This window comes from Oppia nitens, unplaced genomic scaffold (genome assembly GCF_028296485.1).
Source record: "Oppia nitens isolate AA-2021 unplaced genomic scaffold, nextdenovo-longstitch-racon4-pilon3 scaffold1_pilon_pilon_pilon, whole genome shotgun sequence".
NCBI lineage: Eukaryota > Metazoa > Arthropoda > Arachnida > Sarcoptiformes > Oppiidae > Oppia > Oppia nitens.
In genome coordinates, this window is record NW_026533199.1 from 6,874,265 (window position 1) to 6,929,272 (window position 55,008).

The 55,008-nt window shown below is 21.4% G+C and overlaps 2 protein-coding genes across 4 annotated transcripts; both read left to right on the forward strand.

The window, feature by feature from the left end:
- The first annotated feature begins 9,406 nt into the window (after window positions 1-9,406).
- On the forward strand, window positions 9,407-33,446 carry LOC128951968 (protein FAM135A-like). The gene is made up of 7 exons (XM_054297280.1): window positions 9,407-9,535; window positions 9,646-10,900; window positions 11,167-12,302; window positions 19,192-19,431; window positions 30,778-30,935; window positions 32,397-32,624; window positions 33,241-33,446. Exons 1-7 carry the CDS (start codon window positions 9,459-9,461, stop codon window positions 33,444-33,446), a joined length of 3,300 nt encoding a protein of 1,099 aa, XP_054153255.1. The 5' UTR covers window positions 9,407-9,458.
- A 2,357-nt stretch (window positions 33,447-35,803) lies between these two features.
- LOC128951959 (uncharacterized) lies at window positions 35,804-39,975 on the forward strand. 3 transcript variants are annotated; one of them, XM_054297271.1, is made up of 4 exons: window positions 35,804-36,257; window positions 36,954-37,227; window positions 38,064-38,405; window positions 38,490-39,975. In XM_054297271.1, the coding sequence occupies exons 3-4, from the start codon at window positions 38,312-38,314 to the stop codon at window positions 39,971-39,973; spliced, it is 1,578 nt and encodes a 525-aa protein (XP_054153246.1). In that variant the 5' UTR covers window positions 35,804-36,257; window positions 36,954-37,227; window positions 38,064-38,311; the 3' UTR covers window positions 39,974-39,975. The 3 variants fall into 3 exon arrangements, with proteins under 3 accessions (XP_054153246.1, XP_054153244.1, XP_054153245.1); XM_054297269.1 differs by having other exon boundaries at window positions 38,064-39,975; XM_054297270.1 differs by having other exon boundaries at window positions 38,320-39,975.
- The last annotated feature ends 15,033 nt before the right edge of the window (window positions 39,976-55,008 follow it).

Genomic DNA, 55,008 nt, shown 5'->3' on the forward strand with positions numbered 1-55,008 from the left:
TTATTATTTATTAAAATAAAGTATAAAATGTTTGCACAAAGTTCACAAAAAAACTTATTCATTATATTATTGAACAAATTTAAAGCAAAAGTAGTTTTAACGAAAAATCCAAGTTTTAATATTTTTCAAACAAAATTTTCGAAGCATTAACTTTGTTTGAGTTTAGAAATGAAGTTTACATTAGAATATAATTTATTTTTTTGCAATTATGTAAACTTAAATAAAATTGAAATTTTTCTAAAAATGGTTTAAAAATTACAAAATTGAATTAAATATTATTATTATTATTATATATTGATTTTAATAATGAAAAACTAAAAATAACTCGAAGTTTACCATTAGCTAACATTTTCTTAAACTAATCTAAATTATTTCAATACTTTACAATTATTAAATTTAAGTAAATAATAAAAAAAATCAAATGATTAATAAAATTAATACTAAATTTTAGGTCAAGTAGTAGTAGATCTTTTAAAATAATTTTTACATACTATCTAAAGTATAAATTAACAAAACATTCTCATTTTACATTAAATTTGTCAAAAATAAACAGTTTTTTGGAAATCTGACAAATAAATCATATAAAAATATGTGAAGTTATATATATATATTGCACTCATGAACATGTCAGTTGTGTTAAAGATAAATTTATGATATAATTATAATAATGCATGTTTTTAGATATTAAGCTAAAATTTTACGTAATAATTAATTAATAATAAAATAAGATTCAACCAACAGTATCTATTATTTATACCTGTATATAATATATCATTTAATTATGAGTAGTAACTCTATAAATATAATTTGAAATTGTCATATCTTAAAAAAAATTTATTAAAAGCTAATTATTTGTTATATTTAATAGACTATTAATAGATAAAATTATTTATATTAAATTTTCTATTGATTTTGATTACTTAAAATAAAAAATATTGTGATATTTATAAATAATTATATATTTATAAATTTATTTAATCTCGGTATATTTGAGTACATTAAATTATATTTGATAAAGCATAAAAATATTACATTTATTTTTTTATATTATTATTGTAAAAATTAATTAATTAAATTATTATAATAACATATTAATATAAAACTTTTGTTTATTAATACATTAACTAAATTTACTATAATCGCCTATTAATATGTTTTTTAGTATTTCTTATAAATTCTATTATGAATTTTATAATAAATTTTATGGTATATAAAGATAATACTTTTTGTAATCTTTATAATTAGGGATTAAATAAATGTTTAAATAATTAATGCATGTGTTTTGAAAAGTTAAAATAATGTTAATATAATATTAGTTAATGTAAATATAAAATAAACAACTCATCATTATTTGCTTATAAAAATAAATATTATAACATTATTCTACAATAAATTATATTATTTATATATTTAAAAAATAATTATTGTTATACCAATTTTTATTTTATTTTTTCTAAATTTTATGTTTTAACTTCTTTAAAAATATTGATTTTTGAAAATATCATAAAAGTATTTAATAAAAATATTAATTAAAATCTTTATGATAGTATATATATATTATATATATATATATATAGTATAGATATAAATGAAGTCAAAATAAAGTTACAATATTTTTGAAGTTATAAATAATTGAAAGCATTTAGGTTTTTGTAATTATCTCCATATATTATATATGAAATATTGCTTAAAACATTTTAATTTTAGATTTTATGGATGAAAATAAAAATTGTCTAAAAATATATGTTTAAAAATTGCATTTTCATTTAATGAGAAAATTGAGTAAAAATGTTAACGTTTTCTAATTTAAGTTATGTATTAGTTGTTATCCAATAGTTAGACTGTAAAGTATATTATTATCGTTAATATTATTTATGAAAGTAATCATAAAATTATTGCTTCTAATTGAATATTCATTAATTTTTTGAGACTTTATTTTAAAAACAAGTTAACAATAAAAGCAATTTTCTTGTATCTCATTTTTTCTCTTTCTTTATATATATGATATAATCAAATAAAAAAGTTTTGCAGAAAAAACCCCAATATTTATAATCAAATCAATCATCAGTTTTTGGGCTATACTTTTAATGAGAGCCTAGTAATAATCAATACGAGTTTGTATGTAATATAATAATATTAATACCATATAATAAAATAGGCTTTCGTTGAGTCAACTTTTGGCTCACGGATTATATTATATATACTGAAAATGGTTTTTAAAGTAAAGCCTATTTTATTTTATATTTACAATACTTTGTTGAGATGTGTTGCTTCAGGCTTTCAATTAATGGTTGCATGAAATCTGAAACACTGATGTGAGTGCCTATAAAAATAATACGATATATAAAAAATAGTTGAAATCAAATTTCCAGAGCAAACCTACAGTATAGTGCAAAACGTTTTCATTAAATGACAATTTGTTGCCTAACTATAGCCAAACACTTCACGTTTAATAACAAAAATGTTTTCTACTATTCTATGAAATACTATATCTGTTGAAGAATTTAATATAAATGCATTTCCGCTAAACTACAGTAATAGTCAGAAAAATTTTGTGTTCATTATTAGCAAACTATAATTGTTATAAACTATTTCATTAAAGTAGTTAGAAATCATTTCTAAACATTTTCGTGATTTAGCATATAATACACCAAAATAGATAACTATAAAAAATTAAACTAACAATTTAGTACATAATGTTATACATTAAACTATTTAGTTAAAATTAAATAACATTTTTTTTATTATAAGCTTTTTTTCATTTTATATTTATAATTACAAAAATCGAAGAACTTAGATCTTTAATATAATAAAAAATTGCAAATTTTAGCTTTAATTTAAATTTAACATATTTAATTAACAAATATGCATTCACTAATTTTGAGAATCTATTTTTAATCATATTCTTATATAATTAAATTTATCTTAATTAATTCAAACTACAAAAAGATTATTTATTATACTTTTTAAATGTTTCAGTTAAACAACGGGATAGAAATTAATTTAAAGAGTGAATATTTTATTTATTAATTTAATATTTTTAATGTCTACTGTAAGTAACAAACATTATAGAAAACACAATAACCAGAAATCCAATTATTTATGTTAGCATTGCATACATGTTTAATGTGTCCAAACACTATAGTTAAGTGATTAAGTTTAAAGACAAATATAAATGTCTAACTGTTTAATGTTTTATTTTTTTTGTTAACTATAATATATTATATAATCAAATTTTGTTGACATTAAGCGTAATAACGTTTCTCCTGTGACCTCAAAATATACATTTCACTGATAACACAAAATGTTAACATTTTTCGAAAATATATTGTAAATAAAATATGTGAAAAATTTCAATATAATATATAAAATAACAATAAAATAAAAGAAAGAATAGAGAATAGAGTAGAGTATTATAAGGAGTTGTGTATTAAGTGGATGTGTGTGTGTGTGTGTGTGTGTGTGAGAGAGAGAGAGAGAGAGAGAGAGAGAGAGAGAGAGTACTATAAAAGTCTTAAAAATATAAGAATATTCAAAATCAAACAAAATTCCAGTTTCTATAAAAAATTTAAAGAATTCATAAAAATTTTAAAATTCTTTGTTTAAACATTTGGTGTATATTTTTGACGTAAAATAACAATTGAATTAATATTTAGGCATAAACTCAATTTTTATATATTAAATATAAATGTTATTCATATAAAGACCAAATAAAATTTAATAAAAATATACATTATATCTTTAATTCTTTAAGAATTTATATATAACAAAAAATTAAAATTTTTATTTAGAAAATAAAATTTGAAAATATAAATACGTTGAAAAATTTGTATATTACTATTTCTAATTATAATTTATAATAATTGTATGACATATAAACAACTTATTATATATTAAGCATTATTTTATTACGATTATACAGCGGTTATAAGTTATAACTTACTGTATAACTGATTATTGAGGTCACAGGGATTAAACCATTGATGTGTTAGTATATCTCATCAAATAAAAAATCAAAGTAATGTCAATAATTAATAATAATTGTTATTACGAAATACATATCCATAAATTAATTGATAAAAAATTATTACACTGTGAAAAAATAATTGATCATAAAAATTGAATAAATTATTAAACAAATGAAATAATTAACAAAAAAAATACCTTTTGTTCCCCTTATAAATACCAATGACCAGTTGCCCCGAAAGGGCCGTTCAAATAGATAGTGACGTCGTTACGCTTAGTCTCTAAATAGCAAGTCTTAAATAAATTACGCTATAATTCTCAACCATATATTCCCCGCTTTGCTTATTGCTTCGTAAAGTTTACTTTACGTGCATTTTAACGGTCAAATCTATCGACGAATTTTTTACGCCGAAAACTAATTCATCAATTAAAGCAATGATATACCAAATATATCAGTATATATACAGTATATAATTATATAAATTTATATTATTTATATATATATGTTATACACTCAGTATTATTCTGTTATTTTATATCTCTCGGGAATTCAATATAAAATCTTGCTTTAGGTGTAAAAGTACTGAAAATTAAACTCTGGTAGATATGAATTTTTATTGGAAACATACTTAATAGACGTCCAAATAAATATAAAGGAAAGCAATGGACCAAAAATAAAACTTTATATTGTATTTATATTGTAGTCATTTTGAATTTGGAGTCTATTTTTGTTTTGCATTAAATAAATGAAAATATTTATTTTCAACTTTGGACTATCATTTCAATTGTTTTGTAAAATTATAGATAAACATGATTTCATTACACAACTCATTCTCACAAAAATAATTTAAAATTTAACCTCAGGTTTAGTACTGTATAAATAAATGTTTATATAAAGAAAATTTTTAATGTAATTTATAATAATAATAAACTTTATTTGTAGACATTTTTATTATTATTTTACTAAAATTAACTTAATTTATTGTATTATATCGGTATAACTTAACTTATAATGCATTAAATATTTACATAAAACATTTAACTAATTATATCACTAAATATTTAATTTTAAAACAGTTATATAATTATCAATATTATTAAAAATGTAAATAATTTAAATAAAGATCTTTTATTAACTTAAATATAAATGTATTTTTAAATAAATATAACTTTATCATATTAAATTAAAATTTTAAATATAAAAATTCAACTATAAACTATTTTAAATAAATATATTTAAGTTATGTGAGTAATAATGTTGCAAATAAATAGCAAAACATATATTTAAAATTATTTCAATATTATTTGAATGTATTATTGACTTAATTTAAACAAAGATTTATATTTATGTGTTTAGCATAATATGAATTTATTTGATGACATAAATTTTCATTTGGTTTTAGTTAACACTATATTGACTTTTATGAGCTAATACTTTATACTGTTATTATTTTTTTGCTATTAGATTTTATTTTTATATTTTTGACAAAAAACAAATAAAATATCCAAATATTTAATTTTCTCAAAGTATAATATTTTTTTGTTATATTATAAAATATCTATTACACAATTATTAAAAAATATTATTGAATTCATTATACAATGTTTGTTAATAGAAGTAATTTATTTAACCGCCTATTAATCTTATATCAAATCATCGCAATACTAATAATTGTAAATTCCCTGCGGATATGTCTACCAATAGCCTAATGTATACATTATTTGCAATTTATTTAATTTAAATTAGTCGACTACATAAATCAATTAAATTTTATGTAATACTAAATAATTTTATGACTAACAATAACTGTAATTTGATAAATAATTTATTTAAGAAGCAATGTTTGTGACAAAAAATAAAACACACATAAACTAAACAATCATTTTATTTCATTAATAATGCTTTTATCTAACAGTTGTATAATAATAACTAATGTAATGTATATTCATTATTATTCAACTCATTTTTAAATAGCTTCGAGTAATAAATTGATTATTGAAAGTACAGTTATGTAAAGTTATTAAATCAAACTTATTTAACTTATTATTTTTTGAAATAAATACAAAAGTTTTATTATGCTATATATATATATAAAGTTATTTAAAAGGAATAGACTTCTTAAAGCTAATAATTTGCATTGAATACAATAATATAGTAAATCAAGTGTAAGATTGAAAATTGAAAAAATAGCTATAAAAAGACTACAAAATAGGCAGATGTTTGACACAAAAAAAACTATTAGATATTTAAAGCAATAATAGTCGCATAAAATAAGTATTTTCCATCAAAGGAGCACTTTTGACTGTAATATACATTATATAAATAGACTTCAAGTCTAAAAATAACTATTTCAGTCATTTTGTAAATTTACAAATATGTTGAAACTTTATGTGAACTCTATTTCGACAAAATATTATTATTATTACGATATTATCATAAGTTTTATATAATGAATTATTTAGAGAAATTCATAAAATAATTATATTTATTTAAAAATTTCAATTTTTCTACACCTTTGTTGTCTAACCGCACACATTACAAACTATGACACAATTATTACATTTACAACACTATTTCGTCTAATATTATTACTCATCAAAAAAGTACCGATAAAATAGAGATAATAAATTCGACAAATTTATCTTTAATAGTGTATATCTATTATGAAAACTTATATCTATATAATAATAAGGTTATATAAGTATTTTTTATAAAAACAAAAAAAACTAGAGTATAAATACTTATTTTTGCAACTCAATACATAATAATTTTAAGTTTAAAAATTAAAAAAAACAATAATTTAATGATTCAATGATTTAAACTAAAATATATAAATTTTATTAAATTCAATTAAATTGATAGCTTTATTTAAATTTAGATGTATTAATAACTAATATTTATTTTATTTAATAAAATTGAAAATAATTATTATTGATTATCATCTTAAAAAACATAAATTTACATATTAATTTGTATCCAGTTAATATATATTAAATTAGCTAGAATGCTGAAATTGCCAAAAATATTTAAAGTTAATTTATTATAATTTAATTAATTAGATAATTCTCATAATAATTAGAAAATACAGTATTATAATAAAAGTTAAATATTTAAAAATGCAGTATTACAAATATATAAATTATTTGTTATCAAAATTATATAATAATATTAAATATCTTGAATATTATATTATATTATTAAAGTAGAAAATTTATAATTATCAATTATACTGTATTTTAAATACAATTTTAATTTCACAACTTTAAATACAAACTAAAAAAAAGATCCAAAAATTTAATTTTGAAAATAATAATTATTTAATTATTATTTTAGTTATCATAATTTTTAATGATATAAACGAATGATATCCATAAAAATAAATATTTAATATTATTTAAATTATCTGTTTTAAAGACATTTATTTATTATAAAGACTACTTGTAAACATAAATAATTTTATTTAAACAGATTTAAGTATTTAAGTATATTATATAAAAATTAAACTAAATAACTATTAAATGAAAAATAAATATAAATATAAATATATAAAAATTTAATTTAAAATACTCTTTTTATATACATTAAGTCAGTTTATATCTTTTTATATCAATTTGTTAAACTGAAACTGAAAATTAACAAACTAAACATATGTCACGAAAGTAGTAGTCATATATATATATGACTTTTTAAAGTGTGTACTGATATTAAACCTAAATTTTTAAGAATTTTTTTTTTGAAAACTTAAAATACAATATAAAAGTCAAAACTAAATATAACATGTTTTTAGATTCTCAAATAAATAAAGTATTGTATAACATACGACATACTTAAACATTTGACATTTTGGTGTCAATATTTTATTTAAATATATTTTACATAAACCTTATGCTATATCAATATTTCGTATTTACAATACTCTTATTGTGCAAATAGTATGAACAATACATTGACATCTCCAAAAATCTATGTGTTAATTATAATAAAAACATTTTGTAAACATTTAATAATACAATTACAAAAATATAAAGCAAAAATAATTGTCAAATACTTATATTGTTTTTTTCTAATCAAATTACAATCAAAATCACAAATAATCGGATTATTTAGTATATCAACAAATCTCTGGAGTACATCTTATTTCGATTATTATTAAATTAAATACTAAAATCGATAACTTTTTTTTGCTATAATTGGAAACTTATATAAATTTATAGTAAAATACTTGTTAGCTATAATATCAAAGATATAAAGTTTAAAAATAACTATAATGATAAAATAACAATTAGTATATTGGAAATTTTTAATAAATCAATCATATTATCATTTGAAACAATTCAATACTAAGCACTACAGTAATACACTTTTTTATCACAACTTATTAATTAATCTTTACTTATAGTATATAAAACTCATTTTATAGGATCATAAAAAATAAAGTAATTTATGTTTTATAAATTATTTTATTGATATTATTATTTATAGTTCATTTTTGTTTAAAAATAAATTATTTTGTCAATGGATCAGATATCTTTTTTATTAATAATTAATTTAATTTGATTTGCAAGTTAAATTTATATTTATTGATTTATACACAATAAACATACAAATTATAATTTAGTGATTTATTTTTAGCTCAATTTTTAATTTTACAAATATTTAAAATTATATGATAATAATTATTAATTATTTTATTTAAAGATGTATACAGATTAATTTAATAATAAAAATAAAGTTTTATTTAATTTATCTTTTTGTATAAACATTTATATTTATAGACAATAATATATTGATTTATCATATAATATACTACAGTAATAATTCTATATTAACTGGTAGTTAAATAAACTAAAATAAATTAATACAATCAACAGTACAGGTATAATAAAATATGATAAACACCTGATTAACTGATTAATGTTTTTATCTATGAAACTGCTTGTGCCTCACAGTGACTGTCTTTTAGACTACCAGTGCTACAGATGAGTGAGTAAATTGTAAGCAAATAGAGAGCGCAGGTCTGTCTGTATGTCAGACTTAAAAATATAATGATTTCAATGCATTGATTGCAAAACATTGTAATAAAAGTGTAATAAATTGTATTTATATTATGTTTATAAAATGATAGCAGAATTGATAGTGAATTATAATGTTTGCTATGAATTCTGGTATTTGTTATTGAAATTACAAATATTTAATTATATGACTAACCTTTCGTGCAATTGATTTCTATATTTATTATTATTATTATTATTATATATATATATATTTATATTATCATTTTTTAAAAACTCCTCCATGTATTTGTAATGATTTTTTATATTGTTAAATATATTGTATATTAACATCATATATATAAATTTAATAATAGTTAATATATATATATATATGGTATATAAATAATTTTGAATTTTGTAAAATTTTTGCACTGAATCTCAAATAATTGATTAAATTCTATATTATATGTGAATATAATAGTGTTGTGACAAACATAATGTCAGAATTGCAGGCAATTATAGAATATTCCATACAATTGAATAAATTCGTTAATATAGACCTTTTTCAACGCGGGTTTGTATTTCAAATATATAATAATTTTAAGTATATTAACAATAATATGATTAATATGTTTTTAAACTGTCTTTTATTTATTATATTATATATATTATTGAACGGATCAGTTACTATCAAATACGAGTGTCTCTAAAGCTGTTAAACTGCAAACAAACCCATAAGATTGAAGTCAGTATCAGCGATAAGAAGACTCATACGTGTCATACATCTCAAGCCACTTCTTCGTCAACCGACGAGTCCAACGATGTCTGTCCACCTCAAGAGCCAAACATAGTGTTTCCTCAATGTATTGTTAATGGATGTGCGGTCAGCAAAACATTTCAAATATTGTATAAGAATGAAGAAGTACTTCTCGATGATTACGTCTCCTTTAAAGTCAATTTGATTGTCGACTCAAAGGACTGCTTAAAACAGGTCCGCAAAACAAACTTTGTCTTAGATGTTGAGCTGTGGTTCACTGATCAAGAGTTTGGTGCCGATCACCACAACTCAATTGAATGCGTGTCTTCACGACAACTGATTCTCCACTTTGATATATGTCGTGGTCTTCATTATTATCTTCCAGTAATGTTTGATTATTTTCATTTATCTGCACTCAATCTTGCAATTCATGGATCATTGCTTACACTTTGTCAACCATACATCAGTACGAAGAGTTCAAAATCGGACAAAAAGTTTGGTAATTCAGTTCACGCGACGCCAATCAATAGCTGTAACTTTGGTTACGAATCCATTCTTAACAATCCATCCAATAGTAGTAATAATAAATCTAACGATGAGATTAAAGAAATCCGTTATAGAAGAGCACAACTGATCCATTGGAGACTTACTGCCATATTATTGTCATCCATACAGAGCTTAAAACGTAAAACAGATGAATACTATGGTCTATTGGCTCCGTGGCAACAGATCCGATGCAAACAGCAACCAATCACTCCTAGTATTGATAATCTGAGTAAATTGGCTCAAGAATGCTATAAATCGATTCTCATCAACGAATCGAATCCATCCAATGATTTCATATCATTTCAAAACGATTTATTCATTATAAACGACTCAATAAAACCCGAAGACTTTATATCGACAGTCGAGAGCGATATGGCCTACCTCTGCGGTGTAGCCATACTTTTGTGGCAACAATTCTTGACTGTAGTCTACAGTTCCGACCGAATCAATCAACATCTTTCTAAAGTACATCACTCGCAACGGATTAAGAGATTCTCTGAAGCCTTCTTTTGCATTGAAAAAAACAAAAAGAATTTACACTCTATTTGTGACAATAATACTACTCTTTTCAATGAAATCAGTGAACAGATCCGAAAGTCACCATATCTTTCATTATTACCTCCTTGTGATGTCGAGGTTTGATATATTATTATTATTATCTTTTATGAATAATTAATTTGTTTATTATGTAATATATATTTTTATTACATTACTAATGATAAAAGCATTTCATTTATTTTTTTGAGATGTTTGATAATATTTCTTTATTTGAGTTAATTACAAAATGAATATTTAATGAGAATTAATGCTATATAATTTTTTTTATTATATAAACCTTATATATATTTAACATACAAATTAAAATATATTTATATAAATAATTTATAATAATTTGTTGATAGTGTGTGGCACTCGATGGCGATTCAACAACACTTCCCATTATATATGAAGAGAAGTTTGACTCAGAAGTGACTGCAAATAGGATCTCAACACTCAGTAGTTTGTATTTTGACGACACTTTTGATAATATATTGAAATTAAACGGCGAGACCTCGACTACAGTCAAGCGTAATATGAGAGAGAAAATATTAAATAACATTTCAAAACTTAATTTTGGTACTTATGGTAAACTCAAGGAAGAGTATAGCCCTATAACTACTAGAGCTTCAATGACTAACTTATCTCCAACTGGAGATATGTCTCCAAAAATTATGTCCACAAATACAATCAAGAATGTAACTAAAGAATCGGTGACTTTAGTTAGTTATAAAAATATTGATAATTCAGATAATAATAGTGAATCTAATACTAAGTCAACAAATGTTTCAATCAATAACTTTACAAACGAGTCAATGATTTCTAACTCCTATTCAATGAATAACATAAAGTCACAAATTGGCAAAAGAATGGTTAACAGCGAGTCTTTACCTGATTTAAGTACAAATGAAGTGTTTCTTAACATTAAAAAGCAAATATTTTTGCACCAATCAAGCCATACACCCACCAGACCTGTCAAACCTCCTCATCAATTCAGAGACAACAAATCAAAGAGTGAACGTAAATCGGGCGAAGAGTTTCGCGGAACTATGTATTTCCCGAAACCTCCCAAACAGTTTACAATAGATGAGACCGATGAACCCGATGACCAAAATTTGCAAATTGAAACCAAAGAATTACCAAATGGTGTAAGAAATTTATGTAATAATAAAATAACAAATACACAAAAAAATAACCCAAAGATTGGTGAAGATATTGGTATAAATGAGAGTAAATATACACTTCTCGAGCTTTTAAAGTCAAATAAATGTCTTATTTGTGGCAAATTAAAGTGTGGCTGTTGTGATGACTCCGATACTCTGCCATCATTAAGAAGAGTGTCACAAATTGGTTCAGATCTCGTGTCGTTTGTTAAGGCAAAAGAAGATTTTCGACAACAAATATCTTCGAAGACCAACGGATGGCTTATTTATAGCGATTTTCCGAGTCTGGCCTCTCGTATACCTTATTTTCAATGCGATTCTGACTTTCGTTCATTTAGGTAAATTTGATACATTGTCTTAGTTTTTAAACTTATTTTATATAAAATAATTAACTATTGAATTTTTGCTAAAAATGATATATTGAATAAAACAATTCAATATATTTTAAGTACAATTATATAATCGTTTTTAATTAAAATATTTCAGCATTACTGGAATTATAATTTTCATGAATTTAAATTAATTGTGTTCTCTATGAAAATCTTAACTTATATTAATGAGATTTTTATTTTTATGTATAGAATTTCATCAGAATTTACATAGAATTAGTATTATATTTTTGTTATGTATTAACTGTGTTACTTAATGAATGAATGAATGAATCAATATTATTATTCTGTGTTTTTCATTGCATTTACTTATGCTAAATGAGACTTTCCTTTTGCTAATAGTATTGTAATATTGATAGTATTTCAGTGTTATAGACATCGATTGAAATTTCAATTTGAATTTACTTCTAGTATATTGTAAAACACATACAACAGTACTAACATTATGTTGTAAAAGAATGTAATCTTAATCTAATAGGTTTTCATTAAATCAATAATTTATTTCACATATTATTAAATTATAGCTTTAGTTGTGTAAAGAATTTGTATTTGTTTTGCAACCATCACAGGTAAACATAACTCATTTATCGACATTAAAAATGAATCAATGAATGACTACTCAAAATAATAAAACATTATAAACATTGCATTGGATTATCACTTGGCCTTCACTTTCTAACCCATATTTCAATCAAATATAAACAAACTAAATGCAAATTTGCATTTCTTATCATACAATATATAATAATCTAAAATACACGTATTTGTAATATAAATATATTATACAGTATAAAAATATGTATATTTTAAATTTAAAGTACTCGTAATTTATATATTTATGCATTTTTAAGTTTTTCTTTTATTTAAATGATTAATTTGTTAAAATGTTAATTATCAAGGTCGTTATTTGATTATAATTTTTAACAGTAAATATTTTTTGCCGGCAAATTAAAACATCTGTGTTAATTTATAATTATTTGTTTAGTTTTAAAAATTTATACGTCTATTTCAATATTTAACTAAATTAATGATTTTAATAATTTTTTATGTAAAAATTTAATAAAGACTAAAAGAGCAATTTATTTGGTTTGTTTGATAACTATATATATATATATTTATAATATCCACACCCTTTACACCCTTTCATCTAAACCATTGAATTTTCAACAAACTTTGAAATGATATTTTTGATTGGCTTTTACGAGAAATAATAACATTTATGTATTTCGATACATAAAAATTTTCTATAATAAATAGAGATATTAAAATATATTTAATATGAATATTTGACATTATGTTTTTAAGAGCTATTTGAGTACTATATTAATATATATATTATTAGCGTCTCATGATTTAACTCATTGCTTTATAAAACAAATTATACGATTGCATTGGTTTTGGGTGGGGATCTGTGTCACGACACACACACACATACAGAATATTTTGATAATTTATAACTATAAATTCATTTATATATATAATATCAACAAATATCACAAACTTTTCAATTATAATTATAAATTAATTATTAAAATATTTTTGTTGTTGTTGTAATGAACTTATTTTAAATTTAGTTTATATTATAGTAATAAAATATTTTGATATATTGTTTAATGTAAAAGAAGTATAAATCTCATAAATAATATGTTAAGCGTGAGAATAGGTGTTATTTTTTGTTTATTTATTTCTTATTTTTAATGTATTAATGTTTTAGTTTTAGATCATATTTTAAACTAAATGAATGTATTTTCATCGGCACTCGTATAGCCCTTAAGTTTACAATTTTATTTTTATGAGTGAAAATGTGTGCGAATTGAAAGGCAATACATTAAGACAAATAGTTGTTTATATGTTAAGAGTATGTACTCTAATACATACTATGTAGTCATTGAGCACCGACTGGTCATTAATTATCGATTCGCTTATATCCGCATAAAATGTGTTTTTAGTTATTTGTTTAAAAACATTTTCAGCTAAAAACATACATAGATATTATATGTTTATATATATATAGTTTGAACATTCATTTATAATTAATTATTATTTACAATAAGTTAATGTTTAAAAGAACAAATAGTTTTTAGCGAAATAAATTTTCAAACATCTTTATATAAATTTTTTATTGAAAAACATTTTTAGTATTTTTTATTTTTAATACAGATCAAATGTTATAGTATTATAAAATGTAATTACTTATATTGATGTTTTATAATTTATAATTTTAGTTTATAACTTATAATTAATGTAAATAAAGTTTATAAGATATAACTTATTGATTCTATAGAATAATAATAGAATTTTCTGTATTATAAATATTGTTTTATATATTAACAAATATTGTTAATTTGTTACTTATTAATAGTTAAAATTATATAAAAAACGATATAAATGAGATTCAAATATATTTATTGCATTTTTTATAATAAAATTAATTCTTGAGATTATGTTATTTATTATATATGTAGAACATCAATATACTAAATAAATTGTTTTTATTTTATAAATAATTACATTATTGGAAAATACATTAAAAATATATTATATTTGGAATAATTATTTTCATAAGATCTATAATTTTTATCACTTATACTATTAACAAATGATTTATTTGAATCAATCAATTATATTTGTATCGATATTATTCATAAAATAATGCAGTTGTTAAACAATAATATTGCAATTTTTACGATTGAGATTATTACAGCCATATTTGAATCTATAAATAAATAAATATATTTAAAATAATTCGCATGTAAAATATTATTTACAATAATTAATTTGTATCACATTTTACTAATTATAATTTGATTAGTATTATACTATAATATTTTGTTTTTACATTTAAGTGATACAGTTAGATATATAGCTATTTTATAGTATTTTAGCTATTTATGTACTAAAATATTTTACATGAACAAAAATAAAATAAATTCTAATTAGATTTTCATGATACTATAATATTGTTTTTAGCACCAATTTTTTTAATGGTTCATAATAACTGAGACTAAATTATGTATTTATTTCACGATTTAAAAAACTAATGATTACAACAAAACAATAATAATAATTAATATTAAATTATATGATATCATATTATTATTTATGTTAGTTTCTTCACATTTACATTATTTAGTTATATATTTTTAATAATTATAATGAAAAAACTGTTTCCAAAATGGATAGACTTGTTTTTTATTAATAAATAATATTATGTCTATTAGAATGCATACAATTGAAAGTTGAATTATTATATAAAAAATATTGTATTATATTTTTACAATTTCTGTGATAAAATATAAAAACAAATCAAAATATTTGTACATTTTGTTATTGAGTTATAATATGTTAGAAATCTGAATCAACTATTTTTTTTTAAAAAAAGTAATAGTAATAGTAAAGGGGTTATCATATAATTTAATATTAAATGTAAATTAGTTAATGTTAATGCAATGTTAAATATAATAACTAATGTTCATAAAAATTTCCATTGTATTTATCTGATAATTATTCAATTGAATGGTTCCCGAAATAACATAGGATTATAAATAGTATAAAAAGCGGGTTTTATTTATCTATTATATTCTAATATATCTAATATAGTTATATCTATTATATCTATTATAAGTTATATAATATTATATCTTTTATATTATTGTTTAATTACTACATAACTTAATAAATATTTTAAATATAATCAATTATAAAGTATACAAAAAATAGTGAAAATATCTAAGAAATATTAATTTCGGAATTTGAGTTTACTTCTTATATATGATATTTATTATAAATAATATCAAATATTTTATATTCTAATCAATTTGTCGTTTAATCGGTAATTTAATATTAAATATAAAATTTATCACAAATTTGTCATTTATATATCATCGATTAAAACTTGTAAATATGTATTTTACATTACTATAATCAAAAACCGATAAATTATAATTTCACGTTATATCAAAAATGATTTGAATTTTAATTTTCTAATTACTAATTATTTTCTAAAATGATAGTTAATTATTATTATTATGTAATAAATGAGCCTTGTTCAAATTGCACCAAAACACATAGACTCACTCATTAGATCATTTATTTATTTAGTTTTTGAGTTTTTATTTCAAATATATTATTATGTACAGTATTAATAAGTTTTTAATTAAATTAAATTTAGGCTTAAGTTAGTTTGTAATACAAAATTTGTTAATAAAATATTATAGTCTTTATATAGACTGTAATATAAATAATGTAATATTGTTTAGTATTAAGTCATGAACTATATTATGAAGAGTTAATGCAGTGAATGACGAATGACTTATATAACGCTTTTGGCTTAAAATTGGAAAACAGATTACTATGTATTCAAAAATGAATGTATTATATAATATATTCAGTAATACATTGAATATTCTTTACTCATATTATTAATATAGAAATTACTCTCTCATGTCTTGATTGATAAAACTAAATAATACTATATTTTTTTTAATAATATAGACATCATTTTGTCTATTTGAAAAATTTCTATTTAATTACTTTATCTCATATTTATATATATACAGTATATATCAGTGTTAAGCAATGTTTTGGATTTTAGGGGAGTAGAGAGTGGGTAAAATAAATTTTAAAAATCTCGATAAATGTTGGGTATTGTGTGGGGTATACACTTTTATTGCAATTTTAAATGAAAATTTTTTCAAGATTTTCAATTTATTAAATTTTCTGAATATTTTAATTAAAATTATAAAAATAAATAATACTTTGCTTTTAAAATGAAAATTTTAAATAATTAAATTTTACAGTATAATTTATTATTATTATCTTAAAATATTTTTCAAATTGTAACATAATTTCATTTTTTGAAGAAATAAAGAATTTTTAAGTTTTTCAGTTACATATGTTATATTTAGCCTAATTTTAACGTAGTTTAAACTATTTTACTAATTTTTACTAAATAATTCAATTTCAATTTTATAAAGACACAAAAACAGTTAACAATTATTAGTCAAAATTTAAATTTTTATAAATTTGAAAAAATCGATCATTTTTAAAGAGAAAATCTTCGACTTATAGGGTATTTTTACCCCTTTTTTGCTTAACCCTAATATAAATTATATATATTTCATATTTAATTATTTTCAAGATTAAAACAGACAAATATTACTCATCTTATATAACATTTTAAATATTATAAAATAAAATATTCGTTAGTTTAATAATTTATATTATTGATATATTATATATTTATTCATTATATTATTATTATTTAAAATTAAAAAGTTGTAATATAGAAAATAATTACCCATCTCTTAACTAACAAAAAACACTCGTCATTTTTTTAAATAATTGTATAAAATTAAATTTAACGGTAACAATATTATACTGCATAGGATATTAGGATATAACTAAATCTTTTTGGCAATTTTATGATTATATCATATAATAGTTTGTATATTATTTAATTTAATATATCAAAATCGATTGATTTTTAAAATTCAATTTTGTATTTTTAATCACATTTTTATTATATAAACTTATAATGATTAATACACTTATTCTAATTTATTATCTATATATATAAATTATACACTACCATTAATCTGTATATATATATTAAGTAATAAATTGTGGTTAAAGTAATTTATATACATGTATGTACACTACATTATATTACTGTATATTATAATAGTTACTCGACATCCCTAAAGCATTTGTATTATTATTATTATTATAAATAAGTTACAATTGTAAGCTATCTCGCAATCTCTTTAACTAAACTTTTCTTTGTATAATTTTTTATCGATTTATTTAAAAGTTTTACTAAGTATAGAATACATACTTATAGTTATTGATATAAAAAAAATATTGAATAATGTAAGTCATATCATTCAAAGTTGTGCGATATTTACTTTTTTATCATCTTTTTTATATTTATGTATTTAAACTTTAATGCATAAAAAATTAGCTACAAAATTATTTTGTATAAAACATTATTTAATATGTGACTAATATTTGTTTTGATCAATAAAATTAAGTAATATTATTATTATAAATATTATACTTAAGTATAAATTAATTTTTATACTAAATCTTTATTTTATTTTGCAAAAATAAAATAAAATAAATATTGAATGATATTTTATTTTGTTTAATAATAATAATAATAATAATTTTTTGATGAGTTTTATTCAAATTCAAAATTGTATTATAATATATTAATAAAAATATTACATTTCAAACACTATTTCACATGACTTATAATATAATTAAGTTAACGCTTCAGTGCTCTATTGAATACCAATTATAGGATAGCATTAGATATTAAAATCTATTCAATATATTTTTTCAACAATATTTCATCTAAATATTTTATATAATACTATTGCACTTATGATTGTAATGTTTTTTTCAGTTTACTAAATAGTTATTGTATTTTAAAAACAACATTTCTTATTATTTCATAATTATGTATTTTGTTAGCATTTCGGTGTATTCAATATTTATTTAAAATTAAATACAATAATCATCACTCATTTGATAACAATAATTATTGCTATCGAAAAAAATAAAATTGTATTTGAATTTATTACTTTATTTTTTATTATTATATTGTGTATTGAATTGATGATAAATTCTACATTTTTATTTTTTATATATAAACCTATTAGCTAAGATTTTATAAAAAGATAAAAATAAGCAAAAATTTCAAATGAACCATAAAATTACTCTTAATTTAATACTTGAGTTATGACAAGTGTTGGCCCTTAGGGCTGACCATATTCCTAATGTTTAATAGTAATGCAATGATAAATGTTTAAAATGATGTAAATGTTGATTACAGTTCACAGAAGGACGGTCTCCATCTGATAATATGTGTTCATGGATTGGACGGCAATAGTGCGGACCTGCGTTTGGTGAAGACATATCTTGAGTTGGGCTCTCCGACCACAAACTTTGAGTTTTTGATGTCTCAGCGAAATCAAGGCGAGACCTTTGATAACTTGGATTTGTTGACACAACGACTCGTTCAGGAAATCAATTATCACATTGAAGTATACGCTCTAAAGCCGTCCAAAATCAGGCGAGTCTTCATTCATTCGTTAATTTCTATATTAATATAGCACTGGTTTTTTGCATAACATTTTTATCCCATATTTATACTCTTATATGGGATATAGATTGCATTGATTTTATTAAAACACGAGTTATAACTTTACTATCAATTGAATGTTTAATATACAAGTGACTGGAAATCATTCATCAAAAACTGCACATAATGTCTAACTTTGATATCATATAATCGATAATTGATATGAAAAACACTAACATTAATGACTTTCCTGTCCTTTGCCATCATCTGATTTCTTTCATTTCATAACTCAATTTGAAGAGATGTTTGAATAATTTCTTCAGACAAACTCAGCACACAATCTATACTTTATGCCAATAATATAGAAAAACCAAAAATAAAGAAATGCATGGATTTATTGTGAAAAATATAACAATAATTTTTATATACTTTTTTCATTATCTTTTACTAAAAAATATTGTTGAGTCTGTTTTTGTCTTTTTCTTATCCAAAATAAACTCCTATTTTTGATATATATTTTACTTATTTTTTTAATACTATATATATTAAGAACTTATTGAAGGGAAAAATCCATTTAAAGAGAGACTCAATGCTAATGATTAGGACATAAAATGCTTGTTTGTGTCTATCGATTGTCACACAAACTGCAATCAAGTGAGCCATGGATTTAAGTTTTTGTGATTTGATTTTTGCTTTACTTAATGATTGCACTCCTAATTATAATGATCTCACTATTTTGGATCAATATTTACCACAAAATCAACATTTACAATACATATATATTTATACAGTATAACATGTTAGATAAGTCCCATATTATTCAATATGGTATATGTTCTCATTTAATCATTATTTTTAAAGCTCTGGTATTGCATTTTAAAAGATTACATTTTATTTTATTACTAATTTATAGAAATTAGTAAAAAAACATTTTATATTATTGTATAATATAAATAAGAATTATAAGTTATATAATAGATAATTGTATATATTGTATAATATAATAACAATAAGAATTTGAATTTAAAACAAAAATTAGTTTTTGTGTGTAATTTTGATGAAAATATTTGGTATCACATAATGTGATGAAAAAAATTGTGAGAATTAAGTCCCACAAGAATAGTGTATAACAAAAAATGTATTGAAAATAAAATCCTTAGTTTTAAAAAACAACTCTTTATTCAATTGCAAAGTCATTATTACTACTATTTTTATTTAATATTTGGTTTGTTGTCGACTATGTGCTACAAAAAATGTATGAATGAATAAATGAATGAAATAAAAAAAAAGATCGATTGGATTCATATATTTTTTATTAACGTTTTTTAGTGACACTTCATATTAAAATACATTTCACAAATTGTTTATAATTCATGAATTGTCACCAGTATTTGGGTTAATAATGAACAGTACTTTTAAAATAACAAATACATTATATATATTTGTATTTAGTTATTGTTTTATAACAATATTAATTAACTTAAAACCATTACTTTTACCATAACTTTTGGCTTTTTAGTGATAGTTTAGGTATACAAACCACTTGAGAATAATTAACTAATACATTATTATGTGATTACTAAGTTCAATGTTTTACATTAGTTATACAGTGTATATAGTAATGATTTATTGAACAAATTTTTAGAAAATTTTATTATAAAAATCCAAATTTGTTTTACCTATTGATAAAAAATTTACGTGAAAAAGTTTGCAAATTAACTTTTATAAAATAATAGGAATTTATTTTCAATATTTTCAATATTTTTACAATTATTATTATTATTATTAATTTTTACAAATATAAATTAAATAAAATTTAAAGTTTAATATGGATTTGTGAAACAATAAATTCCTATGATTTAAAAATTTAAATTATTAATTTGAATCATATTTAAAAGTAAAATTTATTGAAAATATCGAGGTCTAAAAATATAATTATCTAAATTTTTAATTTTTTTGTTACTTGAAATTTTATTATTAATTTTGTTATTAATTTTTTTTATGAAAATGCTATATAAATAATAATAATAATAGTACTGTAATAACAAATAATAAATAATAACAATGATTTTTATATAATAAACAGGGAATTAGTGTCTATGAAATCGTGCGTTAATAACGATATTTTATTTTGAATTTAACTCAATTGTTAGCCAATGGTATGAATCAGAAAATCATATGAATTTTGTAATGTTTTGGTCAATAGATTCATTGATTTGCGATTCTTTGACTTTTTTTATTATTTGTGAGAACACAACATAATTCTAACACATTCTTCACCTGTTATCACATTTGACAATACATTTGTACAATACTTTGCGTGCAATCATATTAACAACCCTCTCTCTCTCTCTCTCTCTCTCTCTCTCTCTCTCTCTCTCTCTCTCTCTCTCTCTCTCTGTCTGTCTGTCTGTCTGTCTCTCTGTCTGTCTCTCTCTCTGTCTGTCTCTCTTTCTCTCTCTCTCTCTCTCACTCACACATTCATCCATTTATTTACTGATATTGTGTTGACTCGTGACTTAAACTGTCATTTCTTTCACTATACAAGTGATAATGCAATTGAGCTGAAAATACAATCGATTTTTATTGTATTTTTCATTTTTCATCAAATGTCTGATCCGTAAAAAGATTTTTTAAAAACTAGAACTCATTTGTGAAGAAAGAGATTGTGAAGTCATCTCATTATAAAATCTTCTCTTTTTTCTAAACAGACTTAAATCATAACACTTCGTCATTAAAATTTGAAGTCAATGTCTAATATTTTTCATATTATTATATTATAATTATTTAATATATTTAAATGAATAGATAATTAAAATTATAAGAAATGTTTCAATATATGACTTTTCAATGAAATGCATATTTTTCTTTTGATGTCAACTGAGCTCTTATTTATATATTTATTAAATATGATTTCAAATGTCTTGTGTTTACTGATAACAATTATTTATGGAAATACTATTATATATGACATAACTTATAATAGGTTTTATATATTCCCGTAATTCATTTTTCCCAATTTAATTTAATTTAATGTAATTTACTGTAATTTTGGTAATTTATGTATTTTTATAAATATAATAAATTAATTATTTTAGAATTAGTAAGAATTAAAAATATGTTTTTAAATAAAATGTAAAAATAATTAATATTTCATTTAAATTATTTTGCAATTATTTTTTTATTAATAAATTTGTAGATAAGTAGCACATGCTTTGTAATTCATATGTAATTTAGATATAATTTAGACGACTAACTACCATAATTATAAGTAATGAGTAAAATATAAACGTTGAATAATAATAATAATAGTAATTTGTATGCAATTACAATACTATTTATCAATCTTTAGTAAAAATGTCTTAAATTTCATTTTTCACACGTAATACAAGTATATATTGTTACAAATAATGTATTTCTCGGTTTGTGACAATCGCTGATAAAAAGCAGAAAATTATATTTATTTCGATGGCTTTTCAGTTGATTCACTCAATGCATGTGTCAGTCAAATGTCTTAGAAATGCATTGAAGCCGTCATATACTGAATAAGTTGCCGTCAAATGAGATCCTTAACGGCTGTCACACTCACTGTTTGCCGTTATTATAGTTGGTTTACTACCGAAGGGGTAAATATTTACTTAAAGCTAAGAAACCCTTTATTATAATTCAAATAAGTTTAACACATAAACTATTGACGACAATAACAACATTGTCTTTGAATTGTATAATTTGACACAAATTTTGAGTTTCCTTTTATTATTTAATTTTGAGTTTAAAAGAAAATAGAGTTTATATTGAAAAATGGTTTATACAAAATATGTTTATTTAGTTAATTATTTTTTTAATGAGAATAAATTTGATTGTAAGCATTTTGCTATTTTAATTTGTATTACTAGGGAGTAGCTTATGTTGACGAAAAATAATAAACTTTAATCTATGATAATTGATATTAAGTAGTTTTAAAACTATTTACAAATTTTAATCATTATCGCAATTAAATATTTTATTTTTGCTAAATTTATTAAGTAATATAATTAATTATTATGAATAATATAAATTAGATCATACAGTATATGTTAATTATAGACGTGAATTTGTTTTACTTTTTATGAATTAAATGTTTATTCAAAATTATATTTAAAATTAATTTTTTAAATTTATATTTCCAGCAATTTATGTATATTATAAATAATAATTTAAGTATTTTGTTTGAATATTTGTAAAATTTCAGTAAATTAAATTATGTATTTCAAATGAAATTTAATATAAACTGGATTATCCATTTTAAATTAAATTATATAAGAATATAACATAAAAGACTCAATTAAAGACTAGTTTTAAACTAATACTTTACATTATTATACTGTTTTTTGTATTACTTTTTTACATGTTTTGTGTTTTTCAAGAATTGAATAAAATTTATTAAATAAGTAGAATAATTTTAATTTAATTAAAATTTTGTTGAATAAATATTAAAGTAAATAACTTACAGATTATTATTTTTAATACCATAACATACTATATATTATTTTTAGATTTTTAGTGTTTATAAGCGATTATTATTAAAAATCCCTTTGGTTTGTATCTGAGTCTTATAGTTAAACAAAATATACTTAAACTGAATATTTAGTTTATATTATAATATACAGTAGATTATATTAGTATTATCTCTACAGCATTACATTATATAAATTTATAGATATATTAAATATAGTACTCATTTTATTTAAGTATAAAGACATACATACTGATAGTGTGATCTCTTCTTGTCGCATAAAATATTTTTAAAAGTAATTTTATTTTTGTAATAGTCCTAGCAATGTTTTTAAATTTATTTTTTGATAAAATATAACATAGATTATTGGTCTTTAAGTATGCTAAGAAATATTTGTTATATCACTTTAAATGGATCCGTTACACTGCTTAAACTCTCATGACATTCAGATAAGATTTGTGATAAAATTTGAATATTGTCCCAAAACTAATCCATCGATGGCGGTAATAAATATTAGTGATGTCTATCTTAAAGCCGTTAATAAAATGATTAGTCACCTTTAATGAAAGTTATCAAAAGAAAACGGTGTTGACGTGGGAAACAATAAAGCGCGGGAAAATCATCAAAGATTCAAAACGAAAAATAAAAACTATTAGTGGTGATAAATCTTAAGTTTTTCTAAAAATAAATTCGATTAATATCCGGCTATGATATATAAACTATTAAAAGGAATTTAGTCTAAATTGACATAGGATATTTGTAATTAAGTTAATTACATTATGATTTCACTCCTAAACAATAGGCAAAGTTGATAAAAATTTGCCAATATTTTGTTTACAATTAAAATTTGACGGATTTATATGATGTATTAAAACCGTTGATGAATCATTGTATTGACCAGATATTGCTTTGTCAGATTAGTATTTGTTTCGATCAATGTAACACTTCCTAGGCGGCAAATAAATCGAAAATCGAGAAGAAGTCAAAATGGGAAACGAAGAGTTTTTCGATTTATAACAGAAAAAGTTGCAGGCCGAAAAATTTGAAAAATTGCTGAATAAATTTTAAGATGTTATTGAAGTTAATAGATATTATATCATTGATTATTTAAAATTAACTTTTTAATAAAATCAAATTTAAAATTTGCTATTTTTTGCGACATCATGAGATCACAACATCAGTAATAAAATATTATAACAATTTTCAAAAATAAAATATTAGTTGTAAACAACTAATCATATTTATGATAAAAACTTGATTATAGGAAAGTTGACAAAACATTTGTCTAAAATGTAGTTTATATATGAATTAATTCAGTTTTTTATGCTAACTGTCTAACTGCTAAAATTATTTTTGAAAAAGTAGTACATTTTTGAAAATGCTGCTTATTTTAACATTTTTTTGTATAACGATAATATAAATAACAAATAATTAGAAGACATTATTTAATTTGTTTAAAATATTATATTATTTTTCTAATATTCTAACTATAATGTCTATAATTTATCTGAAGCACAATATAAGTAATATTTTTTCTAATTTTACAAATACCGTATCTTAAACTATATTAAATATTAAATATAATATATTACTAAACAATATTTTATATATTTTATAATTTAAGATAATATTTATAGAATAATTTTATATTACAGTATGTATTGTATAGTATAAAAAATAAGTATGATATGTATAATATTTATATTAATGTTAATATTAATGTATCAAAATTAGAGATTGGCAAATAGAAAGTTTCTAATAAATTTCCCTGAGAAAGTTTCTAGAAAATTTCTCAGGAATTTCTATAGAAATTTAACTTTATTGTTATACTATGGGATCCCCATATCTATAGTTATTGTAATATTATAGATATAATACAGTATTATACTGTACTATACACTGTATAGTATACAGTATAGTACAGTACTATACAAATATGATACCTATATATAAAATAATTATAATTATTTAATAATAATTAATTTTATAAAATTGTATTCATCATTTTATTACATATATCATACTGTAGTTTAATTAATTTATATTTTACTTTAATTAATAATTAAAATGCTAATAAAAATATTTACGGTAATGTATTGTTATATGATAGCAATATCGAGATAACAAAATTAATATGGGTTCCATAGATTCCATAGATAGAATTTTTTTTAGAAACTTTCTAGAAATTTCTCTATTATTTTATAAATTTCTCTTTTTTTCCAACACTAATCACAATTCAAAATATTTACACTCATATTTAGGTAAATCTCAGTTTTATAATAATAATTAAAATATTTTTGTATCATTTATATAATAGTTTTAATAGAATTTTTATATATATAATAATATTAATATTACTTATAAAGACTTATACTATATATATCGTATAATTTTTAGTTTAATTATTTTGTAGATTAGCTAATATATTGTTTGTATTGTATTTAATACTTATGAATAAAATATATTTGACATACATTTATATCAGTAATATATATCTGAACTTCATCTCATTTTTTGTCTTTTAATTAATTCAATTTAAATTACTTAATTGATTCTTTATTTTATAATATATTATAATAAATATTTTAATTAATAGAATAAATATATTAATATTAGTACACAAAAATCAAGTTAATATTTAGACAATTAAGAAACAACTTGTTTTTTTAATTTTTACAATATATCAAATAATTGATTAATTTAAATTTTATCAAAGATTGATCATTTTTACTGATTTTTTAATCTAGAAATATATAATTGTATTTATATTTATATTACCGGTAAATTAGTAATATTAAGTATTGTTCAAAAATATGAATTGTGAATAAAGTTTTTAAGTAGAAATTTATTTTAAATATATTTAGGTTTTTACCAAACATATTAATTTGATTATTTAGAAAATTGATTATATAGTAAAGGTTTAATGTTGATATACCTGTATTTCATAATATAATTTATATTAATAATCTGAAACTTTTTTTGCATACTTTGAATATAGCAAACAGTTTATTTAATTTATTAGTATATATGTAATAGTCTTAATATTTAATACGATTATAGAAAATAAGATAATATGAAATCATTGATAGTTTATTTCAACCTGACTTTTCAAATGCATTTTATATATTTTCTTAATAATAAAATTACATTCATTTAATTTCGTTAGTTTTATACCATATTTTTATGCAATTTATTGCTCATCTTTATTGATTTTGTTCCCATAAAACGATATATTTATGGCAAATACATATTTATATTGTTTATATTATACCAAATACAGCAAATACTGTATCATCTAATAAGAAATATATTTTATATTATTAGATGATATACATTGTTGTGTAATCAATGAATTATATATCTTTTGTTTACTTGTATTTATGTTATATTTGTTATTTTAGAATAGTTTTTATTAAAATTATTTATTTTAAACTAAACTTTAAAAATTTATATAACTTTATAATATAATAAAATAATAAGACTAAAAATATTTGTCATATAATAAGAGTTCGGGTAATTTTCGAGAGAGGCAAGTTCCCTGATAAATCCCTCCAATTTTCTCGGAAAATAATTTATTTTCCTTTTCTTCATCGTTAGAAATGGAAAATATAAATTGAATTATTACAATAAATAGTACGAAAACTTAAATATTTTTCATAAAATTTCATTGAAATATTTAAAATTAGATTTCAATTCAATAAATTTTGTAATACTATTTATCAACACTTTTTAAAATACAGTTTAATATAACATTGGATTTTAAACATCATAATAAAATGTGTTGTTTAGGGTTCAATAGGTGGTAGCACAAGGATATAGATTCCATAGGAATTCCTATGGAGAGGCAAAATAAGGAACTTTTGGTATATGGAAGGAATTTGATCGAACCCTACAATACCATACAATAAAATGTTAATTTCATAAATATTGTAAAAACATTTTTGTCACTATCTTTTTAAATAATTGAGATATAATTAGATATTTTTCGTACTATTGTTTCTTTGAATTTAGAGCGAAAAATCTTTAAAATGTTAAATTATATCATTAATATGTTTGCATTTTTATTTATAATTATAAATCATTTTTATAGAATTTTCATTGAAATTCTTAGAAAATTTCTTTTTCATAGCACTACTGATGAAATTAAGTGTGATTTGTGTTATATAAATGGATGAGTAGGCGATATAGTTAAGTAAAAGTGCAAAAAAAATAGATATCAAACGATAAAGTGGTTGATTGAGAGTACAAATTTAATATAAACAATGTATAATTGATTTGCTGTTAAACTACTTTATAAATAAAGAATTTATTTTTTATCTTCTTTTTTCTTTAATGAATGCTTGCATTTAAGCATTTTATTAAATATGTTTTCAAAGATAAAATATATATAAATTTGATTTTCAATTTATTTAACACATGAATAGAAATTTATTATTAAAAATATTCTGAATTCTTTTGACATATTTTTCACTCTTTTTTTAATATATTCTTTATATTTCTCATACTTTTTATGCATAAAAATGACGAAAATTTTTAATGAAACAAGAATTTTCAATTCAAATGAAATAAGAATTCTATGCCTTATTATTCACATTTTTGATCCGATTATAAAATATGCACAAAATATTTAAGAAAAATATTGTAATTTTAATTATAATACTTAAATAATAATACTGTATATTATAATAATCTTATATAGAAAGTATTATATTGTAAATTATACATAAAAAACTAGTCAACAGATTTAAGCAAAAATTGTTTTTTTAAACAATTTAACTACTTTTTTGTTGCTTAGATGTTGTAGTTTTAGCTAATTTTAACTTAAATTAAATATAATATAACATTGAAAAGAAAGTTAGAGAAAATGAATTTTGCATTTTAAATGTAATAAACATGAATTGCTTTAGATTTCATGGATAATAAACAAATGAATGACTAAATATTAAGTGAAAACATATATTAGATTTTTATGAATATTTTTAAAAATATTATATACTATACACTGTTTAGTATACATTACAGTTATTTTGGATTATCATACTGTATGACTCATATATGTACAGTAATATCAAATAATTATACAACTAATATAGTAGTTGTTTATAATTATATTTTTAATAATATATTTTTCTAAAAATATTAATATATGAATTAAGAATTATTTATAATTATTTTGTTTGTATTACTGTAAGTGTTGGTAATCTTCTATAATAATAGCAAATTTTTAATTACTTATAAAATAGATTAATTTTAAAATGTAGTAAATGTAATTTTTATCAATTACATGTTTACTAATGTTTTTTATATCAATAATTTATTAAAAATTTTATTTTAATTTTAAAATATGAAAAAATAGTGTGATATTTTGTAGATTATTTGATTGTTAGCTTTTAGTCGTACAGTACATCTGTAAAAGTTTAAACTTTATACTTACAGTAATTAACACTTACTATTGACTTTAAATCTGTGTAATTTACAATTTAACAATTAAGTAACAATAAAATAAAGTAATTATATTTCTAATGTATTTAATTTATTGTTATATATTTGAAAATAATGCCTAAATATACAGAGTCTGTATTACAGACGTATTAAAAGACACAAATTTCAGGTTATATTCAGTTTTTGTAAAGATTGATAAAAAGTATAATAATTTAGATTTGATTCATAATAATCACGATTTACAGCTCATTTCATTATCCTTTTGATAGTACTATTAAAATACTATTATATTTACATACTATTGTATACAACACATTATTATCTGTATTTCATTCAAGTTTTTTGCTATTATTTTTATTACCATTTTGTGGATTTACGGGCAATGAATGAATTGATTATTTAAACCAGTGGTTAACAGATACGCTTTATTAGAATACAGTCCCTCAAAAAGTGTTATGTAATTGATTACAATAATTTTTTTAAACATTAAAAATACACACAAATTGTTTCTAATTAAAAATGTATTTAAAACTTAAAAGTAATAATGCTTTAATTAAAGATAAAACAATAAAAGCTATAAATTGTTTTACAATGGAGTAATATTAAAGACACTTTTACTAATATACATATGTTTTGAATGCATATGTTAGTCAAAATAAATGAGTGACCTATACTCTACACTGTCTACAGTTAAGTATAAAGTGGGGGTAAACTAATATTAGTTAATTTAATTAATTTCCAAAATTTGCTTAACCGCCCCTGCTACTTTATTAGTAATATTTTATTTGATGATATTATATTATATTTGACTATTAATTATAATATACGTAAAACATTGATTTGAAAATATGTATGATTACATGATTACATAATTACATGATTCTGTTAACTGTTGTTTTTAGTTAGACTGACGGCGAATATGAATGACTTATATCTCAACTATTTATATAAAATACCATTTATTTGATTCTTAAAATTGTGTTATTTTTCTATAAGAATTGATTTTTTTTGTAATATAATAACTCATTTCATTTCAGATTAGTTTTACAGTAAATTTGACACTATTTTGTCTAATAATATCAATATTTGTATTTTAAGAATTTTGTGTATATTTACTATTAAACATATTACGGTTTTTCATATTAAATTATTATTATTTTGTATTAAATTTCTAAAAATTCAAGTTATTTTGTGACTAAAACTTTTTTAAGTCGAGTTATATTAGATTTTATTGATCTAATGGTTATACAAAAACATCTGTTCCTTTAAGGCTAGACATAGACCAGAAAATGATGATATATTTATGCTGTCGGCGCTCAAGGCTTATGATTTTGTACAGTGATATGGATTTTATAAACTATATTATATGTGTAATAATTATATATTGTTTTTGATAACAGTTTTATCGGTCATTCATTGGGAAATATCATAATCCGTTCGGCGTTAACCACTAAACATGATTTCATTGAGCGCTGGAGAGACAAACTCTACACTTTCCTATCACTCAGTGGACCACATCTTGGACTTCAATATAATAACAGTGGACTCGTCAATATGGGTATACATTGTATTTGACTATAATTTTTACCATAATTATCATTATACCTATTATTATTATTAATGTAATTATTATTACTTCTCTTAACTATTCATTTTACTCATATAAGTACTTAAGTACAGTACTATATAGGCATTATTGGTCACATTTACCCATTTTATTATTTTTTTGTATTCAATTATAGCTAATTACTAAAAAAATCTTAATATATACTGTATTGTCACTAACATGTGTTATATTTATATAATGAAAGCTAAAATACAGATATACATTAAAATTCAATTAATTTGCTAATTTAATTGTAGTCTCATTTTGAATATATAATAATTTATATATTTCTAAAGTAAGTGCTATTTACAGAAATAAAACAAATTTCATTTGCTTTGAATTTCAATTTAAAAGCTTTTATTGAAATCATTCAATGCATATAAAATTGTTTTTCTACTAATTTTTCAAATTAATTTTATTTATAAAAAATATTTATTTATTTAATAGTAATACTGTATTAGTGATGTTACTAAAATGTTTGATTTCAATTAATAATAATTATATTCTAACATAAATTTATATATATATAATTACATAACATAGTATAATGTTATTTTGCTGATTTATAGTTTTTTATTTATATACATATGTATTTGCATTTTTTATAACATTTAATTATTTAAATTACAAACACATAATGTATTTTATTAATAGGACATCATTTGTACAGAATATACAGTTAATATAAAATAAAATAAGAATAATCAAAATAACAACAAAAATATTATAGTATATATGCAAAGCACTAAATATATATTTTTATTGTTTTTAATTATAAATGAGTCGACATGTTCTGCAATTGTAATATATTATTGATTTCAATGATTTACAAATGTGTGTTATTAAACAATAATATTCTGTTGATTATAATTTATAATATACACATATAAACCAGTATTGAATAAAATTTCTTTATTTGTGTAATGTATTATAAAATGGTGTTTATATAACGTTTTAAGCATTTTTTGCGTGTTTTTCAAACCATTAATGCTCTCATTTAGCCAATCGTCACTAATGGTAGAGTCACTGTTTACCATAACCTTGTTTTAGGGGAGTTTAAGGGGTAAATAGGAACTTAAAATTCTAAATAACTTTAAATTTAATGATTATATGTTTTATTTTATCTATTAATTGGTGATAAAAATGATAATTAATATGTCATTTCTATTTATGTATGCTTTTTACTTTAATAATTTAGCTAATGTTAATATTTAGTTTAGTTTTCAATTTTTACACGACCTGGTAATCCCAGAGATTAGTATATTTTGTTTTAGTTGTTGACAGAATTGATATATGATCTAACATTGAATATTATTAGTCAACATTTGGTAGCGAAAAAAGCTTTAATTTTTTATAATACAATTGTTTTAACGCAAACAATACATTGATTTGTTGTATTGTGTAAATCAATAGGTTTATGGTTTATGCAAAAGTGGAAAAAGTCTGGATCGCTGTTACAGTTGGCGATGAAGGACTCAAGTGATCCGCGACAGACATATTTGTATCGCTTGAGTCTCGAACCGGGTTTAGAGTACTTCAAGAATATTCTGTTGTGCGGCTCATCACAGGACCACTACGTGCCCATACATTCAGCACATATTGAACTGTGCAACGCATCACTCAATGATACCTCTCCTAATGGTTTGTATAAATACGTGCATTATATTGTAGTACAGATACAACACAATACCTTATAAATTGTCTTCTTTTATAGTTGACTTAAGGCTAGCAATTGAAGTGTAGTATAAATTTATTTTTATTATTGTTTGGCAACTTTTTTGAGAAAATTTATTGGAAAAATTTATGTCACAAAAAATATGTTGTCATTTGCCTCTACAAAGACCGGAATTTGCACTAAGTTATCGTTTTTAGGCTTTTTTATGCTATCTATTGATAAAACTAGCAAAGAGTTAAATTAGACTTAAATACAATTAGTTTGTAGCGATCAAAGAGTTTTAAATTATAGCTAAAGATGTGACCATAACTTCTTATATAAGATGAACACTAATGGACAAGAAGTGCTCACTCTTTCTCTTTTTCCAATCTTTGTCTTCAATATAATTAAAATTAATTGCTTTGTTTTATCATTTATGTTGAGTCAGTGATTGCTTTTAAATGTATTACTAATTTTTTTACTAATCGACTCTTAATTTTCTTAATACAAGTTATATATTTTAATAAAATTCTTATAATAATATATTCTTTAAATTTATGTCTTTATAAAAAACTTATTGTAATTATTTATTTAATTTTTTAGGTATAGCGTATCGAGAAATGGTTAGCAATTTATTGCATCCATTAATGAGTAAATCTAGTATTAAATTAATACGTTATGACGTCCATCACTCTCTGACCAGTAATGCAAACGCACTGATAGGACGTGCGGCACATATTGCTGTTTTGGACTCAGAGTTATTCATTGAAAAGTTTATGGTTGTCACTGGACTCAAATATTTTATCTAAATATTACCAAAACTATTACTTTACAAAAAACAGCTATTTTAATAGCTTTATATTAATAATAATATTTATACAATTAATAATTTTTCTTAAAAAATCTCATATCCTTTTTTGTATATGCATTGATTATAGGAATTTTATCATAAATTATATAATAACTTATTTGTAAAAAAATATTTAATAAAAAATAATATAACAATAAATGTTTTACCAGTTGTAGTTTAAACTTTTATTTTTTACATTACTTTTATATAATCGCTTGCAATTGTTATTTACATAAAATTATTATTATTACTATTGTTACTTAAAATAATATTTAACATGTGTTTTTTATTCCAACAAATCGTAGTAAACTTCGATTAATATTTAAGGTATAAAATGACTAATGAAATCAGTCACACAATTGACTATTAGAAACAATAAACAAATAGTATTTTTATGACAATCAAAAGTATTAGTTTTATTGAATCACTGAATCATTTAAGATAAAAACCATTTATAAAAATATATATAACATTATTATCGACATTTTATTCATTGTTTTATTATACAGTATGTCACTAACAATTCAATTGAATAAATGTATGTAAAATATTTGTATATATATATATATACAGTCTATAATATATACTGACAGAGAGAGAGAGAGAGAGAGAGAGAGAGAGAGAGAGAATATTCAGTAAGATATAGTATATTATATGTATTATGAGTTCCATAAAAGTTAACATGAAATAATTTTAACAGAATTACATCATTTTTATATATAATATGTAGCTCTCAGACAATAATATAATATTGTAATATTACAGTAATAATAATATTATCATTAAAATCGTTATATATATTTTTTTAATAAAATTATTTGCGTGACTGATTACAAGTTAGCATTAATATAATGTTATATTATATAATATATCTAAATTTTTGTTATAAGAGATTGTAATTTAAAAATTTATTTTTATAAAAGAAATGTGATTTATAATATAAATATATATATATATATATTTATAAAAATCAACATGCAATATTATTATTATCTATATATATATATATATAAAGAAGATATATATATAATAATAATACCTAACTTGAAATGTTTTGCATTTAAGACTCGACTAATACCAGATAATAATATTTTGAATTTTTATATTAACTTTATTTATATACTTGCTTGTGATATATACATGACAGCACATTATATATAAAGTATTATATAATACAGTATATACTGTAGTTGTATTTTGAATGTATATTTGTATACAGTATATGTATGTATGGGCGCGCCTTCACTTATTTAATAATATGAAGTTAACATAAATGCCTTTAAAGTTCTTATATTAAATGATATGGAATTAAATATTCTATATATTTCTATGTTTTATAGTTATGAGTGAATTCAATACCTCTTATTAATCTCGTTATTATAATTTTGGTTTATTTTTGCTATCAATATTGACATTTAATATTCAATAATACTCTATAGTATAGAGTCTATAGTCTATACATAAGTGACTTAAACGTTAGTATAAATGAAAGATGAATAAGTCGTTTAAGCAAATGCTATCCGATAATCAAGTATTTAATGATTAATGTTTTACTGAATTTTTGATAAAAATATTTTTTTAATTGGATGTCATTTTCTAAAATATTTTTGCTAACTCTATAAAAATAATTATTTTGATAAATTTTAAAGTTTTTCGCTATCAATACAATGTAATTGCAATATTAGAAATAAAAAGAGTAAGTTTAGTTATAATTGTAAATATAATTATTTGATTAAATAATTTGATAAGTGCTTAAACAATAGTACTTTATTAATTATTAGTAATTTATTGAATTTGTATGACTGAAGTACACCGACACTGACATAAGCTATAATAAGTTGTATTTTATACAAATAAATAACGAGATAAACGATGAAATCAATGATATATTAATGGTAAGACAGCTATAACTTTGTTAAACTATAAGACTGTATATAGTATTGAATGGAAATAATATAATTTATATAAAATAAATAATGAATACAATGGCCAAAAACTGGTCATTCATAGGGAGGGCTATGTATGGCAACAGAGTTGTCATTTGACAGACAAGATGTGTGGTTGCGGTGGTGTTGCCAGTGATCGGGTGTTTTGGTGTCCTCTTCGTCACTGAGACTGAGCTCGTGATCACAATTAATGCGTCAAACAATCGATCGTTTTTTCGAGCAAAAGAAGACCCGTTTAGAGCATGTCTGGTATGTGTCGGCGCTCTCAGCACTGGATGCAAGTGCTTGGCTTCGAACTAAACACTACTAACAACAAACACTTCACGAACATCACTGTCCCCAACATATATGAAACACCATTTCCACTGAATTACATTACATCCCTATACACAGTATATCAATATATACTGTTTATATTCAGATATGACATCAAATGTGCTTTAAATGTATAGATATGTTATATTAGACTCATTTCGGAGATCAGTATTGTTGTCTTGCATTGAATAACCTGTTAGTCGACAAACATAATCACATCAATAATTATTGATATCATTATTTGATTGCAAAGATTATAGTCTTCTAAAATTACTCTTCAGATCGACAGCTCGACTCGTATTGTGTTTCAAATAAATTTCTTTCATATGATGTTCTTCTGTATAAATATGTGTCAAAATGTGTGTGTTTTGGACTTAAAATTCAGTTCATTTGATTACCAGAGTTAAGCAGTCATACAATCGTCATGTGTTGGATGTATTAGATGTGTGGTCTCTAAGGATAACTCGAAATCAAATTAAACAAATTTAAATGACAACTAACATCTAAAGGTAAGATTTATAATTATATGTTATATATTATCAGTTATTACTAACAATTAATATAATAAACTTTATTCAAAAATGTTCTGTTAATTTTCATCAATAATTTAATAATAATTTTCTCAAATAAATTTTAATACCAGTGCTTTTTGTTATTTTATAAAYTTTTTTACATAAATCACTTTAAATTTAAAATTATGATATCACATAATGTGATTCACATTAACCACTAAAAACTTTTTTTTGTTATCTTAATGCAAATGTTAGTTTTTAAAATGACATATATATATATATATAATAATAATAATAATAATATATGGTATTAAATATAATAGTATTATAACACTTATTATATAAATGTGTAAATCGTTAATCAAAAGTGATTTGAATGTATTAATAAAACTGAATGACATTATCAGCACTGAATCATCATTTGTATGCATTAATCCCTTTCCTCTTTCAGTTAACAGATTAATGTCTTTACGAAAACACTAATCCAATGAGTATCAGTAAAATCCATTTTTACTGTTATTTTTGTTTGTTTTCATTTAATTATAGATTGATATATATTTATATAAATTAAATAATTGATTATTTTCTAAGTATACTGTACTATACTGTATAATAACCACAGTTTAAAAAAATACATAAAATATATATCACACAAAATCATTGTCTAACTAAATATTCTTATCACTTGTTCAGATGTCTCTCGAAGCAAATTCTGGAAATATTGGTTACATTTGGTCACAATTTTCTTGTTATTGTTGTCTTATTATAGGGGTTTTCAGCCAAAAATTATTATTCAAATAATATATTCCTTTTGAATATCAGATGAAACAGTAGTTTCAAAAATAAAGGGATGTTTTCGATATAATATGCAGTGGTTTTTGGAGCGCACGTCAACTCATCAAAAGCCGACACCATTTGAACAACAGTTGTGAAACTGTTTGCACAACTAATTGCCTGTTATTATGAGGTAGAAAATGACACATAATATTTAATATACAGTATATATATATATAAACAGTTTTATCACAAATAATATCTCTAATCATTGATTGTCAATAGTGTGAACGCATCTTAAGTCTATAAATATAAATAATAATATAATACACAAATAATAAATTGTGTTATTTTTGCAAACGACTGCACCGTTTCATCTTATTTTTGTTGTTTTTTGCAAATTTTATTTTAAATACTGACTTTTCACTTGAGTTACATTTGAAATCTTATTGATTGCTGTTATGCTAGAAATCCAATAGTAAAGTAGTATTGGTTTTTGTAGTGATATAGCTGTAGTAAAGTAGTGGTACTCTTGTAGTAAAGTTTTAATATAAATGCCAAACAAATATAAGATTTGAAAATAGAAATCGCACGTTAATTGCACTTTAATTATATATAATTTACACCATAAAACCATAAGTTTGTGCTAATTTTGTTATTACATTATTAACAATTGATATTACATTTTTGCACAAATTGTTTGGTTTTAATGAAATTAAAATCTATTAGAATTTTAGTAAACAATACTAAAAATTATATTTACTAAATATATTTTTAAACTAATGTAAGATTAGATAATAGTGAATATTGGAAACCAATGATATATGAATATATAATAAGAAAATTTAGATAAATTATTATTATTATAAATGAAATGAATTATACGGGAATGCAGTCCGGATACTATTGATTTGATTGTTAATACATTATATTGAATGACATAATTTTGCCAATTATTATATTCTCTATTATTATTAGTATTATTATTAGTGCTAACTCTGTCTCTAACGACGATTTCTAATAACGTAGTGTTCATTAAAAATGTTATGAAAAATGAGATTAAATTAGTGGATGAAATGCCTGGTCTTTGCCTATGGAAGTGCTCGATAATGATGACAATGAAATGCTTGATTCATAGCATTATATAAGACTATTAGTGACATTAATGCTTGCATTGAGAAAGTGTATGATAAGTGAGTGCCGACACACAGATCACACAGTTATTAGACGACAAATGAATGCCTAAGCAATTGATTCTTAAAAATTGATTGAATATTATGAACAGTGCGGCAGTTATTGGACGTCAACTGCGCCAACAGCAGACCACAGGGCGCGTGTCGGGACCATTAGTACCGCCGCAACATTTTAAAGGTAGACCACGAACTCCTTCACATATCTCTGGTTTGCCGGTCGGCAGAACATACTCACCGGCAGCCCATTCTTTAAACACTTTAGGTCCCGACGCGGACAAGAAGTTTGCACAGTTTGCGGGCCAACACCCGCATGAGTTTTATCCACATCCGGCCCATAGAGAGAATGCCGATAAAGACAAAGAGGCCGATAAACATAAAGATGATGAGCCAAGACTGAGGTGCACTTGGCATTGCTTTTGCATTGCCATCAAAGCACTCAGTGGTGGTATTGTTTTACTAGTGTTAGGCACCGTTATGTCTGTGATTGGCTTCTTTGCCGAGCCATTAGCTATAGAACAAATAACTCTACCAAACGGGACAATAGTGCCTACAATGGACCCGGATACTAAACAGCATCTCCATAATCTCACTTATGTCGGACCAGTTGTCATGGGTTTGGGTGGTATAGTGATTGTGGCCGCCTGTGTGCTCACCTTTGAAGTAAGGGATACACTTGGAGTCAAAGTAGTGCCCATAAAACCAGAAACTGCCGGTACATTAGGTGCATCCACATCGATGTCCAGTACAGTAATCGCCAGAAAGATGTCGTCCATAACAGTTGACTCCGGCGGATGTAAAGGTCGTGCAAATGCCGGCGCTCTAACCCTTCCATTAGCAACAATATCATCGAATAGTAATGCAATTGAGAGCACAATTAGCGGTCGCATCCATGAGACCATACAAGAGACTATGTTCAATGAGGGCGAACCTATTCTCGGGTATTCAGCGCCCAATTCATCAAAAGTTATTAGTGGTGGTCGTCATCAGCAGCAGGTAAGCAAACATAGGAGAAGGTATTCAATTGTAGATCAGGTTATGCCTTCCCTCACATCTCCTTCAAGTGGGACCAGTCATCTGTTGAGTCCAAATATTGAAACCACATATTTTGGTTTACCGTCGCCTCAAGAAACTGAACTCAGCGATCCTGAGGGTTGTTCACTGGTCGTGCCCTCCAAATGGCGTTCCTCGAGGTGTTCCTGTTCAGGATCACCAACTCATTCCATGTCAATAGAACTCTATATGGAGGACAATGATCCTCCCGTTACTGTTGCTATTGTTGAACATCAAGAATATCTATTACAACAACGTTATAGAAAGCAGCGCCAAAAAGAATTACCATTGAGTCGACCTCCCAGTGAAACACAATACCGAAAGCCAAAGATATTAGCGTCGATGGAAAGCGACGGTCTGTCGTCTTCCGCTTCCGACACCAGTAGTGATGATTTGTTTATTAGTCAGAAAAAAAACCAAATGTGCAAAAACTATGTCTCTCTTCATAATAGTTGTTATGTAACACAACATAACGTTGACATCACTTCATATGATTGTCAATCCGATCAAATGACTACACCATTGTTAAGGAACTCATCTATTAGTCCATCAAAAGTAGTGAGTGTTCCGAGTGATACCAACAATAGCAACAATACAACACAAGCCCACAATACCACCGTTGGTGTAGACAAACGCTTTCCTTTACTAAGACAGGGAGCACTTGGAAATGGATCGGTACCACCAACGACCAGATAACAGTCATCAACAATATGTAATGAAACCAATTTTAACACAATTTAAAAGTTAATTCAAACATAACATTTGAAAATTTTGAATTAAAAAAGTGGTCAACACTTGACACATGCATCGATTTTCATCTATGATACCCATTAAAGATACATCAAATCAAACATTTTGTCAGTTTTTGTAATTGTGATCATTTTTGTTATATTTTATTCATCGTTAATATAAATATTATATATTATTAGTATATATATATGTGAATATATATACGTTTATATATTTTTCTTTTATGAAAAACAAAATTTTATTCATAATTGTTGGTTAAAATAAATAAAATATATATTGTGGATATATATATATATATATATATATAAGATTATATTAAAATTATTATAAATATTATTATTAAATTATCAATAAAAACACCGTCCGTGATAAAAATATTATTTTAAAAATTAATTTATTAAATGTTTAAAATTAGTTAAATGCAACACAAACATGACAATATGTTTAATAAAATTGTGTAGTATTTTTTATTTTCAATATTATTTATTAAAGATATTATATGTTAAGAAAAAATACGTATATATTTTAAATATGAGGATCTTTCAAATGTGCCTAATATATGGATTCAGTCAAAAGTTGAGTAATATAATAGTAAAGATAAATATGCTTTTCAGGTAATTGAAAACACCTTTGAGTTTATAACAGCAAAAGACATTAATTATTAGAAAATTTATATAACATATACTTTATGTATAGTAAATGAGATAAAAGAGAATATATAAACAAATTCACGTTATTATTAATAATAACAGTTATATTCTCTATCTCTTCAAACCATTACATATATTAAAAACAGTTTCCTCTTATATTAATGATTTTATATGAGCACTGCCAGCCTATTCATTTGAAACACACACACAAACACATACATATAGACTATATATATATATATACTGTATATTCATACATTTTCAAAATTACTGTCAAAATTTTATTATATTGAATGTTTGATTTTATTGTTTTTGTTCAATTATTATATTAATTCTACAGTAACATCATTATAATTAATTATTAAAATGTTTATAATGTTTTTTTAAGTATTATCATTATTTTATATATAATTTTTATTATTTATTTCTTTAAAATTAGAATTTTTAAAAATATTAATACAATAACTTTTTTTAAATAAGCGATCAAAATATTTTACATAATAATAAAACTAACCATTAGCTTACTTATATATAATTATTTCTAAATTGATATAATTGACATAAAATAAATATATTTTAAATTATTAAACTTTTTAGTTACCTATTCTAAAATTTTATATTATATAGTAGTGTTATAAAAATAAATAAATCCGATTAAAAAAATACAGTTGTAAGAGCAGGTTTCAAATTTGTTATTATTTTTTAGCATTTATTACAGTATTAAAATTTTATTACACCTGTTTTACAATTGATTTATATAACACAAAAATTATTTAGTATACAAAATATTTAAAGACAACATAAAAATATAAAAGAAATCATTTTATTTATTAGAATATTAGTAGAATTATAAACAATCAAAATATGTCTACAAATATATTAAAAGTAAACATTGTTTTAGTATTCAACTGAAAAATAGCAAAATAATAAATAATAATAATGTATTTGTAAAATGTAATAAAATCCACAATAATTGTATTTTAAAATTAAATTTATAAATATATAATTTTTTTTAATAAAAAATTTGTTAAGGATTCACAAGTAGGTTCAATATATGTTTTTAATTTTATTAATTATTGATGAAATATTTAATATTTAAGTATAATATATTCATTTTTATTGACAGAATAAACAGCAACCATTGAATTTAGAAATTATATTTTGAAAATGTGTCTCATTTGACCTTATTTTATCATTATTGATGGGTTCATTCAAATACTACTATTTTATAAATATCATACTGTATTAAATAATAATAATGTGTTTATAGTTGGTGTTATGGTTAGAGAGTTGTCTAAAACACGTATATAATAATAATATGGATAATGGTTTCCAGTGGATACCTATGCTTATAATTATATGAATTGGACCAATATTTACGAAACTAACAATAAAAGGTTAATCAAATATATTAGACAGAAAATGTTGAATGAATCGTATATTGCATTGTTATGTAATTTATTTTTATAATATATATAGTATTATAAAAAATATATATATATAATACATAGTTAAAAATAATTATAATGATACTTATGTTATGCATAAAAACGAGTTAAAATACAGTAAAGTCAACGATTGATAAATATTAAACGTTTTACAAACTTATCTTTTTGTATATAAAATATTTTCATAATTTATTCGTTTAGTAACTTTATATTTTATATTCACTTCTTTTTTCTAATTTTAGTCATTTCACTAAAAAAACAGAAACAGAGTATAGAATACTAATAATGTATTTCATCTAAAAAATGCATTCAATGTAATGAAAAATATTATTTGTCATTTAAGAAACAAATTGAGTCCAGAATGAAAAAATTTGAATTATATTGTAAGACATTTCTGATGGAAATACAAATGAATTTTATTTAAGCGAAAGATATATAAATAAAATTTAATTTAGTGCTAAAATTCAAACCTTTTTTCTTTGTTTTGATAATCTTAAATAATAACCATAACTATGATGCAAAACTATTAAATTAATTTCTAATTACAGATCTCTAAAAATAACAATTTATATATTTTATTTAAAAACGTTTAATTAAAATTCTTATAATGAGATAAATCATATAATATGTTGTCAAAAGATATTATAAAATAATTATTAATATTTTATATGAATTTTAATTAAATTAGAATAATATTTAAATTATTATATAAATTATTTAACTACTATATAAGATTAATTAGTTTTAATAATACAATTACTACATACTAATAATTAGTTAAAGTTTTGTATAGTATTGTACAGTACAATGTAGTACAGTATATATTAACAAATTGTATTCAATTTATTAATATTAACTTATATTGTAATACAATTTACCAGATATATACCTATTAATTTATTATTATTAAATATTTTATTATTTTGATACTGTTTTCATAATATGTTTTATGAAAATCTCTAAAATCTCTAAATTCACTTTTCAAAATTATTACTACTTGTAAAACATTAAATATAACGATAGAGTCAATTATAGGTTAGTATTGATTATAACTTATGGGTCGATGTGATCAATAAATAAACGAGTTATTTAAAGAAAATGCTTATATCACAGTTCAATACAGCATATTATTGTATAGTATATTCAATATACAGTTCTATATATATATATATACATGTATATACTGTATTATAGACTGTGTATATTTGATGGCTGTAATGGTTGTAAATATATGGAAAACACATTGAATATAATAAATATGAATGTTTTCATCGATTGCATCCTTTATGTAATAAGTGGTGAAACGGATTTAAATACAATGACAAACACTTCTATTGAAATCAGCATTTGATTTATTTTGTAAAATATGTCAAATTTTATCGTTTGAGAGAAAGAGAGAGAGAGAGAGAGAGAGAGAGAGAGAGAGAGAGAGAGAGAGAGAGAGAGCATTGATTAATACTGCATTGAGTTATATGATTAGATATTAAATTACAATATTATGAAATATATAATATTATATATTCTCTAATATTAGACGGAAATATATGATTATAAGTTACTGTATTTTATAATTACTAGAAAAATTATATAAATAATTTTTATTAATAAAAAATCAATATCAAAAATTGTAAGTAAAAACTTAATTTTTTTTATATAAAATTGTAAAAAACATAGAAGAAACAATAAAAATCAAAATTTTTTGAAGCTATAACAAAATACAGTATTATTAATTAATTACTATATAATACTGTATATAAAGTTAAAGTGAGTTTCGGATGTATAGTGTTTGTCGTTTGAAATTTGCCCAAATTTTTTAAAAAGATTTTTAACAAAAAAAAATATTTCATATTTTTTAAATTTCTAACTAATTTAAATCTTATCTTTAGTTAATTTTCAATATAAAATATTCTTCAATTCAAAATCAATAGATACTGTTTGTATAATAAATCAGTAAATTAGTTGACATATAAAAGAAAATATCTTAGAATAGATTATTTTTGGTAGTGTTGGCAAAAAAAAAAAGAAATTTCTATATATTCTATAGGAATCTATCTATGGGTTAATTTTGTTTTTTTTAATATTTGTTATTATGTAACAATACATTGTTTTACAAGTAATAACTAAATATTAGTATTAATATTTTAATTATTAATTAAAGTAAAAATTAATTAATTTAAATACATTAAATTCTTATATATATAATAAAATGATTATTAAAATTTTACAAAACTGATTATTATCAAATAATAATTATTTCATATATAGGTATCCCATTTTGTATAGTAATGTATTACATTATATAATACAGTATAATGTTATATGAATAGTATTATGTTTCATTATTAATATAGTATTAAAATATCTATAGATATGGGGATCCCATAGTATAACAATAAAGTTAAATTTCTATAGAAATTTATTCCTGAGAAATTTTCTAGAAACTTTCTCACGGAAATTTATTAGAAATTTTCTATTTTCCCATCTATATTTTTTGGTCACCGATTTTAACCAAACTTATATCACATATAGAAGTTAATAATAAACTAAAAATTATAATATAAAAATTTTGTTGATATTGAAATGGGATTAAAATTATAAACAAAAATATAATTTGTTTTTTAATGATTTCTCTTTAATAACAAATGATATTTGAAATATTAAAATAAGATTAAAATATTAAGAAATTATTCTAATATTCTTTCTAAAAGTTTCTAAAAGTTTATTTTGTATTTTAATATATTACTTTCTAACTATAATTATAGTTATTAATACTAATTAAATACAGTATCTGTATTATTATAATATATTAATTAATATTTAATGTAAGAGAAAATAGTCTATTTTATTTTTTGTCATCATAGTTTATTAAAAAATGATTGAAATATAAATACAATTTTACATAAATAATAATTAGTATAAGAAAAATATATTAATTTTATATATAAGGATTTCATTTGTATAGTCGTGTAGTGTATATTATGTATCAATATTACAGTATTGTTTACTATATTATACATAGATAAATACAGCAATTTATAAAGAATCTATATATAAGTTTCATAATGTCAATAATTATATCAATATGTCAATAGTTTATAATTGTAATTTAATTTATATTTTAAAAATTATTTTGAAAAAATTAATTAAATTTGTTTAATAATTAAATTGATAAATAATGTTTTGAGTTAATAGTATCAAAAAATAATACATTATTAATATGTCAACAATTCTAACGTAATTTTAATAGAATATAAACATTTTATTTCAAATAAATTTTACTTATTTTTTTATTTAAGTTTTCTAAAGGCAAGTCAAGTCACATATATTTTATACATTTGATATCATAATAATATATGATAATAATCATGATAATATATAGAATAATAAATTAGTATTGTTTATATAGTTTTGTGATATCTTAAGATTGGTGAAAGTTTTGTTAATAATCACTCAAACAAAATGAGCTAAACTTATACAAAATAAACAATAATGATAGAGATATAGTTGAAAAAATACAAAAATACATAAAGTGGTGTTTAATATGAATATATCAAATACAACGATAAATGTTATATCTAAACACTTCAACTTTTATTTTAGCAAAATATTAAATTTGTCCAAATAATAGATTTATATCAATTTTATTATACCGGTATATGCTTTTAGTAGCAATTATGAATTGCACATCAAATTATAATAAATTTTTTTGTTTTGTTTTTGTTAATTTTATTATAATTTTTAAAAATTAAAAATAATATAATATACTAAATATAAAGTAATAGTGAGATACAGTAAATAAAAAGAAATAAAATGTTGATTTTGACAGAATTAAAGTCAAACTCGTAAAACAATTTAATAACAAAAACAAGACATAAAAAGAGAAAACAATGATTTTGTTGTAACCATAGAAATAAAATTATCTAAACTTTTCCTCACTTTCTTTTAAAGTCAAACTATTTTTTTGTTTTCCTTTAACTTTGTTTTTGTTATAACATATTTTTTATACATTTTAAAGTATTGAGTGCACTAAAAAAAGATTTAAATTATTTTAACATTTATGATTTGAAAATAAATAAGTAAGTTATATATAAACTTAGATAATAATCTATATAAAATTTATATACAGTTATATAACAGTTATATAAATTTACAATATACATGATCTCATACTTAATTTATTATTAAATAAAATTTATATTTTTTAAATAGAGTTTTGTAAATATTTAAAACTTCAGTGATTTTAGAATTTTAATCATTAATAAATAAAAACTTCAAAATAAAATTTAAAGTCATATATAAATAAAGTTAAATAAAAGTAGGTTTTAATATAATGTAAATTTAAGTTATCATTTGGTTAATTATTAATAATTAATTAATAGTATATGATTTATCAGAAAAATATCAAATAACTCATAATATATATAATGGTATTTCTGAAACTCATTTGTCGACAATTATGTGTTTTGTTCGCATTCTTTACTATACTATCTATCTTTCTATACTATACTTTCTGTCTATCTTTTCGTATAATAGGAGTTAATGAATGACTGAATGCCTTTCAAAGGGACAGATAATGAGAGAAATTCTTTTAATTCAATCATTAGAAAGAATAGTCGAAAATATTTGTATTGAAAATACTATACATTATATACACATCAATAAAATATCGGCATTTGTCTTGTTTTCTATCAATAGAAAAAATTGTCTAAATATTTATGAAAACTAAACATTTTTTACACACACCTTATAGTCAGATATTTTCTTCATTTTTTTAGTTAATGATTCTAATTATTTAAAAATATTATTAAACTTTAGCTCAAATCAATTCATTAATGAAGTAAATATTATATAAATGAATAAATGAGAGAAAAATAAATGACAATATAAAGTATATATAGAGTATATATGCAGTTGTGATATAAATGTTGATATAAATGTGTGAATGAAGGATAGAAAGAAAAATAGAGCATATCCTGAATCAGTTTGAATTTAAGATACTATTAATAACTTAATAATAATACAAATATTTAACGGTTTTACTTCATTATATGTCATTTTTAATGAATCAAAATACAGTATTAATCTTATTTTAAGTTTTAAATTTAAATATACACAATAAATTTTATTATCTTAATATTTATACAGAATATAAATATATTAAGTTTTTAGTTGTTAAAGTTGTGGGGTTTTATAAAAAAAAATATTACAAAATTTTTGTTTTATGGAAAATTTCATATTTTTTCTAAAGTGGTTTTCTTTTACTACACTATTATTATTTGTATTCAAAGTCGACAAAATCAATAAATATTTTGTCACATAATTTTGTTTTGACATTATATATATATTAATGTATACTTACTGAATGACTTATTGTAAAAATCTAAAGTCATATATATATATATATTTATTTAATTATAAAACATTCTTTATATTAAATTATAGCAATATTGTATCAGACAGTCTGTATGTGAAATCAAAGTTAAATAAAAATAAATAAACTGTAGTGATTATACTGTATTCAATATTAACCAAAATTATTATAAATTAATATTTTTTATTTTAAATTTTATGAAAGTTTATATAATGAAGCAGTTGAGAATGCTAGAACCTGATAGGCAGACAGACAGACAGACAGACAGACAGACAGACAGACAGAAATATAGAATTCAGAAACGTACTCTTTCAGGAGTTCGTGAAAATGTAATAACTTACAGGTATTTATTTTATATATATAAATTTATATATATTTACATGGATTTTTTATTATTAAAATTTTTTATATTATTATAGAATTCTGTAATATTAAAACAAGTGTTTTTTATTTTTCTAAATAATAATTGTTTTATAAAATCTAATTTAATTAATAAATTTTTTACTTTATAATAATAAATGAAATTAAATGTAATTTAAAAAAATATGGAATATTTCAATGCATAAAAACATTTAAAAATTAAACAATTTTTATACAATTCTTTCTCTTTTTTTGATCTTTTTTAGTCTGTTTAGTAATATATTTTCAAATGTTTTTTGATAATTATTAAATTAAGATATAAATGTTGGATTCAGTGATGCAAGTAATGTTCAGCACGTAATCAGACTTTTGATTATTATTGAATTCAAGTCATTGACTTAAAGATTTTATTTAAGTTGATTTTGAGTTTAATTTATAATTATTTATATTTTATAATTTAATTATAATTTAACAATTAATAATACAGTAAATTATGTAAAATTTATAACGTCATTATTTTGTTTTATAAAAATTAAGATCAATAACTATTTTTTAATTAACTTTAATACAAAAAAATATACAATATATTGAGTAATATTATATTACTAATATAGTACAATAATTACAAGTGTTTTATAAACAATAATAATGTATACACATATAAAATAGAAAATTGCAACCAAAATATAAAAATTATGTTTGAATTAAAAAAATCAATTTCTATTTTCCTGTTTTCAAGTCGAAAATTATTAATAAATCAATATTTTTATTTTAATAAATAATGTTATAAAATATTATAATAAATTAGTGTGTTTTGATTATATATATATATATATATATATATATATATAATATGTTGTATTTGTCTAGAAATGATATTTTACTGTTAGAAAAACTTGAATAATTACTATTCAATATTAATTTTGTTAGTTTAGTAAATTATCTGCTATTTAATTGTATTTAAACTATATTTTTTTATATATTTTAATTTTTATATCTAAGATCTTTAACTGCTACCAATAAGGGTTTTGTCCATCTATTTAAACTTCATTTAAATTATTTTTACTTATTTTAACTAATTTTATATAAAGATAGTGTTAAAATATGGCTCTATCTTAAAATCAGACCAGCATCAGACTCCCGACTCATAATGTTTTGTGAATATCTATTAAACTATATTTTTAATATAAAAATGACCAATGGCAAAGTTATAGATAATTTTAGACTGGATATATTTATAATTAATTATTTTTTATTTACTCTTATGATTGGCCAGATAATTGCATCAGACCTCTTTTAACTGGTCTGATGCAATTATCTGGCCAATCATAAGAGTAAATAAAAAATAATTAATTATAAATATATCCAGTMTAAAATTATCTATAACTTTGCCATTGGTCATTTTTATATTAAAAATATAGTTTAATAGATATTCACAAAACATCATGAGTCGGGAGTCTGATGCGGTCTCATAGTAAGATATAGCCTTAAAATATTAAAACTTTTAAAATTGTTTGCAATAAACTTATTTAAATGCATTTTTTAAATATATCAAAAAGTATATCATAAATATATTATTTAAAAATTTTATTAAGAATATTCCAATAATTACAGATATTTGTGTAATTTTATAGTACTATTTAATATTTAAAAATTATATTATAACAATTATATTAATTAATCTATTTATATTCAAATCTATGATTTTGTTACAGTTTTTTTTTAATTAAATAAATACCTAGAGACTATTTTCATATATTTAATAAATTTTAAATGTTTTAATATAAATAAAATGTAATTTTTAAAAAATCATCTCTTATTAGTTTAAATCTTTGATCATTTGAAAGGTAATCCAAATTAATCTATTTTTGTATTGTTTTTCTATTAATGATTTTGAGACTCATTGATATGATTACATTTTTGGTTTCATTTACTTTAATTAGTGTTCCCTATAATTAATTGGCAAATTCTGTCCCTCGTTTTATTTACCAAAAATTACATATTTTCCGACTCATTGAGAATTCCCATGGAATCTATTTCTTTGTGATTTTCCTATTTAACCCTAAGCCACGGATTTTATTATAATGTTTAAAAAAACATGTTATCCCACAAACATATAATTTATATTGACTTGTATTGTCAACATCATATAGTTAGTATCATTTATTACATTTAATAAAATAGTATAGCATTGTTAAATTTAGTAAATTCAAATTAATTTTTAAATATTTCAATTATTTTTTGCTCAATATTTAAGTTTTTGTACTATTTATTTGTATTGGTATAAAATTTATTTAAAATACAGTAAGTATTTCTTACTTTTTTAGTTGAAAACACATCAATCACTAAACTAGTAATAATGTGAACGATAGGCCATCGTTTGGCTGATGCCAATGAGCAGCGTTGACATCACATATGCACTGGTTTATGGGATACCAGTGCTGTAAGCGATACGGGAGGTCAGTAGGGGTTGAGTGGATATATGTTATAGTGTGAACTTCTTATTGCTTAATTCACATATTAATTTAATTTTGTTTAAATATTGATAATAATTAATGTCTGATGTTTTTAAAAACTTTACTTATAATAAAATATATTTTCTTTTCTAACGATGGAAAATGAAAAATATTTTTTCATTTTCATGAAAATTGGAGGGAATTTATTTGGATACTTCCCTTTTTTTGTGTAACTTTAATACAGTACATACATAATGGTTATAGAGTTTATATTATATGTGAAAATCTTGTGAAATGTTGAATGCATTGTAAAATGATGGTAAAAGGTGTGCAAAATTTGCCGTTTTATCAAAATATAAAGTATTCTGAGTATTAACTGAAAGGAAAGTCACTAACAAATATCATTTGACATTAAATAAGTTCCGCAAACATAAATCCCTTAACTTTTTGTACGAATAATATGCAATCAATATTTATTTGCTATTTTCCATTCAATCCTATATAAGTATCCAAACATTCATAGATATGACTATATTTAATGCTATCTCTCTCTCTCTCTCTCTCTTTCTTTCTCTCTTTCTGTGTTTTTCTGTCTGTATGTCAGTCACTATCCACCCGTCCTTCTCAATGATGGTTCTCTTCTTTCCTCAATTTTTTTCTCTCTTCACGTCTTTTTCTTTGTAGACTTCCTTTTCTTTTCTTTTCTTTACTTTTCTTATATCTGTTCATTCATTTCTCATCTCATGATTTTGAGGTCATTTCTTAACAGAAATTTAGATCAAAACCATTGAAAGTCATTTTCGCCGAACTAAAGCTTCACTCGATTTTGCACTCATTTTTCATTGTAAAAGTAATACTAAAAGAGAAAAGTATATGGATATGGGTTTTCTTATATAATATATGATCTACCATATGATCAACCATTTAATCTACCATTTAATCTACCATTTAATCTACCATTTAATCTACCAGTGCTATAATGCTCTTCCCTATAGAAATAATCAACGCATTTACAATTCGTATAATTCATTTGTTGCCTAAAGGCAATGAGTTATGTCATATATTTTATCTTTTATATTATCTTTTATATATATATTAATAACTAATATGATAATCGATTAAATAGAAAATAATATAATTTTTTGAAATAATATCTTTCGTCGATATAAATGATAATTTTGATTCATTTTTATTTTTGTTTTTATTTTCTGTGTTCACATTATTTTATATACAAATGCTTACTAAAGCCATGCCTTTACTTTATTTCCTGAATATATCATATTTAGATATTATTATTATAATGATCGTTATTATAACAAAACTATTAGTCAAATGTTGATACGACATAAACTATATATCTATTACGATAATTACGAAAATACATTATTATCTCAAATCATGATTAACTGTACAAAAATTTCCTTGATTATTCAATGATAAATTTCAATTTTAATATATTTGATAATTAATTATCAAGTAATTATTATTTCTTTCATAGTTTATAAATGATTTTGTTTTTAATTTTTTTTTATATCTATTAATACTATTTATTAAAATTTTAAGTAATTAGTAAATCAAATTTTTATTATATATTTACATAATTACAATGATTTATAATATGTTAATTGAAAAATAAATTTACTGTAATTTTTTATTAGTTAGTTTAAAATTTAATGATATGCTTTGAAATTTTAATATTTTTATAATTATATTTTTTATGTTAATTAATTATATGTTTTAATAACTAGAAATACGTTTTTACAGTATATGCAATTAAGTAAAGCTTTTAATGTAATGATTGGTAGTTAATGTATTAATAGTATAACGAATCATTAATTATTTAATATTACTTAAAATATTTAATATAAATTAATATACATAAGATCCAGATTGCGTTAATTTCATTTAGAAAATTAAACATAATTTTATCCACATTTAATAAATATAAATAGAAAAATCAAAATTAGTTTATTTATATGTTAATTAATTTATCTTAAGATGCATTATAATATTTAGAGATTTATTTATGTTATGATAAGTTATATAAATGTAAGATAAGCTATTTATATTTTTATAAATTTTATAGGCATAATTTACTAGCTTACTTTTTAAAATATTAGATAACCTAATTTATTAAATATTATAAAAATGATCATGTACATATAAACTATTATTAATTAATGTTTATTGTTTACACTATCTTAATATACAATATGTTAGTTCATATATAGTTAATATTATATGTGAGTATAATCAATTTTATCAAATAAATTATTATTTCAACAGTTTTATAACTATTACTGCAATAGGTTTATTGATTAAATGGCAAATGATTAAATACTTAGATTTTTTAAAAATAATATTAATTTTTGAATGTTGTCTATTTAAGTGATTCAAATATAAGTTATTTACTATTTTATTTTATTACTTACATGCATTACTTACATAGTATACATAATACATAATTATAATATAACAACTGTATGGCTATAATATAATTATTATATAACTATTACATAAACTTATTAGACATTATCTCGCCTTCTATAAAGTCTAATTGAAATGTGTAAAAATTCTATGCATTTATAAATTGCATTGTTTTATATTCATCACAACAAAAACTCAATTATATTTTTGTTTAGCCAGAAATTAATAATAAATTTTATGTATTTATTTAAAAAAAATATTTTATTTTGTAAAATTTCAGAAAAAAATATTTTATTTTGTAAAATTTCAGAAAAAAATATTTTAATTATTATTATTACAGTATATAAAAATTAAAATATGGAAAAATATATTTATCAATTTTCAATTAGTAATAGCAAAGATTTTTTTGTTTTCTTATATTTAGTATTTTTATATTGTTTTATGATTTATTTTTTTTTATAAATGTGTCTTTTTTATGTAATATAAAAAAAATATTTTTTAAATTTTAACTTTGATTCTTAAAATAAGTCAAAAGTAAAATCAAATCACAATTGAAGTCATTTCATGTATTTCTGTATTATATAATATAAACTTTGATTTCACTTTTAACATCACATTGTACTCAAATGCTTACCACTAAGTATTGCTAATTTTGTAAGTGTTGTCTCTATATAACATTACTTCAATTGATTACTAAGCTATCAATATTGTAGTAGTATTAGTATTTTTTTATTATTATTATTATTACTATCTCTGATTACATAACTATAAATAGTAAAAATCAACTATGAACATTTTAGTATCTTATTAAATACACGATAATTTATAAATTTAAAAACAAACTTTGAAATAAATAATTTTTTATAAAAACAATATAATAATTTAAGTTTCAATAATCGTATTCAACTACAACACTGAAACAATAATCCAATTTATAGACTAACAAACAAAACAATTATTCAACATTTGTAAAAAACGAACACTCATTCTCTAATGGCTTCAAAATTGATGACTACTTGCAATTTAAATGATATAATACTGTATATTAGTTGCAAAAGTTAAATAGGGTTATTCTGTATGAAAATATTCATTATTTTGTTTGGTTTCCAAACTATATGTTTAAATTTTTCAATTTGTATGCAATCACCGTAAATATTATATGTTAACAATTATTAATGTTTGTTGAGCTTCTTTAGTAAAAAGTAAGACTAAAAATCACAAGAAAAATGTGATTTTAAAAAAACTTAAGCTTTTTTGACAGCAAGTCTATGGTGTTTGTGTTAAGTGAAGCAAAAATTATATATTTAAACAATTCATGTTTTTCTTGAGTTTCAATTTTTCGTGTCTTTCCATAGCGTGCATAAATATTTTATGAAACATAAATATGTGGTGTGTGTGTTATAAATTTAGAGAGAGAGAGAGAGAGAGAGAGAGAGAGAGAGAGAGAGAGTTTGTTGTGAATTTATAAAAAAAAATTTTTATATCTAAATTCTTTAAACAAATTATTCAATTGTTTTCTCTATTTCTCTCTTATAATTCTACCAATCTATCTATCAATCTTTATATTTATCTATTCTCTCTCTTTCACTCTCGTTACACACACATACATACGCATATAAACGTCATATATAACATAAATTTATATAAATGTGTGTGTGTGTGTGYGTGTGTGTGTGTGTGTGTGTGTGTGTGTGTGTGTGTGTGTGTGTGTGTGTGTGTGTGTGTGTGTGTGTGTGTGTGTGTGTGTGTGTGTGTGTGTGTTATGTGTGTGTGTGTGTGTGTGTGTGTGTGTGTGTGTGTGTGTGTGTGTGTGTGTGTGTGTGTGTGTGTGTGTGTGTGTGTGTGTGTGTGTGTGTGTGTGTGTGTGTGTGTGTGTGTGTGTGTGTGTGTGTGTGATTCAAAATAAACATTGATTTTGAAAAAGTCACAAATCTTTTGTAGCCGAAATCAATATTCATATGAATTTCAAATATCTTTTTTACGACATTATTGAACGATTGATCAGTTTTTAAGAATATTCTTCAAACTAAAGAATATATGAAAATGGTTTAGCCGTCAATTGATTGATATATTGATTATATAAAAGCAAAAATGATAATCACAACAAAAACTTGTCTCCAAATATAGTATAAAATATAATACAAGATATTAATTATTTTAAATAATTAATTTTGTCATAAATGAATCTGCAGTGGAAATTATAAGGCATTTTATCAATATATTTATATTATCAGTACTGCAGTACAAGAGTTTGGTATTAATTTGATGT

What these genes read in the sequence shown, in the direction of transcription:
- LOC128951968 (XM_054297280.1), top strand. Translation starts at nt 9,459, where the DNA reads ATGTCAGAATTGCAGGCAATTATAGAATATTCCATACAATTGAATAAA. An exon ending in TCTGACTTTCGTTCATTTAG is followed by an intron (nt 12,303 to 19,191) that starts GTAAATTTGATA and finishes TGTTGATTACAG; the next exon opens with TTCACAGAAGGACGGTCTCC. An exon ending in CAATGATACCTCTCCTAATG is followed by an intron (nt 32,625 to 33,240) that starts GTTTGTATAAAT and finishes TTAATTTTTTAG; the next exon opens with GTATAGCGTATCGAGAAATG.
- LOC128951959 (XM_054297269.1), top strand. Translation starts at nt 38,312, where the DNA reads ATGAACAGTGCGGCAGTTATTGGACGTCAACTGCGCCAACAGCAGACC.